Below are 72089 nucleotides of genomic sequence, written 5' to 3' on the forward strand. Positions count from 1 at the left end.
GACAGGGACCCTGAAGGAATATGCTTGATGGTTTACACTTTCACATAGAGATTTGTCACTCGGTGCCATGGCCTCCCTTTAGGAGAGGCAGCTCCAGATTCTCTTGCCAAAATGAGAATGTAAGTCCAGAGCTCTTTTCATTGCCCCACTCTGCATAGGACACTATCAAAGAGCTGATACCAACCAGGGTTCTTGGCTTTCAGCAATCAATAGAAGTTGACTAGAGGCCAGACAAGAAATACAGGCAAGGCTTTACTGGGGCCCCTGCTGCCGCAGGGAGGAACAAGAACAAACAACAGTTTCCCTTGCTTGCTCGCTCCCTGAGAGGCAGTGAGCTTGTTCCTTACATGGGGTGAGGGTAGCGGTGTGTCCAGGGCTCAGGCCGGAGGGGTGACTTAGGTGTTTTGCCCACCCCTCTGGTGGTGTTGAGTGCAGGGGGCATGCTCAGTACCCTGCTTTTGCTCCCAGCACCCTGTTTTCGCTCCAGGCTCTTCAAAAGTGGCAGTTGGGTTTTTTGGTCTTTTGTATCTTTTGTCCAGAATTTGCCCTAACTGCACATGCATGCAGTTATTTTCAGTCCCATACAGTTTCTTTGTATTTTGTTGCCTGAGGAGAGGTGTGTCCATGTGCAAGTATTGCAGCCCTGAAGCAAAGGGGCCCAGGTCCCAGCCTGTCTCAAAGCCACATGGGGTGCTGTAGTTTATAACGACAGCCATCCTTTTTAATTAATTTTAAAACCTCCATGGCTGTATGAGTCAGGTTTTACTCCTTCCCAATCTTCAGCAAGTTTGTGGGTCCGAAAGACATTCACTAGAACATGAGTAAGTAATCCATGATTCTCACTGAATTTCAGCATGTCATGTTTAATGGCTTGTTCTTTTTCACATCAAACAATCTCATGGTCCCCAGAGACAAAAAAAGCGTCCAAGTACATGAACTTAAAGGGACCTAAGTGTAAACTCCAATAGGAAGTGATTTTACTTTTATTCCTAAATTCCATTACACACAAGTAAAGGAAGTAAGGCTAATAATTTAGTCAGCATTAGAGATAAGGACCAAGCAGGAAATGACTTTTTATGTGATGTCATCCAGGGCCCACATTAGAGGAGGAATGGGCAGGGCAAGCCCTTTGTCCCTTACAGATCTTTCCAGCCCTCTCTGAATGAAAGAATGGTACAGGCAGGGGCAACTTTAATGATAAGTTACCTCAACATAGGTTGTACTGCTCTGTGTGACTGTGATGTAGACATTACTCTAATATTGAAACAAAAAAAGAATGAAAAGAGGGAAGGAGGGAAGAAAGGAAGGGAATTAAAATCCTAATTGTTTAGTAAGATAAACCTCAGCTGGGGAAGCCAGTGAATGTTTCTAGGAATTTTATATTCCAGTTAAGTGACTGTGTCCTTGTGTCACTTTTTTTTTTTGCGGTATGCAGGCCTCTCACTGTTGTGGCCTCTCCCATTGCGGAGCACAGGCTCTGGATGCACAGGCTCAGCGGCCATGGCTCACGGGCCTAGCCGCTCCGCGGCATGTGGGATCTTCCCGGACCGGGGCACGAACCCATGTCCCCTGCATCGGCAGGCGGACTCTCAACCACTGCACCACCAGGGAAGCCCCCTTGTGTCACTTTTAATATGGGCATGTCTACCTTAGAGAATATTTGGGATGGTGTTCACAGTGCAAAACACTTTCATCTCACGCATCTTTAATTATTGGGCATGAGGGCGCAGGAGAAAGATAAATCTGGCTCAAATCCTGGTTTGTGTGACTTTGGGCAAGTTACTCAGTCTTTTCACCTACGAAATAGATCAATTAATACCTACCACAGAGGGTTGTTGGGAGGATTAAATAAGGTGATGCATGGAAGTGCCCAACAGAGTTGGCACTCAATAAATGTTTGCAGTAACTTTCTCCTATGACTGCTTAGTAGATAACTATTTTTTAGATTTTTTAAAGTCGTGGTAAAATACACATAACATAAAATTTACTGTCTCAGTAATTTTTGAGCATACAGTTTAGTAGTGTTTAGTACCTTCCCCTTGTTCTACAGCTGTTCTCCAGAACTCTATTCATCTAGCAAAACTGAAACTCTATAACCATTAAACAACACGTCCCATTTCCCCCTCTCCCCAGCCCAGCAACCACCATTCTACTTTCAGTCTCTATGAATCTGACTACTCTAGGTACCTCCTATAAGTGGAATTTGTTTTTTTGTGACCGGCTTATATCAGACAATCAATTTTTTAGATTATTTTTTGAGACAACAAATTTTTAAGAAACAGAAGTTTTGGCAACTGCATATTATATTGATAATATTGCCTGAATATCTAACTATTTAGGTAAAATCATAAAGTTTTCCAAAATAAAGGTGATCTATTATAATGTTAAATCATATAAATTGCAATGGATGAATTTTACACAAGTACAGTCAATTCTCAAATCGCCTACCATGTACTGGCACTTGTGTCTTATCCTTTTTACTGTTTTGGAAATTCTTAGAAGTCAGGTAGTACTTGGCATGCATTAAGAGTATATTAAATACTAATAGACTAATTAATAAATTAATAAGCCAATGGCTTCAGATCCTATTTAATGAATTGCTAGCAAGAAAATGTCCATCATAGGGTATTTCCCTTCCCATTGATTCTGTGCCACATCTTTACTCATTGACTGATGGTACTTAGAGAATGCAAAATTATTTAAATATTAACCTAAGCAAAACACAGTTTCAAAGATGAAGTAGATGAAAAACACTTGCATTAGTCCTTTGAAATGCAAACTCAATCAACTTTTGGATCACAAACACTTTTGTGTCCCATCAGCTTCTTTTCATTAAAACAATTTTTTTATTTTTTGGCAGTGTTGGGTCTTCGTTGCTGCGCACAGACTTTCTCTAGTTGCGGCGAGCAGGGGCTACTGTTCACTGCAGTACACAGGCTTCTCACTGCAGCGGCTTCTCTTGTTGCAGAGCACAGGCTCTAGGTGTGCGGGCTTCAGTAGTCGTGGCATACGGGCTCAGTAGTTGTGGCTCGTGGGCTCTAGAGTGCAGGCTCAGTAGTTGTGGCACACGGGCTTAGTTGCTCCGTGGCATGTGGGATCTTCCCGGACCAGGGCTCAAACCCGTGTCCCCTGCATTGGCAGGTGGATTCTTAACCACTGTGTCACCAGGGAACTCCCCATCAGCTTCTTAATGTCAATGAGCATGCCAGATTTGCTCAGTTTTCAAATTCTGGAGTACTAATTGATTTTTAACAGTAGGATTGGCAAATATTTAAAACATTAAAATATTCAGGCTTTGGGAATTCCCTGGCAGTCCAGTGGTTAGGACTCCAGGCTTTCACTACCAAGAGCCCAGGTTCAATCCCTGGTCGGGGAACTAAGATCCCACAAGCCACATGGCACACAGCCAAAAAAAAAAAATTCAGTACTGGTTAGGGTGAGGGAAATAGGGGTGTGCCAGGGGAAATCTAAACCTTTAAGAGGGCAATGAAAAATTTTTGTGCATTCTCCCCCCACCCTGCTCCCCCCAGCCCTGCAAGTTCATTTCTAGTTAATTTATTCTACGAAGACAGTCATACAAATGTTCAAAGATGTGTAGCTGTAGTAAGGTAAACAATGGTCAAAGATGCCTACAATTTAATCCCCAGAACCTGAGTACCTGTGAATATCTCATGTTCATGGCAGGAGGTGATAAAGGCTGCACATGGAATGAAGGTTGCTAATCAGCTGACCTTAATATAAGATGCTCCTGGATGATACCAGACGGGCCCAATGGAATCCCAAAGGTCATTTAAATGTGGATGGGCGGCAGCAGCAGTCAGTGTAGGAGTGATTTGATGCTGGTGTGGGAAAGACTCAATCAACATTTGCTGGTTTTGACGATGGAAGGGAGCCAGGAGCCAAGGAAGGAAGCAACTTTTAGAAGCTGGAAAAGGCAAGAAAAAGGATTCTCCCCTAGAGTCTCCATAGAAAAATGCAGCCCTGCTGATACCTTAATTTTAGCTCAATGAAATCTGTTCTGGGTTTCTGATCCCCAGAACTGTAAGGTAATATATTCATGTTTCAAGCCACCAAGTTTGAGATAATTTGTTACAGCAACAATAGGAAATGAATGCAATGACTAAAGAAGGTCACTGAAGCATCATTTGACTACCCCCCCCCCACAAAATTGTAAACAACCTAAACACCCATGAATAAAAGCCTGACAAAATATTGCATCATTACCACGGATGTTGAAGATTTTAGGCTTTCATCAAAGAGAGAGCTGCGGGAGATAACCTCTCTGCTTTCGTGAGGGCTTGCCAATCAATTTAAAATAGAAGGGAGGGAAAATATAGCAAAGAGATTCCAGTCAATACAGTATAAATGCATAGCAAATAGAACACAACACTGAGATTATAGTACTTTGGGGTCACCCAGTCTTATTTCCTTCTCACCATCAACCTATAAATATGCCAAGCACTGTGCTAAACATTGGAAAATATAGAGAAAAGAAGCTCACTGACTAGAGAAGGAAGAAGCAAGAGAAGTATACCAAGTGCAAGACATGGTAAAGCAGAGGAAATCATGGGTACCTCGCACAGGGAGCTTCTCATGTGGGAAGTCAGGGTGGGAAGGCGGGACAGGACAGCTGCCAGGAGGAGATGCCTGAACCCAGTCTCAGAGGAGGAGCAGGATTCAGCCAGACAAAGAAGACTTGGAAGGCCGTCCCAGGGGAGGAAACAGCTTACACAAGGCTAGTTGGTATGATGTCCAATGTGGGTGGGGTAGCATCTGAAAAAACCAGAAAACTAAAACCCTACACAAGGACTTTTACGTAATTAGCTTTTTCACATTCTCTGAACCTCAGTTTCCCCACCTTCATAATAGAATCATAACATCTTCTTTTCAGGAGAGAATGAAGGGATCAGAGTCTCAGGGCCAGAAAAGGAAGACCTGGCTCCTGGAAGTCCCTGCCCTGTACTCTTCCCTCCAGGCCGAAGCCCCTCGGCCCCAGGTAGGCTGGAGCCACTTCTGGTTCTTTAAAGCCCTGATGCATTAAAGAAGGAAAACCATTTTGTGGTATATTTTAATCATTTATATTTAACAGATCGTTCCTTTTAACACATACAAAATACAATGAAATAAAATTACGTATTCATTCAAAGTTCAGGACAGAGCATGTGTTCTGGGACCGGAACGGAGATTTGAATTTATATAATGAAGGTTTTCTTCTTTCAATCCCTTCCCTGGTTATGACTCTGTAAGACCCCATGTAGAGGCAAACTTTGAGTGCCTTGATGAATGAGAAGCTGCAACAGCCTGCCGGTGCCAGGCCCTGTTTATGTTGACTGGAAGAAAGAAAGCCAAGTTGTGCATCAAAATCATCTGGGGAGCTTTTAAAACAGGCTGAAGCCTGTGCCCCACTCTCTAGATTCTGATTCATTTGGTCTAGAGTGGGGTCCAGGCATCTTAACACTTTTTAAAGCTCCTCTAGTGATGATAATGTAAAAACCAGGGTCAAAAAATACCATAAATGAAAGTAGGAGAGACTGAGACAGGAATCCCTTAAAGTTTTATCAACTCATTTACAGATATTTATTAAAAGACAAACAATGGTAAAAACAAAAACAAAACAAAAAAAAAGACAAAGGAACAAATGGGAGCCAAAGGAAGCTTCAGTAAAAAGGCTCACCAAGGACAGACAGTGGTACTGCAGGGGCACCCTGGGCACCCAGCGGGCACAGCACAGAGCACGGTGCAGGCCCAACCGTGAAGAGCAATGCATCTAGTGTTTGCACATAGTTGCATAGCGGGAAGGAATCCAAAAGAATTGTGAACAGTCTGTTAAAAGTTCGTCAATTCAGTTTGCAAATGTCACGTGACAGCACCCTGACCAGGCAGTTAGGAGGTCCCCAGGGTGGATGGAGAGGCAAGCGCTGGGTCCTCAACCCCTCAACCCCTCTGTCAGAGGTAGCCACTATGGTGACCAGGCAGACATCACTGTACCGAGAGACAAGATTCTCAGGCCGTGACCAGGATAGCCAATCTGCTGCTGTAATACAGATGCATGCACCCAGAACCATGGAAGTCCATTTTCTGTGTCAGACCTCCAGTCAGGCTCTTATACCTGGGGACAGTGATGGAGGGGCCCCTAGGGACTTAAGAGTGTTCTCTGAGAGCTGAGTTACAAAATCAATGCTTAATAGAAGAGCCATGCTAAGGAGAATGCACGGTCCTGAAATCAGAGCAAGACAGACAGTGAAATTATAGAGTAGGCAGTTATCTAATCAGAAGGGGTGGTCATCAGCCATATGGGGGCACAGGAAACAAGGAAGGCATTGTTCCTGGGCTTGCTAAGCTCTGCACTGGGGACGTGGCGCCCTGGTCAGGGGACTCAACCCAACTGTCCTCAGCCTCCTCTGCCTCCATTTTGCTATGGCCCCCACTGTGTCTGGATTATCACAAAGCCTCCTAACTGGCCTCTCTGCTTCTGCCTTTGCTGGCCCCAGCAAGCAGCTAAGTTACCCTGTCAAAACATGAGGTGGATCACGCTCTTTTCCCCTCAAACCCTTCATTGGCTCCCATCTCACTCAGAGTAAAAGCCAAAGTCCTCCCAACAGGGCTTCCCTGGTGGCGCAGTGGTTGACAGTCCGCCCGCCAATGCAGGGGACGCAGGTTCGTGCCCTGGTCCGGGAAGATCCCACGTGCCGCGGAGCGGCTGGGCGCATGAGCCATGGCCGCTGGGCCTGCGCGTCCAGAGCCTGTGCTCCGCAATGGGAGAGGCCACAACAGTGAGAGGCCCGCGTACCGCACAAAAAAAAAAAAAAAAAAAAGTCCTCCCAACAGCCTGTATAGCCTTCTATGACCTGGAGTCCCACCTCTGGGCTTCTTCTCCTCCTACTCAGCCCTGCACCACCTCTACCCCTACCCCTGACTCCCCACTCTCATCCCATACTGCCTTCCTGCTCTGCTTCAAACACGCTGGTTGTGCTCTGGCCTCGGGGCCTTTGCATTTGCTGTTGATGCTCTGGAATGTTCTTCCACTGTGTATCCACAGGGCTTACTCTCAAGTCCTTCAGGTCTTTACTTCAGGTTGGGAGGCCTGTCCTGACCACCCATATTTAAAATAACAAATTCTCCCACCTCTCACGACTCATTCCCAACCCCACTTTATTTTTCTCCATGCCACTTATAATCATCTAAATATCCTATATTTCACTAATACATTTGACTATTATGTCTCCCCCACTAGAATGTAAATTCATGAGGGCAGGGATTTTGGTTGGTTTTTGTTAACTGCTGTATTCCCAGTGCCTAGAACAATGCCTGGAAAATAGGCGTTCAGTAAATATTTGTTCAAACAAATGAATAAGCATCCAGGATATCTCTATCGTACCAATGGCTTCATCAAGTTTTCGAAGGTAAGTGACTCAAAGGTGTGTTGATGTTGGGGTAACTACCTTTTTCACAGCAACCTTTTGATGATGATTTGGTTTCCCCCAGAGTAAAGAAGAGAGGATGTGCTGGTCAGAAGGCATGTGGTCTGGTTCCATTCAAAGTTTTTGTACTGAAGGAGTGCAAGAACCAGCATGGCAACTGGTGACGTTTTCATCTTATTTAGGGCTTCAGACTCCCAACAGCTTCCATGATGGTGAGTTCCTGGTCTTGACCTGTGAGACCCCCTTGGCCACCCACTCGGAGGCCAGCTTTCCTCTTGATTCCTGGAGCTCAGCCTGTGCCTTTCAAACTCTGCCAGTCGTGTTTAGGGAGAACACACAGCAGCAACCTGGCGTATGTGGATCTGACAGTGAAAACGATGGCTGATCGCAAAGGGCTGGGTAGGGAGTGACGTGCGACCGTGGGTCCTGCTGCTCAGGTGCTGAGTCGAATCGGGCGGGCTGCACGGAAGCAGGCCCGTGGCTGAGCAGAGCCGGTCCTCCTGCGGCTGACACCTCTGTTCTCCTGGAACCAGGTCCGTCTTCGCGGAAAACGTCCCTCACGAGAAGGCCCACCGCTTGTGCTGGTGGTGTGAACGCAGAGGTTCGGCATTTCCTTTCTTTCATAAGATGCAATTTAGTGTGATTCACAAACCTGGTGAGTCCCAGAGGTCCTCTGTTCTCCAAGCACAGTCCTCCTGCACTTACTTCCCAGGCCTCGATCACGGCCGGGTCCCGGGGCGGTGAGGAGGGGGGACAGGGCTGGTCCTCAGAGGGAATATCACCGCCACCTCCTCCTCGGCTCAAGCACTTGTGCCTCTGTTCTCAAATGGGAGTAACCCGAGCTGTGGGGTCAGTTGACCTGGGTTCAAATCCCAACTCTGCCTCTTTCTGGCTGTTGCGACCATCATGGAATGTCTGGAAGCCTCAGTTTCCTTGTTTGTAAAATGGTTTTGTAAGTGAGTTCTGTAGATAAAATAATGTACGTAATGGCCAGTTATAGTACCATATCTAGAGCAGAATATACACTTGAAATCTAAGTGGTAGGTAGGAAAAAGAAATCCATCTCAGCCCAGGATCCATGCGTGCTTAGTTGCTAAATGTCACCACAGAAGTGACAGGGGTGCAGAGAAGGGACCAGACACAGGGATCAGAGCATTGTGGAAGGTTTCACAGGGCAGGGAGGAAGACAAAAGAGTAGCCTGTACCACAGAAAACAAGACTGTGGTTTGGTCATACGTTTCTCGACAGTCTACTTTACCCGTTCTGGTAACAGTACATTTCCTAATAATGCTGTTGGATTTCAACAAGGGATAACACAATGAAGATCGATTTGCTCACTACTGTGAGTCCACTGTTCACACGAGATTGTTCCTTCTACGTTTGGATAACCTGCTTCCGGGTCTCAGAGGCGTTGGCACAGAGCTATGGCTCTATCCTCCTTTGTATATCTTTTTTTTTTTTTGGCTAGTCCCTCTGTCAATTTTAAAATTTATCCTTAGATATTTTTATTTTTAAAACAAAAAATACATTCAATCATTCAAATTCAAACATATACAAAGGCATGTAAATAAAAATCTCCCTCCCACCCCTATCCCCCTGCTGCCCAGTTCCCAGAACCCAAAGCAAACAATGTTACCTTGTTACTAATTGTTTGTCTCTACTTCTAGAAATAATCCAGGCATATATAAGCAGACATAATTGTTTTCTCTTTTATTCAAAGGGTAGCATATAAAATATTGTTCTGCCCTTTTCTTTTTGTCATGTAATTTTTCTTGGGAAAATTCTATATTGGTATCTGAAGAGCTTTGGTTTTTTCTAGATGATTGACACCTACAGTTTTTAATCCTTCAGATAACTGTGCAATTTATCATGGGATCACCTGTCAGCATGGGTACCTAAAAAGTCAAATTTTCTTCCCATGGATTCTAGAATAGGAGCTATTAAAAAGCACCACATGTTAAGAAAACTGCCTTTTTTCCCAGGATTACAGGTTTCACTTTCCCCATAGGTATTTTTGTTCAAATACAGGACAGCAGACATCAATAAAATCATTATTAATTTGGTAAGCAAAAACAGAATTCCAAGCTGTCTTCAGATATTCTGGTAGAGAACAACTTCCTGAACATACTGGTATTTACACTCTTTAAGAGCAAGTGGGGAGCCTTATGGAAAAGGGCTGATCTCTGGAGAGCTGAGCCCCTGCCCACCCCAGCAGGAGAAACTTGGTGGGTCTGAGCAGCAGTGAATTAGGCTTCGAGTCAGAATAAGCAAGGGTGCTGTGCCAGGGTTCTGGAACCAGGAGGGGGGTTTGGACCTGAGGCCGGCCTGGATGGGGAGAGCTGGCCTAGACAGGTGCCAAGGTGAGAGCGCCGTGGCTGACAGTGGGACCTCCCGCCTGATGGGGACCGGAGTGTGGATTCCTTACAGCTGATGTGAAATTCTTATTATTTAAACCCTTCATCTCATCCCTTCTCACGTAATCACAGGGGATCTTTATTGTTCTTACTCTTGCCATGCATTGGGCTCAGGGCCTTTCATATGTCATTCAATTCTTGCAGTATTTCTGAGAAGCGGATACTCTATCCCACTATGGCTCAGAGAGATTAAGTGACTAGCTCAAGATCACACAACATTTGGGAACATTGCTATCATTTATTAAGTACCTACTTCTGGAATTTTTATCAATTCCTGTGGTTATTCAGAGAGGGAGTACTGCCAAATAGTGAAGGACTGTACATACTAGTTAGTCTAATACTCTCTAATAAAATCGAAGTAGGCCTATCATACAAATGAGGAAACTGAGGCTCAGAGATGGGTTGGTGAGTTGCCTGAGGTCATTCAGAGAGTAGACAAGCTAGAATATGACCCCTGGCTCCAGTGTGTTGCCTTTCTCACTGATATGCTGGGTCAGCTTCCCCACTATGCTCACAGAGAAGTCCAGCAACTCAGCAGTTAGTTAAGTCCTGAAAGCCATTTCCTCGAGTGACTGAAAATTTAAAACACTAGAAAAATAAGATCTGATGCATCTGACCATTTCAAACTTAGAAATCATTTCCAGATAGGCTGATGGGACCCACAGCAAAGGAATACCATACACACACCTTGTGTGTTTCTAAGCCTCTTCACCCAAGGAAGTTGAACTGCCTTTAATAAAATAGGCCACTTTTGGAAGCTCCATCTCTGCCACAGGAATGATGGGATTGGGACATCCTAGGGTCAGGACCAAGTAGGAGGAACTGATGATCCCTAGAAAGGCTTTAGCTATGACCCAATCCTAGATTAACTGCCCACCAACTCAGAGGCCTGGGATAGAAGTGAATTCTCAGCTGGGTTTTTCCATGTTCCTGCCCCCAGACCCCTAGCATAGCACCCTTCTGTACTCTGCCTAGAAGTCTACGCCACCCACCTCAGACTCACCAGAGCCTACCACGTGGAGAAGTGTTAGAATTCTAACAATTCTCCACGTGGTAGGCAGAAGCAACCTGTGACCAAGGGGAACTTGTCATGGCTGATTCTGACCCTGACCAAGTGGAATTAAACCTTTGACTTGACATTAGCTCCTGTGGTTTCCTTTCTTCCCTCAAACACCCTCTAAGAGAACCTCTCCCTCTCATGCCCCACCCGCTAATCCCAGGCCACAGCTGATTTGTCCAGCTTGGGTCAGGTGTCCACCACTGGCCCAAGGAAACTTATGAACTGCAAGATGGCTTGGCCGTTTTAGATGTACTAGAAGGTACTGAGAAAGCCTAGCCACAGGAAAAGAATAAAATAGACCCATAAAGAAAAGAAATTGACAAATTAAAAAGCCCCATGTAGAGGGCAAGCTTAGTTCTTGTTCTTAGTTCTTAGTCCCAAAAGATGGGACTTTTGGCCCCGTGTGGGGTTCGCCAGCTTCCGGTACCCACCCGTGACCCTTTACATTTTGGATCAGGCTGGTTTGAGCTGGCAGCCAACAGCATCAGTTTCCAATGGAGACAGCGTGTGAAGTGCTTTCCTTAAGTATCTATTATGCGTCAGGTGCTGGGCTCACAACAGCTATTATTTCAAAACATCTCACTCACAATTTATTGTTATAAGCTTATATAGTTACTGAAGTTACTAACATAAGCAGATACTCAGTGGGACCACCCAAATGGCTTATAGATTTAAATTAATCAAATTTACTACAGAATTTCATGAACAATTTATATGGCAACTGCAGATGGAAGCTTAAGACAGTGAACTCACTCTTTTATCTTTCTGTTTAAGTCTTTCACATTAAATAAATGCCTCCTTGACTACTGGAGAAAAAATAATTATAATATTCCATTGAAGCTGAGACATAAAGCAACCTTTGTTTATTTTTAAAAGATAAACATGGCTGATCTGCACTAATCATAACATTTTGAAGGAAAAAGCCAATATTCAACATTTTTAGCCTGTAAATAAATAGTATCCTGTTTTACTTATTCTGTTAGCCAAAGATAAGCCTGGAAATGAGAAAATTGGATAATGCTTATGGATTTAAAAGTATCAGACATGGTATTCGATTCTGAGGAAATAAAGACATAAATGGAAAAAATGGCTTAGTAAATGAATAGAAAAAATGAACTTAGGAAAGAATGACATTTAAAAGTTTATACAATAGGGCTTCCCTGGTGGCGCAGTGGTTGAGAGTCCGCCTGCAGATGCAGGGGATGCGGGTTTGTGCCCCAGTCCGGGAGGATCCCACGTGCCGCGGAGCGGCTAGGCCCGTGAGCCATGGCCGCTGAGCCTGCGCGTCTGGAGCCTGCGCTCCGCAGTGGGAGAGGCCACAACAGTGAGAAGCCTGCGTACAGCAAAAAAAAAAAAAAAAAAAGTTTATACAATAAACTTTACATGCTTGACTTGAGAGACTAAAACATTTTTTCAAGTCCTTAATGATGAGAACAGCAGCAAATTTCAAGACAATTAAAAATCAGCATTTAAGAATCTGCTGTTGGGCCTCCCTGGTGGCGCAGTGGTTGAGAGTCCGCCTGCCGATGCAGGGGACGCGGGTTCGTGCCCCGGTCCGGGAAGATCCCACATGCCGTGGAGCGGCTGGGCCCGTGAGCCATGGCCGCTGGGCCTGCGCGTCCGGAGCCCGTGCTCCAAAACGGGAGAGGCCGCAATGGTGAGAGGCCTGCGTACCGCAAAAAAAAAAAAAAAAAAAAAAAAAAAAAAGAATCTGCTGTATTGTTATGAATAAATCTAAGACAACTGTATCAGTGAAGCCTAAGAAAATCCCAATTATGACTCGATTCAAGCCAAGGAGCACTGACTTTCCGTTTCATTTTCAAATGTGTCCCCTTATTCCAGATTTAAACTGTACCTTCAGATACAAAAGCCTAGAAGAGAAACAGGGTTCCAATGCACGGCTGTAGAACCAGTCTCACGGCATTATACTTACAGCACATAAACGACTCTGTCTCTAATTAAAATAGCAAAGCCAAGCTCAAGTGCATGCCCTCCTGTTCTAAGTACATACTGAAGTAGAAATTATAGAAATAAAGACAAATAATGACATGAAGGGCATGATAGTTTATTTTAAAAAATTGTACCACACTGATCATAATGACCAGCATACACATTATGATGGCTTTTCTCTTGGGTATTAACATTGCAGTATTTTTGTATACTGAAATGTTTCAATAGGACCAAGAACGTTAGAGATATAAAGATCTTAGATGAAAATGAACACTAATAATTCCGGTGTCCTACCCCACAGAATTAATTTAAACCCCTTATGAATCAGTGGCATTATAATGTTATATAGTTATGAAGAATGAAAGTTCTCTTCTAAATAGGCAGCATGAACTTATACTTCCTTTTTCTTTAATCTTTAGTTTTTATAATTTAAGCTATGTCCACCCTGGCCAAAGCACAATCATACAAGACGCCTCAGATAATTTCAATGCTACCATTGCAAAGTTTAGTGATTTTTACTTAAACAAACAAACAAAAATCAAACCACTGCCAAAAAAGGAGGCAAGTAAAACTGATTTTCCAATCATCTGAAAAGCATAGTGCTTATTTGTCCAATACAGACTCAAACTTAAATTAAATGCTATCATTATAATCTCCAAACTTCTGCAATAACATTTATATATATATATATATATATACACACACATATATATATATATACACACATATATATATATACACACACATATATATATATATGGGTTTTGTTTATAGAACTGTATTTTTCAATCAACAAGAGAAAGTTATTTTTTAAAGAACAATATATTTGGTTACAGTTCCACATGTTGGTAGTAGAGACAAAGCCACATGATGTTAAATCTGGCTCTAAGTTTCCTAAGGTATAAAGTTTTGATCAAAATTATGATACCCTGATCTTAAAAATTCAACCCATGTGAGATTACTTTTCAGAGTAAATATGCTGTTGAGTAATCATTTCAATAACCTTCTCTTTGTATGACTATCTGCAAATTGACCCTGTTCTTTAATCGATGTGACTCACCAGCATTTCAAACTGACCTCTTTACTTCTGTGCTACCATTTTCATACCCAGGGATTTCTGAGGCAGCATAAGTTTGACTTCATTAAAAACAGTAAATACTTTAACCTTTCAGTGACAGTTTTTAAATCTGTAAACTCAAGAATCACATTATTGAGCTCAGCAACTATAAAAACATTGAGATTTTGGCATTTCTAACCAGAATCTCTTTGTGCTTTTTAAATTAAGCTGCTTTTGAATCGTTTTGGTATTTATCAGCCATCGTATTTCCCTTATAATAATAAAAGAATATACTTAAAGTAATTTTTAAGGTTAAATGTTCTGGGGGCTTATCAATACTTAAAAACAGAAACAAAAACAATTACTTTTTTCCGTCAGCATTTGGAATAGCAGAAATTATTTCTGGTCCCTCCTTAGATCAACCAACACTACTTTTCATCACGTATAACACTGAATTTTACAGACATCCCTGAAAAGTTTTTGATTAAGTAAACGAGTGAATCACAGTGGAGTCTCCATCAGTTAACAGTGTAGATCCAGTAACAAAACAAAACAAAACAGAACAAAAATTACACTGAATGTTAAAAGAAAATCTTCAAGCTAAAAGAAAAAAAAGAAAAGAAAACCCTCCTAAGAATTAAAACCGAGTGTGTGTTGTCACTGATTCTGTGCTCGTGTCTCCAATTGATTAGACTCCTTCTCTGGGTTATAAGACATGTTCGATGAAATCTCCACACCAAGTTTCCAGGACACTTGAGCGAAGAGGCTATGCTACTGTAGCATCTAAGGGAACAGAGTGGCACCGTTTTCTTCCCTAACAGACACCACATCCAAAGATGAGCATGCGTGTCCCTCCACTGGGCTCACCAGCAGGTATCAGGAGACAAAACTTGCTGGGCAAACTGATGACAGCTGATCCTCCCACCCCACCCCCAGCATCAAGAGGAGGTTCCCGGCAGTTTGTCATTATGTGCACTGGCCTTTCACTCTTTCAGTCAGAAAGTTGTGGTTACTTTAAAAAGGGGGTGGGCGGGTGGAGAAATGAAAAAACCAAGAGTCTAAAGGCACAAAGTCGCATAGCTGCTCTAGTTGGAGTTTGTAAACAGAGAATAAGTTGAATTTAGGTAATCCCAATCTGTGAGAGTAAAAAGGCATCCACAGCAGGCTTTTATCCAGCCAGCTTCTTTGAGACCCTTCATGGGTTTTGAGGTCTACAAAGTATGCACTAAAATACCCATACTTCAAAAAGCAATAAGGCAAAGAGTATAATCATTATTCCAAAAGTTACAATGGTAGTGTAGGCATACATAGTATAATTTAGTTACAATGTGTGGTACTGTTTCTATTATATAACCATATTAACTGCTTCTTTCCTACATAATTATATATTCAGCCGAGTTTCAATTGAACACAAAACCATCCTTGTACCACTGCTGACAGTTGGCAATAGCTCTTTGATAGCAGTTTTTATTCTGCTGTAGAAATTATCCTTGAACTGAAAAAAAAGTCCATAATCCAACCTCCAGTCATTAAACACTATCATATTTGTGAAGAGCCTCTTCCAACTTCTGCGTCACTTTTTGGAAAAATATTATTTGTTGTTGTAAGAAATGCTGCATCTGTGATTTAAAGTCTCTTACTCGAATTTGATGGAAGTGGTGAATTTCTGCCAAAGTGGCAAAAGAAATAGTGTTACAGCGATCCTGAATGCCATCAGCCTTCTGGACCTCCATCTTCCCTTCTTCCACGTGTCGCCTACTCTCCTTTACTTTGGTAAGAGCTCCTGTAGTTAAAAAAAAAAATTAATTAAAAAATATGTATGTATCCCAGTGGTACAGCTACATAGTAAACAGAATGCTGGGCATTATAAATACTTGCCTGAACTATTTTAAAGTCCTTTGGCGTTTAAAGGGTTGACTATAATCACTTATTAAAAAAGAAGAAATCTGGTAAAGTTTCTGAAAACACCTCCATTGCTGCAACTTCACTTATCAAAACCAGCTTTTGCCATTGACCAAGTAGCTACAGCATGTTTCATCTCTTGCAAGCAGAGAAACTATAAACGACAGATATCAAACTGCAAGGAATTGTCCCTAAAAAGACAAACTAAGCAACTCTGCAGTTTTAACATTCTTAAGAGAAAAGGTGTGACACCATTATATACGCATATATTAAGAGAGGCATTTATAAAGGGGAGAATACTGCATGCATGCCTGGTTTTGACTCCACATTCTATCAGGAGACCCATACCTGCAGCATAATGGCCCTGTGAAGTAAAAAATTTGCCTCCTTTTCTTTCTTTTCTTTGTTTTTTTTGGCCACGTGGCATGCGGGATCTTAGTTCTCCAACCAGGGATCAAACCCATGCCCTGAGCTGCACTGGAAGCTCAGAGTCCTAACCACTGGACTGCCAGGGAAGTCCCTCGCCTCCTTTTCTTTAGGAGCTGTAAAGATCGGTGAGTTTTGAGTCTGCCCTAGTGATGATCTGGGAATGAAGCCAGAGGGTGTCATAGCCTCCAGTCAAGAAATGTCACCAGAGGGTGTGTGCCAGGAGGAGGGAAGAGGACGGTCTCTGTGGCAGGTGCCATATGAGGGCAGACCCTCCCCTAGAAGCATAGTCATATGAAAACACAAAAGGCTGAGGATGCTTAGGGGGTAGGAAAAATAAAGACTATTCATGGGTTCGTAAAAGTGATAAAGCTCAGATCACTTGAGCACAGCCAGCTCAAGAATCCAGATTACCTGACTCCACGTGGCACCCATTCTACTAAACCATGATGACAGAGAGAAACGTCTAGGACACCTGGCTTGGTGGTCTGCGGACATGGTGATGCTACAGCGGGGAAAGGTAGCCTGTTTAGAAGGCAGTGGGGAAGCTGAGCAACTTTGTTGTGGAAATGTTCAGTTTTAGCTGATGGTGAAATATACAGGGGAAAAGCCCTATATCTAAATTTCTTCAAATCTACCAAATAATATAGAGTAAACCTAGTATTAAATACAACGCTTAGAGCCTAAACAGCGTCCTTTTTTTTTTTTTGGCACAGCTCAAAGACCCAAGAAATTAAAACCCACCGACAACAAATGTTATAGCTACATATGTATGTATGTATATTTGCATTTATTTATTCTAAAGAAGATCTTTACTTGAAAAGCAGGAGAGCCCTGGAGCAGAGAGAATACTCTGCTTCCCCTGTGACCACACAGCGGAGATGCCGTTCGTGTTAGCAGAGCTACAGGAAGACCCCTGACCCATTCCCCTAAGAAGCCATCGCCCTGAAAATACAGCCCTGTTAACATTTTCCTCATGGCAGACGGGACTCGGGAAGCAGTGAAACCTGCCTGCTTGTGGTCTCAATACTAAACAGAGAAAGAGCGCTCCCCCTCAGAGAGAGAAAATAATTTTTTGTAGCAAACTTATGTTCATTATATTTGTACAAGTGTCCTGTCCCAGTTTATATGTAAAAATTGAAGTTGAAGAGACCAGGAAAGCATGAGACAGAAAACTAAAAAAGAAAAGAAAAATATTTCAAAAAGATGGCTGAGAATATGAAATTTATGTTTCAAATGGTTGAGAGTGAGAACAAGAAGTCAAGAGAGCCAAGTCTCAGGAGCTCTGACTGTTCATGTGATTCGGGGCCGAGGTGCCGGGCCCACCGTGTGAACACAGAGGACAGGCGCCGGCGCCCTGCCCCCGCAGACCCCCGGGCAGCTGTGCAGCAGCTGTGGCCTGTCCTGCGAATATGCTGCAGGTATTACTTGTTCTAGTTACTAGAGTCCAGCACAGAGGAGCTCGGAAACCTGGCCCTGAGTTGTGCCAATGTCAATGAACCTGCAGCTTGTCAGACTCCAGATGAGATCACCATATTCTCAGAAATGACATTCTATTACACAGAACTGCAGACTGCAGACGTGCATCCATAAAACCAACTTACAAATGAACAGGACTGAAGTTTTCACAACTTGAATCACATTGGCATACATTTTCAAAACTCCTGGACACAGTACAAGTAGATTAAATCTCTGCAAGGTCTGAAGGCCTTTTGGCATTTGACACCTTTAAGCTTTCTGAGTGTACATACTAAAGGAGCCGAGAATTTAAGACTCACTTTTCTCCCAACTATAAGTTTATTTACTAAATAACACAGAGCCCCAAACAGTTGGGCTCTGGGGCTAGAATCTCAGCTTGTTTACCAACATTTATGGAGGGTCTAACGTGTAGAGCAAAGAGCTGGCACACGGGGGGACTCACAAGAAATGTTCAAGTCCCCACCCTCCGGAAGCGCTCGAGGAAATCACCTCGCAAAGCACACTGAGGACAGGCACACAACCATGACACGAAGTGAAACAGGACCACAAAGCACAGAATTCTGCATAGGAGCTGAATATGGCTTTCTCCAAGATAACATGATTGTGTCACAAGGGAAAATGCGCGGAGGGCCTGCTACGTGCCAGGCAGTGCTGTGGACAAAGCGGGGAGGAGTGGGGAGAGGCAGGGAACAGGCGTAGATAACAGTAAATGGTAGCGGCCAAAGATAGTCACAATATAGGCGAGGCACTTTCCGTGTACCAACTCTAGCCCTGCTGCTACTTTGCAACAGACATTACTGCTATTTTATGACAAGGGAACTGAGAAAGCCACCCAACCTCTTTGAGTCTCAAAGTCAGCGGTAACCCAGTAAGGGGCAGAGGAGATGGGATCTGAGTGTACAGTGACTTCAAAGCAAACACTACAAATATTCAGAAAAGAAACTGGAGCCTGAATAGGCAAAAAAGCAAGGTGGGCGCTGGTGAGCAGGGTGCAGGGGATAAGGGCTGGGCCACTGAGGATCAGCTATCCCCTCTCCTCCCCTTGACCCCAGGCCTCCCCACCCCCTGCCCTTCTCCCTTCCCACCTTCCTTGCAGGTCCCGGACTTTTATTCTGACATGCAAGTCAGAAGACCTTGTGAGTATGTAAAATAAACCATATAGGTTTTGAAAATTTTCCTCTGGAATCTTACCAACCTCATTCAATTCACTAATTGTACCTGCAAAGCCTTTTAATATTTATAAGATGTCTGATTTTAATATTTATAAGATGTCTGATTTTCTTATCTTTGTAGCATATGATTAGGATGCCACAAAACAAAACATCGAAAAAGCAGCACATATTTCATTATTTTGAAAATGTAAGCTCAGACTTACATAGGGGAGGGGGGCCTCTCTCCCCCTGCCCCCCTCCCGACTTAGATTCTACTGGAAAATTATATAAATTAAGAACTACCACCAAAAATAGTAACATACAACCCCTGGATGGGCTTTGCCTTTGTTTGCTCTAGTGCAGTTGGACATCCCAGCAAAAAATTACTTTATTTTGCAAACTAGGAAGGACAGAAAAAAACACTGAGAGTAAGCACCCAAAGGCCAATTTTACTTGGAATTTTGGTTTAACGCACTTAATGCAATTCAAATCCATTAGCATAATGCATCAGGATTGCAAGTAGCAAGGAAATAGGAGGAGATATAAGATATGTTTTTTAAAAAGAGACATACTTCCTACTTTAGGGACTATTTTTTGATGTGACAAGATTTACATGCCTGAAACCATTAAAAATCTATACAAGGTAGCATATGTATCAAACAGCATTCTATGAATGTACAAACTCTGGTAGAAGAGTGAGTGCTAGGTGTAATCAAGGAAGATCATGTCTCCACAAGACGGGACCCACGAATTTAGAGCAAGTTTTAAAACAACAACAGCAACAACCTCTTTTAACTAAAATGTAGCTAAACTGATTTTCCCCCAGATCCACCTTCAGAAGAAAAATGATTAACAATAAAACAGGCTGATAGCAGTATACTTTTTTTGCGGGGGGGCTGCACTGGGTCTTTGTTGCTGCGCGCAGGATTTCTCTAGTTGTGGCGAGCAGGGGCTACTCTTCATTGCGGTGCGCGGTCTTCTCATTGCAGTGGCTTCTCTTGTTGCGGAGCACGGGCTCTAGGCGCATGGGCTCAGTAGTTGTGGCACACGGGCTCAGTAGTTGTGGCGCATGGGCTCTAGAGTGCAGGCTCGGTAGTTGTGGCGCACGGGCTTAGTTGCTCCGTGGCATGTAAGATCTTCCTGGACCAGGGCTCGAACCCGTGTCCCCTGCATTGGCAGGCGGATTCTTAACCACTGCACCACCAGGGAAGTCCCAGCAATATACTTTTTGAAAAATCATAAGAGTTCCTGAGTTTAGACAGCAGTCCAGTTCTTCTCTAAGCAGCTGGCTGTTAACGTTCAGGATGACAACCCCAAAGACCTTCAACACCAAACCCCCCAAAAAGAAAGGTATCTTTTGTAAAGTATTATTCAAAGTTTAACACTTGGGGACTGACAAACAGAACCATTGGGTTAGGCAAAAAGTTCACTCGGGTTTTCCGTAACATCTTAAGGAAAAACCCAAACGAACTTTTTGGCCAGTCCAGTACTTTCTGGAGTCTCCCTGAAGCTTCCCTCTTACCCCCCTTCTACCCACTGCATTTCTAAATTCTGGGTTCTCTCAAGATCAAAGTGGGTACATACTTTTCCAATAGAAATTATATTACAAACATTGGTTAGATGTAAGAAAAATAGTTTAAGTAATAGAACTAGCACTTGGGTTTGGTCACAAATGGCGTGTTCTCGCAGTTTGCCGATTCTCAAACTGGGAATTATCTGTACACACTTCTACGCTTCACATATTTTCATACTTAAAATATTAAGTATCACAAGGAAGGCAGAGATAGCCACATTTTCAATCAGGTTTAGCTTCTAAGGAGTGAGAGTTGGAGAAAGAAAACTACTGGAGCACAGTTAGATCACACCAGACTTGCTACTTCTAGGACGGCTTAAAAAATTAATTTGTAGCTTAAGAAACAACTGCAGAGGTACAATGTAACCAGCTGTAGAGTTGTAACGAAGCATTACAGCATATTTTTAAGTGTTCTCTCAGCCGTACTGCATTTTTTACCAAACCCAAGAGGAGTGTACATAAAAGCTAAAACCATGGCCCAGAATCTAAAAAGCAAAGGGAACACACATTTTTATCATGCAATCAATAAAAAAACAGGCAAGGGTTTTCAAAACCTGTACTTTTTTGTGGCTAATTTAGAAGGTACCTATCCCCTGCCAGGCCTCTCCTCTCAAAAACATCACATTGCTAACTTGCCTTCATAACAGAAAAGTAAAATCAAAGAATTAAGGGAGAGAAATGATAAAATAAAGCCTAAGGTGAAAAGTAGTTACTGTTGTATTAAACAGAAGTCCCCATTAACACTCATGGGTAGGGCAGTGGTTTTAAAATGAAAGAAAATTAATGTCAAACCCATAGCTAGTGGGAAGTAGCCGCATAGCATAGGGAGATCAGCTCGGTGCTTTGTGTCCACCTAGAGGGGTGGGATAGGAAGGGTGGGAGGGACACACAAGAGGGAGGGGATATGGGGATATATGTATATGTATAGCTGATTCACTTTGTTATACAGCAGAAACACACCATTGTAAAGCAATTATACTCCAATAAAGATGTTTTAAAAAAATGAAAGAAAATTAGAAATAGGAGAGATCAGAGGGAAACACATTTTAGAATGGGAACCTATGTACATAACTGTAAAACTGTCTCTCAGGCTAAAAGACAGACATTATATGGAATAATATATGGGCAAAGTAAGATTTTACTATGAAAAGAAAATGGTGGAGGCAAGTATTAAATTCTGACATTAAATAAGAAGGGGCTGACAACACAGAGCAGTATTACATTCTTCATTTAAAAAAAAACAATAAGACAAAATAACAAGAAGGTAACAAATGAAAAATGGTACAGCCTCCCTAAGTTACACAACTGAAAATAAACTCTTAAAGTGTATTTGAGGTACGGGAAAAAGTATTAATGAAAGTGGGGCAATATATTTCCACCACACCCATGACTTTGCTCCCAAACAGGCAAAAGCAACCCAGCTCCCGTTCAGGACACCGGGCTGAGCTGGACACATTTCAGGTGTTTCTTCCTCAGAGGGTGGCAGAAAGGAACAAAGAGACAGCCCCTCTTAAAAAGGCTTCCAGGCTGAGAGGGAACCTTCAGCTGAGCACTCAACCTAATTATTAAATCAGTTGGACAAATTATTTAAATTTCTCCACAGGATAGAAGGTTCACCCAGGAAGTGATCACCCTAAGCCTTTATTCCAAAGGGTGGAGCAGGAACCCTGAGGACTTCCTTCTCATCCATCACTCCGTCCTGGTAAGGTACCCACTGGGGAAGCCGGGAGAGCTGATTCCTCAGTGAGAAGGGCAGAGGCAGGTCCCAGATTTTTTTTTAAATGCACAGTAGGGGCTTTAGATGAGTTTTTGGTACAGTTTTCTCAGTCTCTCTAACAAGAGGCTAAGTGACTTGTCCAAAGTCCCACAGCTAATTCCTGGCAAAGAACCCACCCTTCCTACCTGCCTGCCAGCCCTGCCACTTCCCACTTAACATACCAGGCAGAGTCTCTGCTCCACTCTGCTGAAAAGGGTCCTTCCTTTTCCACGTCTGGAGAGGTAAAAGGAAAACTAAACCCGTATTTCAACTTTGCTTTAGGACCTGCTATTAACAAAATCTCCCAGACTCCTTTGGCATTCTTAGCTGACTCTGTACATGCAAAATTCCTAACAGGTTCATCTTTATACTTATCGCAATTGCCCAGTCTCAGAGAAAGGCACTTTGCCTGCGTCACCATCACCAAACCCAGCAGAACTCATGTCCTAAATTCACTCCCAGCTCTCTCCTACCATCTGCTTGGTATCTTACATTGTGAGCACAGTTTTAAAGCATGCTCAGGCTGGAACGAGCATCCTGCTTCATAATCTGCATGCACTCAATTTCAGAGGAATATTGTACGTTTGTGGTGAACATAAAAACATAAAGAAATCAATCATATGACAAAGTTCATTAATATTATAACCTTAAAGGGCTCAAACTCAAACAAACTTATTTTATAGATTAATTACAATCCAGGAAGTCAGCACCATTTTTTCTTTCTTTCTTTTTTTATATTTATTTATTGATTGATTGATTGGCTGCGTTGGGTCTTCGTTGCCGCGCACAGGCTTTCTCTAGTTGCAGCGAGCGGGCGCTACTCTTCGTGTGGCGCGCGGGCTTCTCATTGCAGTGGCCTCTCTTGTTGTGGAGCAAGGACTTTAGGCGCGCAGGCTTTAGTAGTTGTGGCTCGCGGGCTCTACAGTGCAGGCTCAGTAGTTGTGGTGCACAGGCTGAGTTGCTCCACAGCATGTGGGATCTTCCCGGACCAGGGCTCGAACCCGCGTCCCCTGCATTGGCAGGCGGATTCTTAACCACTGCACCACCAGGGAAGTTCCAGCACCATTTTCAAAAGCATCACGTTATTTACACAGCATGCCATTAAATTATGTACATCAGTAAAACTGTTTAGGAAGCATTTTATTGCCATTTTGGTTTTTCTAAAATGAGAGCAGTGAAGCTCTGGTGTCATCTAGTCAATTAGCACATTTTAAGAACCCACTACCAGCTGAACTAAAGCACATTAGCAAATACAGTCACACTACATTAAACTCTGCTGTATCTTTGCTTCTGATTTGCAGAGAGAAAGCACTCTCCTGGCAACTTCTGACCCAGCAAAACTAGATGGGGGCAAAAAACCACTGCAGTGCCTCAGGCATTTTAACCAGGGAGGCCCTAAATTCAGCTGAAGAAGTTGTCCAGCTTCCTTTCAGTTTCCCTGGTTAAGGCCTCTCCTCCACCTCCCTCGGGCCCCCCAGGGCTTGCTGGCTGCTCCAAACGCTCCCAACCCACCAGTTTCTGCACCTGAACTTTGCCTTCCTTTCTTCAACCAAATCTCTTATTCTCAGTATGCTTTGTCCCTCCTCAGACCAATTATACAAAAGGCCCAGTCACTAAGCAACAGGGATCCAAAAAGCTACATTTTCTCCCTTAAAAAAAAAAAAAGCAAGCATTTTATTTAATTTTGAAATCATGAATGTGCCAGAAACATTAACTAGATTTTCTGTCTTCCCAGGGCCCTGCCCCAGAAAACCCAGACTTTGGCGTGAGGGACAGAACGGGAGACAGGCTGAAGGGCACGGGGACAGCTGCGCAGAAGTTGCCAGAGACTGGACTAGACCTGTTTTTCTTCATTCCCTCGTATGCGTAAAATGTTGAAAGAGAATGCTAATTTGGTCAACGTGGCCTACTTTGCTCTTATCCTCTCATCACTGGTACCCACCCCTCTGGGTCCCCGCTAACTCCCCATTAACTCTTTCCCCTCCCCTCCCCTTCCTCCTTTTTGGTCTCCACCCACACCCACTTGTTGACTCCTCCTTCCCCTCTCTGCTCCAATATTTACTTTTTGATTTTTTTTTTTTTTTTTGAGTAAAACGGCTCAAAAAACAAAGGCTGACATTACGTAACAGAGACAGGACGGCCGTCCATCCAGGCAAAACAGTCCCACGTGAGCACCTGCTCTATGCAAAAGCTGTGGTCTGCACCTCGCGGGGTCTCGTTTTCTTCTCTCAGAGGTGGCCAGGAAACTTAGACAAGGTAAGCAACTTTATGAGGTGTCAGCTGCACATGAACCTGGGCTGCCCAACTTCCCAGCCCGAGCAGTTCCCTGTACCTGCCCAACGGGGGATGCCTCCTCCCTGAGATCTCAAAGCCCCATGGACCAGCTCCGGTACACAGCACGCCACGCCAAGTCCTCCAGAAACCTCATCTCAGGGATAAGCAACCCCTGACCTGCCTCCAGGCCCTCAAAATTCTATTCCTGAATCACATCCTACTAAGTGGGCTCCAGATTGGGACCACATTAATAAACTCTGGAGGGCACGAATAGTACTTCTGAACTCAAGACAGTGACAGCAATTTTTTGAAGGGATTAAGTGTCCTTAGAGCCAAGAACTATCAAAATGCAAAGATATAATTAATTTAAAATTCACTTTCAATTCACAAAGAGAACTTTTGAGTCATTTTAAAAGGAGGGAAGAGGGTCTCGGGACAAGGATAATAAATTGCAAAAAGCAATAACAACAAAAACCTGGTTGCTTGATAATGAAAAAATTAATCATTTGAAGAACTCAAGCCTCTAAGCTTGGTTTGGTCCTGAAGGTACAAGAAGAAGTTGTTTGTTCTAGGTAAAAGCCTTATTATATCCTAATTAAGCAGTCCTTATAGCTTCATTCAGCAATCACCAGAAGTGGAAGGGCAGAATGGCATTTAGTATGAATGAAAGCGTTCACTTGAGTGTACCACATCTTAAAAGATTTGATTACTTTTACTCACTATGTACGTACATTCACACAGCTCACCTTGTTCCAAAAATGAAGAGGGAAATCACATGATTATATCTCCTGTGGCTCATTTGGTAAAATAGGCTGTTCATCGCTAGGAAATTTTACATATAATAAACGTTCTTATGTTTCAGCTGATACTGAATATTAAATCTGTGATAAAGATACTAGGGTGATAGATTCAAGAGAATTCTGTAAAAGTGTCTTTATTTCAGCAGCGTCTGGATACAATGGTGAAAATGTTGATTTGCCTATGTCCAAGCAGATACAGATAAAGACTTTAAAATCTGAGAATAGGAAAAGCATGTATCATTTTTTTCTTAAAGATTTTATACCCACAAAATCATAATAATATAAGGTAGAAAGAATATCCTTGATAATCATGAACATACAGTAAAACTTGAAAAAACAACTAATGTTATAAAACAGAATCCATATAATGGTTTAAATTCAGAGAATACAGTTGACAACTCAGGCCCATTGTTCATAGCTCCTAATTTCCCAATTCTTTTGTTTCCTGATATACATGCATGAATATTGGTCTGTACAAATAAAGCGGCATTAGATATGTTTGCAAGCTGCCAGCACTTTGAATTGAAATGACCTTTGACATACAACAAAACATACCTGTACCTAAGAGAAAAGTGAACTTTGGAAACTACCTTTAACCAAAGGTAAACCTTAGTTTCTTTTTTTCCCAGGAAGATAAAGGGAGGCCCAAGCTAAAATAAATCTAATAGAAGCTGCTAAACAGATAGGCCCCTCTATATGGGGCAGGAAGAGAGTGAGGTGGCACCGGCCCTTTAGAATGGAAACCAGGGAGATGTGAGCTACCCGCCCAAAGCCAGGATCCTTGATTGCCACGACTGCTTCTGAGAGGGCTGCAGTTCATACTACAGTTAGAGTAATATTTTCAAAGAATCTTTCTTTCCAGTATTCTTCTCAAATAATGTCTAGTTTTTAACTTTAGAATTGTAATTGTAAACCCTGGTGTTAACCAACTGCCATTTAAGCCATGGTGGGACTAGTGGTGAGCAGCCAGCCCAGCATTAATCGCTTTCCTTAGTGCTGTCTGCTGTGGCCCTTATGGCTGGAACTTCACATGGCTTTATAATCACTAAGATTTGGAGACAATTTCTAAATCAGCTGTTGTAAACTTAGGAACACTCTTGACCCTGGGGTTTTCCTGCTTCCTGACACTGGCAGGGACCAGGTTTCCACTGGCTCCGAGTCTTTACTCTGGCCACATCTGGACTTCCTGAACTAGTTGTAAATAACCAGCTGAAGCCAAAACAAAGCAGCTAGAAATATATCATTTTAAGACAGACATGAAATACAACTCAAAAAGCATGAAAACTTATAGATTACCCATGTTGACATTTACTAGTTTTTAAAGATGTCTTGCTGCAGGCAATAGGTGGGCTTTTGTGAAAATCACAGATGTCAATATAACTAAGTATAATTAAAAAAAAAAACCCAGAAAATAGGATTTCTAAGACTCCCTTCAGCCCCATTCCTTCTCTTTCCCTCTAATCCTTCTCCTTTTCCTAACCTGCCTATTTCTATTCCTGGCATCACTACTTTCTGTCACCCAAACGGAAAACTTCAAAGCCCGCCTCGAGCCTGGTCTACTAATAAGCCTCTGCCGGCCTGTACTCAGCCCACAGGAGCAGCTTCTTGGGGACCAGGCTGCACTCAGTGAGGGATGCCTCCAAGAGCTCACAGTTAGGTTTCTGTGGCTCACTTCCTGTCTGCCAAGTGGGGATAAAGAGAGAATATACCTCAAAATCTCCCATGAGGTTTAAATGGATATAATGCATATAAAATGTGAAACATCATGCCTGGCACACAGAAAGCCCCCAAAGTATGTTCCCTACTTTTATCACAATTCCGATGTCACTCTTCAGTTTCAAACCTTTAGTGGCTGTTGACTGCCTACAGGATAAAACTCAATTTTCTAGCAGACGTACTACTTACTATAGCATAAAGAGTACTGACCCAGGTCAAGGCAAAAAGTGAGCTCAAATGCTGTCTCCTCATTAGCTGTGTGATCCTGGAAATCACTTTACGTCCCCGATCCTCAGCTCCCACAGGTACCCAGCGGGGGAGTTAACAGCTGTGCTGGGTTCAATAGTATCTACGCCCCCCCCCCCACCCCAACAACATTCACATCCACCTGGACACCGTGACTGTGATCTTATTTGGAAACAGGGTCTTTGCACATGTAATTAGCTTAGGTAAGGCTGTCCTGCGTTAGGATGGGCCCTAAATCCAACTTGATTAGGAAGCATCCTTAAAAGGAAAGGAGACAAAGGGACACACAGGGAAACCGCCAGGTGAAGACGGAGGCAGACTGGAGCCAAGAACAGCAAGGAGTGCCGGCAACCACCAGAAGCTGGAAGGAGCCTCCCCTAGAGCCTTTGGAGGCAGCGTGGCCCTGCCGACACCTTCATTTTGGACTTCTAGACTCCAGAACTGTGTGTAAGAGAATAAATTTCTACCTTTTTTAAGCCACCCGGTTTGTGGTAACTTGTTTCAGCAGTCCTGGCAAACGAATACAACTGCTAATAGTTAATGCTTAAAGACATTTGCCATAGAAAGCGGTTATTCCATGGTCCACCCAAAGAAACGGAGACTGAGAGGAGGTGCTGGTGGGAACTCAGCCACACGCAGTTGTGCGTCCAGGCGCACTATCACCCTGCTGCTATACCCACTCCTGAACAGAATGAGACACAATGGATGTGACTGCCCGCAATGCTGCTGCTCACATAGCAAACAGCCAAAACTGGTGGCCACAGCTACACATACACCAGCTCCCTAACCTGCTGGGCCTCCAAGTCAAGGGCCAGCAAACGTTTTCTTTAAGGGTCAGATAGTAAATATTTGATGCTTTGCAGGACGAGGCAAAATCGAGGCTTATGTAACCATTAAAAATGGAACCTTTAAAAAATGTAAAAAGCATCCTTCGCTCAAGTGCTATAAACAAACAGGCAGCTGGGTGGGTTGGACCCGCAGGCTGTAGTCTGCAGACCCCTGCTCCATCTCCAAGCATCTCCACTGATGGCTCCACAGGCCCTAGTGTGCAGGTCATTTTACACTCCTTCCTGTCCCTTGCCCCACTCCTGGTGGCAAACAGCCCCTTCTGTCTCCTCCTGCCCACTCCCGCAGACACTGCCTCAGTTTAGGACTGCACCATGTCTTGCCTGACTCACTGCAAGAACTCCCCATCTTGCCCCACCCTGAGCCACCCTTCACACCTGTCTCCAGGACCTGCGCATCTAAAGTGCAGGCCCGACCACATCAATACCCTTGTCTGATCTTCCATGATGCTCCCCCCATCACCTCCAGCAGCACATCAAAATCACATGAAGACCTTTCTTAAGAACATCAATGTCTAGGCCACACATTCCTGACATTCAGATTCAACAGATCCAGGGTGGGGCCCATGTACAGCTAGCTGCAACCACTCCAAGGTTGACTGTGCGAGGCACCCAGAATTTAATCCCTGATGTTTGTACATATGGTTCCCTCTGCCCAGAATGCCCTTCCCTGCTCTGCCTACCAGGCCAACTTCCAACTGCTTTTCAAAACTCTTCTTAGACTGAGACTGGGAGAAGCCACCCCTGAACTCTCCCGTTCACTCTGCATAGCTAACCATGCCTGCCTCCTCTGTCCTACTTCACACCATGGCACGTGCCCACGACTGCATGAGTCACGCTGTACAGTGACAGCTAGCTCACCCTGTCAGCCTCCCTCACTGACCTGAGCCCTGGGCTTGCAGTGTATCAGCTTTCATATGCTTATCAAAGCTATCCGAAAGCATTCCCAAGATCAACCATGCACCTTCCATCAATGTTCCTCCAAAAGTCAAAATACAATTATCTTTCAAAGGGAAAACCAGTGCTACCACCCAAACCTCTAACACAAATGACGGCAACTCTCCATCCTCTGGACGCCCACGCACTCTTATTACACAGGCTCTAAGTCAGATCTACCTCCTATTTCAATCTCCTGCACACACATCCTCCCTCCCTCATGGAACTGCATCTTCCCTGAGGGCAAGTACCTCCTGCTCAACTCGATGCTCAGTGCTTTGTGTATGCAAGTCACTCAACAAGGTGAATGCACTCACTCTGGATCATATGCTTCGAATGAAGCAAAAGGGACCCCCGTAAAAGTACTATCATGAAGGCTTACCGAAGAGGAAAGAAGTGTATGATATACAAGTTTAAACACCAGGAATCAATATACAGTGAAACCTGAGGTACGTAATATTAATTTTTCTGGCACATAAAGCATTTTCAAACTTCCTCCCCGCTGTCCCAATGAATTTTGAAAAGTCATTTCGTAGAGACTTAAGTCTAAGACTTTTAAATTGCTCACATGTTAATGACTTCACCCATAAACCATATCCAGATCCTATCTTTATTTCCTGTACACTTTTAAACCCTGTTATCCATCATCATATAAATTGAAAAACAAAAACATTCTATGAATCACAGAAGAAATCTATTTCAAAATCAACCAAAAAATACTTACGGGAGTGACTACTTCATTAATTCAACAAGCATTCATTAAGTACTTATTATGCATGCACAAAACGGTGGAACTTCATACTAGAGGAACGTAAAAACTCTGATTCCCACACACTAACCAAGCAATGTATAGTCTCTGGCACACCAGTCAGCGTTCCATCAGTGATGGTGACTTGGAAAAGGGCTGGGATACTCCAAGGAAGAGGACTCGACCTGAGGCTTGACTGTGCATGTGCTGGGTGGGGGAGATGTGGAACAGAACGCAGGAGCCTGTCAGTCTCAAAGCATTACACTCAGGTCCTGGTGGCCCATCCCCACCTCCGTGCCACTCACGGCCTTCCTCATCTCAGCTGACGGAAACTCCATTCTTAGTGTTGGTGAAGCCAAAAACCAGAGTCACCCTTGATGACTCCTCTTCCTCTCAGGCGCCACATCTGATCCCTTAGGAAAACCTGCAGATTCTATCTCCAAAACATACCTACAGTGGGACCCCTCCTCACTGTCTCATCATCTCTCACCTGGATTGTTAGATGATTGGCTCCCTGCTCCTACCTTTGACCCCTCCCCCCTCCCCATTCTATTCTCAACACACCAACTGGACTAGGTCTCTTCCAAGGTCTACTGGTACATCATTCCTTCGCTCAAAACCTGCAATGGCTCCCTTCTCACTTGAGCTTTTACTCCAAATCCTGACAATGACCTCTAAAGCGCTATAAGCCGAACCTTCTGGGACCTCATCTCCTACTCAGACCCTCTTAGCTCCAAGTACCTGGCCTCCCCCCTGCCTGGCCAGCACACACCCATGCCAACGCCTTGGCTCTAGCTGTATGTTCTGCCTGAGAAGCTCTGCCCCATACCTGCTTGGTTAACTCCCTCACGTCCTCCAGGCCTCGGCTGAAATCTCACCTTCTCAGGGAGGCCTCAACCATCACCCCTGTCATTCTGCCTCCTGCCTCCCCATCCCCACTTGAACCGTTCCACTTTAATTTTTTCCCCTAACACATATCATCCTTTGACGTACATTATAATTACTGACTGTGTGTTTTCCCTTGTGGCTCCACCCTGCTAGAATGTAAGCGCCACAAGGGCAGTGACCTTTGTTTTGACTACTGATGAAACCCTAGCATCTTTACAGTGCCTGACCTACGATGGGCACTTAAATATTTGTTCAATAAAATCAGGTTTATCTTTCAGAGGATCCCATGAATAAATCGAATGATGTTAAGCTCCCCTCCGTAACCACTGTCTCCCTACCCGCTCAATAACACATAAAATTTCTTTATCAGAAGAGAAAAGTCACATCACAGTAAGAGGTGTAAAGTTCTAAGAAAAGGAGCAGAAATGACGTGGACTAAAACTCGTCCACACTGAAGTTTAACCAAGCTACAAATCCAACACCAACAATGCAAGACTGGTTCTACTTCCGGAGAGGAGACAGTACTTAGAACTCAAAGCGACGTACAGTTTGTAGGAGGGAAAAAGCCCGTCACACCTTCTCTCGTTGGTGGCCCTATTAATTACAACCTCATTGGGGTCGGAGGGAAGCTGCTCCAGCACCCAGCTCGCCTCAGCTTCGGAACACCTGGGAGCTCTCGCCCGCAGGCAAGAGGCCAGGTAGTCATCACTTTCACATCCGCAGCACCTGGCAGGGCAAGCCCTGCATGCATGTTTGCTGATCCAAACTAAACGTGCATGACTCTTCTTCACGTCAACTGATAAAGGATTTTCACACTCCTAGATTACACAGTCACATAAGCAAATAGAATGCTACTGAAACTAGCCTGAAACAACGTCGAAATGTTCATCATATACTTAGGAGTATTTTATTTTCAATGCAGGAACGATGCTATTAAAGTCAACCAACAAAACGATACCTAGAAAATCATGAACCTCACATTTACAGATGAGGGAACTGAAGCTCAGAAATGCCAGTGCTTTGTGCAAGGCCACAGTAATTTGGAGGAGGAGAGGGACTGGCGACAGCAAACTGGTGACCCCACTAACACTGACATTTATTCCTCTGTTACCATTTCTTCTGGTGTGCAATACAGGACAGCTGAGTTAAAATACAATGCTCAACTGCTATACCAATGCCCCCTTGGCATTTCATCCTTTTGCCTGCAATTCTGGTGGTAAAAGGCCACCAGGAGGGATGATAAGATCCCTGGAATTGCCATTTTAAAGGTACCATTTTACTTCGCAAAAATAAAGCATTTAAGTGAGCAGCTACTAAGAACCATAACATTTGATCCTCATGATAACCTTATGAGGAAGTGTTCCCACTTTGTCAATGCGAAAACAAGGCTTACAGAGGTTAGAACAGCTTACCCAAAGCTCCCCTCACATCACACACTGGTCGCCCAGATGCCAGGCTGACCCACAGTCTGTGGGGCTCTAGAGCCGACTCAGCTCCCTGTCAGACCTGGGCCAGCCCCGTCTCCTCTGTGTAGCCCTGGGGGCTCTCAGCAACCTGGCACACAGCTTCTCTGCCACTAGTCAAAAAACTCCATGAGGGGACTTCCTGGTGCTCCAGTGGTTAAGACTCCGTGCTTCCACGGCAGGGGACACGGGTTCGATCCCTGGTCAGGGAACTAAGCTCCAGCATGCTGCTTGGCGCAGCCAAGAAATAAAATTTAAAACAAACAAACAAACAAACTTCATGAGGATCAGAGTCCTGTCTGTCCCTCCTGCAGACACGAATCGAGTCTGTGCTCTGTAAATGCAGGATGACAGACAGTACAGGTCTTCCGGGCACAGTGTCTCTAAACAGAGCTAAGCATTATTGTGCTGAGCTGTGTGTGTGTGTGTGTGTGTGTGTGTGTGTGTGTGTGTGTGTGATCATCATAAATTGATGGCAAATCAAATCTAACTTGATATTACACTTTGGTTTTAAAACACTTTGAGAGACAATACAACAGATTTTTATTCAGCCTGAAAAGAGGGAGTGTAGTTTAAGAAAAGTGTCATGTTTGTATTGGTTGTTTGGGTTCCACACAGTCTTTGGAAATCCAAAGATGACCAGACAGGAGCCTGTGAGGAGGATACTTCTGAATAAAGAGGAAAGTCCAGCTGAGTCCAAGAGTCCTCAGAAGACTGTGGGTGGGAGTGTGGGTCCCCGCCTCCTTTGGGCTCTGTGGTGACCAGCCTAACAGACTGGGCTTCCTGGTGTGATTCTCACGAGGGCTTCGTGGCTCAAAAAAGAAGTCAGAGAAACCAATGACAGGGTGACGTGAGCAGTATCCCCACCTAGATCGTGACCAAGACTGTTGGTGGCCAGTCATGCTGACATTTTTTTTTTTTTTTTGCGGTACGCGGGCCCCTCACTGTTGTGGCCTCTCCCGTTGCGGAGCACAGGCTCCGGACGCACAGGCTCAGCGGCCATGGCTCATGGGCCCAGCCGCTCTGCGGCATGTGGGATCCTCCCGGACCGGGGCACGAACCCGTGTCCTCTGCATCGGCAGGCGGACTCTCAACCACTGCGCCACCACGGAAGCCCCATGCTGACATTTTAACCAAGGAATTCAGTCATCTATAACAAAAGTCCTAAAGGTAACCTCATCTTCACTAAGAAAATACAGTTGGGCCAAAGATTAAGGCCTGGAACTGAAGTTTTCTTAAAAAATAGCTGGGGATGGAAAGAGGGGAGAGGAGAAACGGGTGCAGTTAAGACGGGGCTAAAGCAAAAAAGATGAATGACCTCGGTTTCTAGCCGAGGTTTCAAAATAAGGATGAGCTTGTAAACAGCCCGCGTTTTAGACCTTTTCTCTGTATTCCTGGCACCACCCTCTCAGGGCTATTTTTAGCTACAGGAGAAAGGGGAGCAGAGAGGGAAGGGCTCACGGTGGCCCAGCCTCACCTCGTGTGCCCTGCCGGGACTCCGGCTATCTTTAATTAATGTCTGAGGGACATAAGACCGACCCTCCCTGTGCTGAAAGGAAGCACAATGGTGAAATTCTACCCCACAAGACTGATATGCCCACTACTGGTGTACCATTCCTGAGGTCCTGGGGCTGTTTTCTGTTCAAAAGAAGGCTCCATGTGGAACGTTTACAGAGGGCCGAGAAGTAGACCCTGCCTGCATGTTGAATTTACAGGTACAGGAAGCAGGGCTGCCTTGTGTATTTATCTAGTTCTGCATCCTCGCTTCACACACTGAGACTACATTTTACCAACCAATCACTCTTACAGGGTTTTACACCTTTTCTCTGGAATACAATTTCCCTTGAAAGGACTCCCTCTGGCTATCTAGTCCAGATTCATAAACAAAGATGAAACCAACATTTCTCATCATCTAATGTTACAGCCTTTCCCTTTTGCAATATTCCCCAAGAGGTAAGCCTAAAGCTTTTAAACCACCACAACTCGCTGCCATTCAGATTAAGCTTCATTAAATATTAGAGGTTAATCGTATCTTTGGAAACAGAACTGAATATGCTAGGAAACTGATGGTGAAATATATTCTATGTACCACCCCAAACTCAGCAAGGTCGGCAGTATAAAGGCACACTGCAGGCAGGGGCGATAAAGAGGGAAAGGATAAAAGGTTGCCATTTCAAGAAAAGACAATCAAGACCACAGGGTTACAAAGCTCACTGATAAGACCTGTGTAGACTGGTTAGTCCACGATCAATGAACTGCCCATGAACAAAAGAACTTAAGGGACTCCTGTGAAGACAAAGCAAAACATGAAGAAAATTCAAACAGGTTCTGAATTCCGCCTACTGTACTTCAAACTACAGCAAACTGCCTTCTTCCCACACTCAACTCCATTCACCGAAATAGGTCTGTTTATCTAAGACTTCATCAGTTGATGAAAAAAATCAGGATTCTAACCATTCCCTTTTCGCTGAAGGAAACACAAGGCTCTCTTCACTGTTGCAGAAAGTACTTATACTAAAACCATTATTAAGTTTAAGCGATGGTTTCGGTACTAACTAGAGTCAGAAAATCAGTCCACCACATTTGAGAGTATTTGAGTTTTCCACCCTCTTTCTGGAGCGGGTTCCTCACCAGCCTCAGATGTCCATCCTGAGACCAGTTGCATTTTCTTAATGGGACATGAAGGCAGGCTGTGAAGCAGGTGGACGTCCTCACACTGCAGAAATATTACTCACTGGTTGAGTGCCTGGGAAGTTCTGTAGAGGGATCTAGCAGGACCTGTTTCCCCTCCCACTTTTTATCGCCTAAGCCTATATGGAAAGGCGATGACCAAGAAAAAAGCAAACTATCTGGAAAGTATGTGAAAAGATCATCAATTTGCCGGGGAAACTTATGACAGGACTGACAGTTAAACTATGGCCAACGGGTCCAGCTCGACACTCTCCAATTAGAACCTGCAGCGGGGATGGAAACATTCCTCCCCTCTGTTGTCCAATATGGTAGCCGCTAGCTATATAAAACACTTGAAATATAGCTAGTGTGACTAAGGAACTGAACTTTATTTTAACTAACTTAAATAGTCCCACGTGGCTTGCAGACCCAGCATGGAACAGCCCAGGTTCAGAACGCTAGGAAAGTTGGCTGATAGCAGCAGTCTCCTGGATAGGAAAAAGGCTCAGAGGAGCCTACTGTTCCTGTCCTTTCCCCCAGAATTAAGGGGGGAGAAAACTAATTAACTCCCCTTCTTAACTGCTTTAGTAATTGAAAAGCACTTTCTAATCATTTTCTGACTCAACTGAATGTGGGTCTCTTAATATATGATTAGAACACGTAAAATGTAAAAGTGGTGAAACTGTTTTTCTCTTACTGTAAACAATGAAGACTTAAGACTTGAAATAACTATTTTGAATTTTTAAATTTCTCCCAAGTTGAAATATAAACTTTGGACCAAATACTTACAACAAAAGATTGTATACGCTGCTTAAAGATTTTCACTTTTTTTTTTTTTTTTGGCTCTCCTCTCAAAAGTCACAGTAAGGCCTCTGATACGATTACATTTTGAGGTCTTGGAGGAAAAAACAACTTGCAAACAAAATCCCCAAGTGCTCAGACTAAGAACGATTCATTCCAACAGCAACTGTGTACAGGGCGTGTGGGGGGAGGTGTCTGAGCTGCTCTTTACCACCACGTGAACATCCAGAACATGTTCAAAAAGCTTTAGCCTGGCTAAAGCTCGTCTGCATTCCTAAAAATGGCCAGCACTAGCATCCTTAATAAACGCTGGCTGTAAACAAATGCTTTTAGCCTATGTACTGCACACTATAGCTTTAAATGGCAGTACATTCTAAAGACACGTCATCTAGGGACACAGGTTCCCTGTACGTTACACGCCAAGGCTACACCAGAAACAAACTACGTTGAACATCAACTGGTGTTCTTTCTGAAGTTTCTAAAGATTATGTTTAGTGCCCTTGAATTGTTTAAACAACGTAAAAATGGTACTGGTTTTAATGAAGGAAGTTTCTCAAATCCCAGCAGGAAACAATTTTAGTTCTAGGGTTAAAAAAATAAACTATGTACACGGTTTGACAGGCTACATATAAACTCAAAGTAGACCTTAGAGCAAACATCACACCTTTTCTAATAAATAATTTCAACGGCAGAGCACCTGACAAGACTCAGTGTGTGGTCTGATGACAGTAAAGCCAGTGAATGGATGGATGAAACCCTGTAGTAGCCAGTCTCCCGTGTGTGGCTGCAGGAGTCTGTCCTGGCTCCACCCTTTCAACTATTTACCAACAATTTGCATAAACTTACAGAAACAGTTAAAAAGGCGTCCAGCACTGATGTTAACACAATGGAATTTAAACGTAAGGTCCTGCATTAAAGGCTCAAAGAGCCAGTTGCACCAGCACCATCCAAAACGTCAAGGATTCACAGCAATTTATGCAAAAAAAAGCATAACGAATGTAGATGCAGGTTCAGTGAAGGTCAAAAGTGATATGGCTGCTCAAATAGCTAATTCAACCTTACACTGCACTTACAAAATGTAAATTGCCAAGAAAGTTACTGGTCTCTACTAAAACTAGTACTGCAGATGTTTGGGGTGCATTTGATCAGGGGCAACGCCAAGATCAACGTGTCTGAAGGACCCCCCTTTGGTAAGTTAGAAGACTGTCACATACTTGGAAGGGGAAGGACTGCAGCAGAGGGGAAGGAAGCTGCTGTCCCCAGAGGTCTGAAGGGCTGACATGTTGGTGAGAAATAGACTTATGTTGTGTGGTTCCAGGGAACAGAAAGAGAATCAAGAGAGGCGAGTTTTAGTTGAATACCAGGAAGAATAGGTCAAAGATCAGGGCTGTTCATAAAGGGACTGGCCCACATGGCAGGGCAGAGAGCATCTCATTACTGAAGGCCAGGCCTGGTGGCCCAAGGTTTCCACCACCTCAGGAAGGTAGTTAGGTGACTCCCTCTTCCCTCTCCACACTGAACAGAAGACATTCACAGGCAAGGCTGCCTCCCTAACTCCACCCCCTCCCCATTCTCCCTCAAGGCATGCTATCAGAAGTTAGTGACTAACGTTAAGTCAGGAATTACTAATTTATTTATTGCAGACTGTAAAAAAACAATCTGCAAACCTCAGTGCTTTAACAATAGTTAGGGACTCTAACAACTACTAACAAAACAAGCTCTGACAGGCAGCTAGGCAGCTAACTCACTGGGATACCAGAAACACTGCTCTCAGACACAATCCTCAGAGATTCTATACATTCTACATAGCTTCCCTGCATCATTCTCCTAAATAATATACTTAATTTCAGTCTGTTAATAGACTCCAAACTCAAAATGACCGAACCTAAAGAGATTAATTTTCTTAAAACTTCCTGAAATTAGAGTGAGTCTTTTACCTCATTTTACAAAGGTTGCAAGCAAGAAGCCTGTGCAGGAAATTCCTAAGCTGCCCCAGCTAGTACCTCAGAGAACTGACCCTAACGTCTACCAACGCAGTGACTGAGTGGTGTGCAGGGTGAAAGCAGAACTTACCTTTATTTGCAGATATCCATTCTCCCCCCCTTATTTCCACACTTCCGGGAACCCACGACTAAGTGACACTGCCAGTGTCCAAATGGATGCCTAACATGGTTTGGGTCCCCTTCTAATTCTACCCTAGACACAAGATTACAGATCCCAGAAGCTCATTACCCAACTATTCAAACTCTAAAATGACAGCACTGTCATCAAAAGTACTCTCAGAAACTCCTCTGAAGAGTACCGGCGCCCTGTCCGCAAATATTTTAAGGAGGAAGCTACCGGCCCACAATCCGCCCTATGCTCAGGGCACCGCTTGGCTGTCCACATCCCTGCTGTATTCCCGACCTGTGGGATATTAACCTCAAACAGACGATGGTAGTTCTGTCAAAGTCACCCTTTCAGCCTGAACAACACATTCCACACCACCTGCTCTAAAGGCCAGGCTTTACCTTTCTGAACGTGGATGATGTCGGGGAAGTTGGCCAGGTGCCCCTGATACAGCGCTAACAGGTCCATGACGGGGTCCAGATCCTGCCTGGGCTGCTCGGCGAAGAGCTCGCCGATGGCGTCGTAGGCATCTCCGGTGAAGGCGATGGCCTGGTTCAGGCCGGCCGAGAAGGCCTGCTGGTCCAGCTCAAAGGCCTGGCTGAGGCCGCGGAAGGACTGGCCCACCTTCTGATACTCCTTCTTGAAGCCCGTCACCTGCTTGCGTGCGAATTCATTGGCCGTGTGGTTGAGCTGCAGCGCGCTGTCGTCCATCTTCTTGGTGAAGCACTTGAAGCCGTCGATCTTGCTCTCCACCTCCTGCAGGTCGAGGGCGGCGGCGGGGGGTGTGCTCAGGGTCAGGAAGAAGTTGGCGCCCACCATCTCATCCTTCTCGGCCTTCCTCTTGCCCTGTTTCCAGGCCTTCTCGTCGGTGCTGCTGGGGCAGGTCAGGAAGTGCTGGAAGACGTCGCACTGCGCCAGCACCGGGTGGCTGGCCATGTGGTTCATCCACCAGATCAGGCCCTTCCTGCGCTTGGAGATGAAGTCCTCCTCGAAGCGGCCGGTGGCCTGCTTCTCGGGCAGGTGGGGCACCGAGATGACGGGGAACTTCTCGGCCAGGCGCGCATACAGCCAGTCAAAGTGCTTGTAGCGCCGGTGCACTGGCACCTGCGTGTGCGTGGGCACCAGCTTGTAGGAGATGTAGCTCTTCATGCCCTTAAACTTGGTCTGCTTGGTGGGGTCGTCGATGGTGCACTGGAAGGGGTAGGGGTTCTCCTGCCACTCGGGGCCGTAGGGCCCCAGCACCACGCACAGCTTGTCCCCGTCCTTCACGAAGCCCGACGCCTCGCCCAGCACGAAAGCCTCCCCGCCCGACTTGACGAAGGTGGAGAAGCGGTTGAGGTTGCGGCTCACGGTGGCCGAGCTCTTGGCCCCCGACGGGTGGTGCTGCGGGGCCGCCGAGCCGCCGCGGGAGCCCAGCGACAAATCGGTGCGCGTAGACAGGCGGTAGCGGCCCGCAGCGCCGACGCCCCCCGACGACGAGCCGTCGAGGTCCGGGTACGCGCCGCTGCCCAGCACGCCAGGCTCGTCAGCCACCGTGGAGCTGTCGTCCCACTCGTCGTCCCAGTCATCGTCGCTCCCCTGGCTGGCTTGGTAGCCGCCGCCGTAGAGCTGCTGCGGCGACGGCTGCAGGGCACCCCCGCCATACGAGAAGCCAGCGCCCGGCGGCTGGAAGGTGCTCGGCGGTGGCGCCTGCTGCGGTTGCAGCAGCGGCTGGAAGGCGTCGGGCGTCGGCTTGAAGGAGGCGGGCGGCACGGCGGGCAGGGGCTCGAAACCGCCGGGTGGCACGTTGGCGTAGCGGGCCGGGGCGCCCGGGCCGCCGTCGCCCGCCGGGCCGGGCTCGGGGGCTCGGATCACCTGCACGTACGAGGCCGGGAAGAGGCCGCGGTCCCCGCGGCTGTTGATCCCCTCGAGCCAGCCCTCTATGTCCTGCTCGCTGCACAGGCTCAGCACCTCGTGCTCCCGCAGCGAGATCTCGCCCGGGTTCTCCGACCTGAAGTCGTACAGCGCCCGGGCGCGCAGCGCCATGGTCCCGGCGCCCCGGAGGGCTGCCCCCGACTCCTGGCGCCCCGAGCCTGGTGCCGGCCCGAGGGGGCCGCGGTGGTGCCCGCGCCCTGGCGCGCGGAGAGGAGCCCCGAAGGCGGCGCACACTCCTGTGCCCCAGCCCGCCGGTCGCGCCCGCCGCGCCCTCCGCTCACTCCGCGCCGCTCCGCTTGTAGCGCCGACTGCCGCGCTGGGCGGCCGCCGCGGCCGGTTGGGGGCGGGGCCCGCGGCCTCCCACGTCCCCAGATACGCTAATCCACGGCCGAGAGCCGCGCGCCAGGCGAGAGCAAGCGATGGCCGATCCGCCGCGCCCGCCCCCGGGTCCGACTCCGTAGCTGCCACTGCCGCCTTGTGGCCAGTGACGCGCAGTGAGGCTCAGGAGTGAGAACTGCGGGTGAAGGTTTCTATTTAGAAGTGAATTGTCTGAGACTTTTTTAAGGCTTTTAAGTTAAAAAACGTATCCTAGAAAGTAAGTAAATGTTTGCATTGCTGATAAGCGTTCCCACTCTGAACGCTCATTGAATACTCCTACAATGACTTAACCCATGCGTCTGTTAAAGGATTTTCAATATTAGCGTTGCGCTAAGAAGAGAGACAGGATGCCTGTGTCGGGGCTGTAGACGGACGGAGAAGCTCCCTTTCATCTTCTCCCCACTGGAGGCTTTTGGTCAAAAAAGGGAGAATGACAAGAGCAAAGTAAGGAAAGGCGCTGTGTTTGACCAATTAAGAGGCTAAGGGTGCTGTGGGGAAGGAGGCACTGGAGAGTTTACACTAAAAGAAGTGTGCAGAGAGAGCTAGCGTTTTGCATGTGTCCCTTCCCCTCCCTAAGACACAAGAATGAGACCTTAAGCTTCCGCGCCAGGCTACTGGGTTCAGCCGGCCTCCTGATAATACCTATCTGTAAGACCTTGAGCAAGTTACTTACTGGACTCCTAGGTTTGCTGTGGGGATTTGATAATCATGTAATCCCTATTTATAGATGAGGAAAATGAAACAGCTTAGTATATGACTAGCGTTATTCGTGGTACGCACAGTTTACGTGTTTGCTGCTGCTGTTATTGTTATTTTGGAAAGCAAAACCTCTCTCCTTCATAAAGACAATGGGCGGCCTAAATTACAATCTTGGGGTATATGCCCCAGGAAGGGTACCAGTGTTCACACCCCTGCTCCTCGTCTGAGATCAGCGACCATCCCTCTCCAGTCATTTGTCTCACTATATTTATATTATTTTTAAGATAAATAGATAGGGCTTCCCTGGTGGTGCAGTGGTTGAGAGTCCGCCTGCCGATGCAGGGGACACGGGTTCGTGCCCCGGTCCGGGAGGATCCCACATGCCACGGAGCGGCTGGGCCCGTGAGCCATGGCCGCTGAGCCTGAGTGTCCGGAGCCTGTGCTCCGCAATGGGAGAGGCCATAACAGTGAGAGGCCCGCGTACGGCAAAAAAAAAAAAAAAAAAAAAAAGATTAGTGGATAAAAATTCACTTCCTGAAATATTAATCAACCCCAGTCTCCTAGAGTTGCCTCGTTTCACATCTTCTTTTCCTTCAGTGTATAATTTGCCTAAAGCTTTTCCTTCTCAGAATCCCCTCTTATTGTCTAGCCTAATTATTCTTTTGAAGACACCTCTGATTGGGTGTTAGCATTCATATGTCATTAATTTCATCCTGTCCTCTGACCCTTTTCAAGCAAATCTGGGAAACAAGCCAGAAAAGTATACAATTATTGTAAGAGCTGTGGTATTCGAAGCATTCCGCACAAAACCACCAACCCAGTTTACCAGAATCACTCCCATAGTGTTTATCCCTAATGCAAAACCTTAATTCAATGCAGTAAGCAAATTCTGAATTACACCATTTGCAGCTGAAAATTCTGGGTTAGGACAATTCTCACAGTAAGTAACAGAGGTCACTGAATTTCGGCATCAACAATTTATGTGGTCAGAAACATGAAGTCAACATTTAGGAAACATCTAGAATACAATTTATTTTACTTAGTAACTTCTGAGAAGCTAATCTGGAATATTTAAGATAAATAAATTTAGTTTCATCCTTACTATTCATCTGGTAGTTACTCCTTAGGTGAAAGAATTAAAGTAGCAGGAAACTTGCAACGCTTCAGGCTTTCAAATAGAGAGGGAGACTGAAAATCTATTTTGGGTGTGAAACTTCCAGGAGTTTGAGAGTATGGCATTTACAGACAGGTTGGGCTGCTCTGTAGAGCAGTGGTTGAGGAACCTTTGGGATTCGGAGGTTGTTTGCAGCACCAGTGCACGAGCAAATGCTTGGGGTTCATGAAGAACAGGGACATGGTACCTGGCCCTGTGGCACCCTAATGGCAGGAAATACCCTACCACTTAAGGGTCTTGGATATCTAGAAAATATACTCCAGTATTAGAAACTTAAAACTGTTCACTCAGGGAAGTAGAACAGTAATAACATTTTTAAAAGATTTCTCTAGAAAATGGAGCATATTATTCATAATTCAATTTACAGAATCATCATTATAGCCATCAACTATTTCTATTTCATTATGCTTTTATAAAGACAAGTCATTAGGGGACACTAAATGGCTCCAAACAACTGCATTTTCACACTTCTTCCCTTGGCCTGAGAGGTGGCCAGGCCCCTGCTCCTCTTTCCATCCCTCTCTTCCACTAGAGAGAAACCACAGTGGTTTCTTTGCTATTTCTGGAACAAGCCAAGCGTGCCTTTCATTTTTTTTTTCTTTTTTTTTTAGTTGACTTTTTTTTTTAGAGCAGTATTAGGTTCATAGCAAACTGAGGAGAAAGTACAGAGATTTTCCATATGCTCCCTCCCCGCCACACACACAGCCTCCCCATGGACACATCATTATCACCCGAAGTCCATAGCTTATGTTAGGATTCCCTCAGTGTTGTACATTCTATGGGTTTGGGCAAATGTATAATGACATGTATCTACCATTATATTATCATACAGAATAGTTTCACTGCCCTAAAACTCCTCTGTCTATTAATCCCTCCCTCCCTCCCTCCTAACCCCTGGCAAACACTAATATCTTTTCTATCTCCAAAGTTTTGCCTTTTCCAGAATGTCATGTAGTTGGAAGCATACTCTGTAGCCTTTTCATATTGGCTTCTTTCATTCAGTAATATGCACTTAAGATTCCTCCATGTCTTTGCATGGCCTGATAGCTCACTTCTTTCTAGCGGTGAATAATATTTCATTGCCTGGGTATGCCACAGTTTATCCACTTACCTACTGAAGGACATCTTGGTTGCTTCCAAGTTTTGCCGATTATGAATAAAGCTGCTGTAAACATCCCTGTGTGGGTTTTTGTGTGGCTATAAGTTAGCCACTCCTTTGGGTGAATATCAAGTAGCATGATTACTGGATTGTATAGTAAGAGTATGTTTAGTTTTGTAAAAAAATGCCAGTGGTCTTCTGCGGTGACTGCACAACTTTGCACTCCCACCAGCAATGAATGTGAGTCCCTCTTGTTCCACATCCTCACCATCATTTGGTGTTGTCAGTGTTCTGGATTTTGGCCATTCTAATAAATGTGTAGTGGTATGTCACTGTTGTTTTAATTTGCATTTCCCTGATGACATATGATGTAGAGCATCTTTTCATGTGCTTATTTGCCATCTGTATATCTTCTTCAGTGAGGTGTCTATTAAGGTCTTTGGCCCATTTTTAAATTGGGTTGTTTGTTTTCTTATTTTTGATTTTTAAGATTTTTTTTGTATATTTTGGATGAGTCCTTTATCAAATGTGTCTTTTGCAAATATTGCTCCCAGTCTGTGGCTTGTCTTCTCATTCTCTTGACAGCATCTTTCACAGAGCAGAAGTTGTTTTTTTTTTTTTTTTTTTTTTTTTGCGGTACGCGGGCCTCTCACTGTTGTGACCTCTCCCGTTGTGGAGCACAGGCTCCGGACGCACAGGCTCAGCAACCATGGCTCACAGGCCTAGCCGCTCCGCGGCATGTGGGATCTTCCCGGACCGGGGCACGAACCTGTGTCCCCTGCATTGGCAAGCAGACTCTCAACCACTGCTCCACCAGGGAAGCCCAGAGCAGAAGTTTTTGATTTTAATGAAGTTCAGCTTACCAATTATTTCTTTCATGGATAGTGCCTTTGAAGTTATGTCTAAAAAGTCATTGCATACCCAAGGTCATCTAGGTTTTCTCCTATGTTATCTTCTAGGAGTTTTATAGTTTTGCATTTTTACATTTAGGTCTCTGATCCATTTTGAGTTAATTTTTGTGAAGTGTGTAGGGTCTGTGTCTAGATTCAGTTTTTTGCATGTGGATGTCTAGTTGTTCCAGCACCATTTGTTGAAAAACCTATCTTTGCTCTTTTGTCAAAGATCAGGTGACTCTATTTATGACTCTGTTACTGGGCTCTCTATTCTGTTCCATTGATTTATCTGTCTCTCCTTTCACCAATACCACACTGTCTTGATTACTGCAGCTTTAGAGTAAGGCTTGAAGTTGAGTACTGTCAGTCCTCTAACTTTGTTCTTCTTCGTCAATATTGTGTTGACTATTCTTGTTTTTTACCTCTCTGTATAAACTTGAGAATCAGCTTGTCGACATCTATAAAAAAAACTTGCTGGGATTTTGGTTGGAAGTGCATTGAATCTATAGATCAAGTTGGGAAGAATTGACATCTTAGCAATATTGAGTATTCCTATTCATGAACATGGAATATCTCTCTATTTGTGTAGTTGTTCTTTAATTTCTTTCCTCAGTTTTTCTGTTTCCTCATGTAGATCTTATATATATTTTGTTAGATTTATGCCTAAGTATTTCATTTTGGGAGGTGCTAATGTAAGTGGTGTTGGGTTTTTAATTTCAATTCCACTTGTTCATTGCTGCTGGAAAACAGTTGGCTTTTGTATATTAACCTTGCATCCTGCAATCCTGCTTTAATGTATTATGAATTTCAGGAGGGAGTTGTTGTTGACTCTTCTGGATTTTCTGCATAAACAATTATATCATCTGCAAACAAAGACAGTTTTATTTCTTCCTTCCCAATCTGTATAACTTTTATACCCTATCCTTCATTGCCTTAGCTAGGACTTCCAGTATGATGCTGAAAAGCATTCACAAGAGGGGGAAGGACAGAGACAAGCTGTGTGGTACTGGGGCTCTACAGCCACAAGTGGAAGGAGAACCCCTTTTTCCAGTGTACCATAGATGACCCCACCAAGCAGACCAAGTTCAAGGGCATGAAGAACTACATCTCCTATAAGCTGGTGCCCACACACCCTTTCCTCAGTCATGTGCAATCTACTATAAATTCATCAAAGGCATTCTTCATTTCTCTTACAGTGTTTTTGATCTCTAGCATTTCGTTTGGTTCTTTCTTAGAATTTCCTCCTCTCTGCTTACACTGCACATCAGTACTTGCATGTTGTCTCCTTTATCCATTACAGCCCTTAGCATATTAATCATAGTTGTTTTAAATTCCTGATCTGATCCAGCATCCTGGCCATATATGAATCTGGTTCTGTTGCTTGCTCTTTCTCTCTTCCAACTATGTTTTTTGCCTTTCAGTATGCCTTGTAATATTTTCTTGATAGCCAGGCATGATGTACTGGGTAAAATCAACTGCTGTAATTAGGCCTTTAGCAATAGATGGTAAGGTGTAGGAGGCTGGGAAGCTTTAATATAGGCTATGATTAGGTCTATGATTAGGTTTAATGAGCTTGTACCTCTGGAGTGTGAACTTCACATGTTCTTCTCTTAGGTGGGACTGGATGGCTAGAGAGGGCTGGAGTTGAGCCAGTTCCCTTCCCCTAGGTCAGCTGGGCTCTGTTAAAGCCCAAGCAGGTTAGGCTCTGGTTAAATAGTTTCTCCTGAGGGCAGGCCTTGTTAAGAAGAACAGAATACTCTGGCATATTTCAAAATGGTTCCTTTCTCCCTGCCAGAATATTTCTGCAGTATTCACTGTGAGAACCTGGTAGAGATCCAAGAGGTAAAACGCACACAAGTGTGGGACCCCCTGATGACTGAGTCTCCCTGGAGTTTGTAACTCTCAGAGTTGTCCACACTAAGCCTCCAGCAATTCCTGAATTACAGTTCAGGTTTTCCTACCCTGACACTGGTTCCTGTGGAGGTTTCTCCTCTTGTAAGTTGTGATTCTCTATATTCTCCTGTGGGTCTCTCCAGTTTTGGGGGGTTTGTCCTGTGACCTCACTTCTTTTATGGATCTAAGAAGAGTTCTTGATTTTCCACGTTGCCCAGCTTTGCTGTCTTTGCTGTTTTCTCTTTCTGGATTCCTCTTCCCCCAGAGATCCACCATGCTGCACCTTCACTTCATTCAGAGTCACTGTGGCTCCTCCATCCCTCCTGTCTTCTCCTGCCTTGGAGAACCCGGAAGTAAGACGGAGGGAGCCTGGGCCCGTGAGTCACCAACCCCAGCTAGATTTTGTGAGAGAAAAAGCCTTTGTTGGGTAAGCCAGTGAGATTACATGGTTTGTTTACTGAGGCATTGGGCTTTAATTACTCTGATAAATACCATCTCCGTTTTCCCCACCTCCTTCCATCATCCAGTGCCACTTTCCTTCATAGCACTTACTACCTAATATAAACACATCGATATATTCACTGTCTCTCCCTATTAGAATGTAAACCTTTTTCAGGGCAGCAGGTCTGGGGGAGTGAGAATACAACAATGAACAAAACAGACATGGTAGGAAACCCACAAATATTTGTTCCGTGCATGAATGAAGGAACACCCACTTATTATCTCCCTGGAGGTCAGCTCTTCTCAGTAGCTCGTGCTGTGTCTGGCTCTATTTGCCTCAGCCCCTGGGCTGCCAGCTATAACTAAATATTTCTAAGGACAGCTAAATGACACTTCTCTTTAAAGCAACAACCTTAAAGCTAACTCAACCACCCAGAACACCACTCCATATTTTCTGAGATTGCTGGAAATTTCACAGTTGGCTAATTTATATTTGGCTATTTGTATACTATTATAAATAACACTATATTTACAATTCACTTGAAAGCTCTTTGTTTACTGTATCAAGAATTACACAAATATATACATAGGATTTTACAAGCACTTGCATGTTTTAAAATCTTATTTGCTGCTGTATTTTCACAGCAGCTCTTCCATGGACAGAGCAGTGTCACAGACAGCGGAGAGGGTTCTCTGCTGAGGTCACGAGGCTGGGGAGAGGGCCAGCGGCTACTCAGTTGTCCTGAGAACTTCCACTGTCTGGGGCGCAGGTCTGCCCCCTGCTGGCTCCTCAAAACTGCTGTTATGAAAGAGCAGTGACCACTTGCTAGAAGTTTGTAGCTGAGATTTAATAGGAGGCCTGGGTGCAAGGGCAGCTTTGTGTCTGAAAGGAAGGCTATTTACTATGTCTCTGTGTCTACCTGGTTTCACCAGGACTAGTATCTCCATGAGGGCAGGGATTTTTGTCTGCTTTGTTCACCACTGTATGCCCAGCATATTAAATCAAATAAATATTTGTCAAATGAATGAATGAATCAGTGAATGAATGAAGCTTTCTAAACACTAGTTTCTTAGTCTGCAAAATGGGAATAAAAATAACTCACCTCATGGGTTTACAATAGTATTTAATGAAGTACTGAGTTTGTGTAGTATTTTATTATGCTCAAAGTATAAAAGTAATATAATTTAAAACATAGTCCAATTTAAAATTTTTTTTTAATTTAATTTTATTTATTTTTTTTATACAGCAGATTCTTATTAGTCATCCATTTTATACACATCAGTGTATACATGTCAAACCCAATCTCCCAATTCATCACACCACCACCACCACCCCCGCTTTCCCCCCCTTGGTGTCCATACGTTTGTTCTCTACATCTGTGTCTCTATTTCTGCCCTGCAACCTGGTTCATCTGTACCACTTTTCTAAATACCACATATATGCGTTAATATACGATATTCGTTTTTCTCTTTCTGACTTACTTCACTCTGTATGACAGTCTTTAGATCCATCCACGTCTCTACAAATGACCCAATTTCGTTCCTTTTTATGGCTGAGTAATATTCCATTGTATATATGTACCACATCTTCTTTATCCATTCATCTGTCAATGGGCGTTTAGGTTGCTTCCATGACCTGGCTATTGTTAATAGTGCTGAAATGAACATTGGGGTGCATATGTCTTTTTGAATTATGGTTTTCTCTGGGTATATGCCCAGTAGTGGGATTGCTGGGTCATATGGGAATTCTATTTTTAGTTTTTTAAGGAACCTCCATACTGTTCTCCATAGTGGCTGTATCAATTTACATTTCCACCAACAGTGCAAGAGGGTTCCCTTTTCTCCACACCCTCTCCAGCATTTGTTGTCTGTAGATTTTCTAATGATGCCCATTCTAACTGGTGTGAGGTGATACCTCATTATGGTTTTGATTTGCATTTCTCTAATAATTAGTGATGTTGAGCAGCTTTTTATGTGCTTCTTGGCCATCTGTATGTTTTCTTTGGAGAAATGTCTATTTAGATCTTCTGCCCATTTTTGGATTGTGTTGTTTGTTTTTTTAATATTGAGCTGCATGAGCTATTTATATATTTTGGAGATTAATCCTTGTTCCACTGATTCATTTGCAAATATTTTCTCCCATTCTGAGGGCTGTCTTTTCGTCTTTTTTATGGTTTTCTTTGTTGTGCAAAAGCTTTGAAATTTCATTAGGTCCCATTTGTTTATTTTTGTTTTTATTTCCATTACTCTAGGAGGTGGGTCAAAAAAGATCTCGCTGTGATTTATGTCAAAGAGTTTCCTTCCTAAGTTTTCCTCTGAGAGTTTTATAGTGTCCAGTCTTAAATTTAGGTCTCTAATCCATTTTGAGTTTATTTTTGTGTATGGTGTTAGGGAGTATTCTAATTTCATTCTTTTACATGTAGCTGTCCAGTTTTCCCAGCACCACTTGTTGAAGAAGCTATCTTTTCTCCATTATATATCCTTGCCTCCTTTGTCATAGATTAGTTGACCATAGGTGCGTGGGTTTATCTCTGGTCTTTCTATCTTGTTCCATTGATCTATGTTTCTGTTTTTGTGCCAGTACCATATTGTCTTGATGACTGTAGCTTTGTAGTATTGTCTGAAGTCAGGGAGTCTGATTCCTCCAGCTCCGTTTTTTTCCCCTCAAGACTGCTTTGGCTACGTGGGGTCTTTTGTGTCTCCATACAAATTTTAAGATTTTTTGTTCTAGTTCCGTAAAAAATGCCATTGGTAATTTGTTAGGGATTGCATTGAAGCTGTAGATTGCTTTGGGTAATATAGTCATTTTCACAATATTGATTCTTCCAATCCAAGAACATGGTATATCTCTCCATCTGTTGGTATCATCTTTAATTTCTTTCATCAGTGTCTTATAGTTTTCTGCCTACAGGTCTTTTGTCTCCCTCAGTAGGTTTATTCCTAGGTATTTTATTCTTTTTGTTGCAATGGTAAATGGAAGTGTTTCCTTAATTTCTCTTTCAGATTTTTCATCTTTAGTGTATAGGAATGCAAGAAATTTCTGTGCATTAATTTTGTATCCTGCTACTTTACCAAATTCATTGATTAGCTCTAGTAGTTTTCTGGTGGCATCTTTAGGATTCTCTATGTATAGTATCATGTCATCTGCAAACAGTGACAGTTTTACTTCCTCTTTTCCAATTTATATTCCTTTTTTTTCCTTTTCTTCTCTGATTGCTGTGGCTAGGACTTCCAAAGCTATGTTGAATAATAGTGGTGAGAGTGGACGTCCTTGCCTTGTTCCTGATCTTAGAGGAAATGCTTTCAGTTTTTCACTGTTGAGAATGATGTTTGCTGTGGGTTTGTCATATATGGCCTTTATTATGTTGAGGTAGGTTCCCTCTATGCCCACTTTCTTGAGAGTTTTTATCATAAATGGATGTTGAATTTTGCCAAAAGCTTTTCCTGCATCTACTGATATGATCATATGGTTTTTATTCTTCAGTTTGTTAATATGGTGTATCACATTGATTGATTTTTGTATATTGAAGAATCCTTGCATCCCTGGGATAAATCCCACCTGACCATGGTGTATGATCCTTTTAATGTGTTGTTGGATTCTGTTTGCTAGTATTTTGTTGAGGGCTTTTGCGTCTATATTCATCAGTGATACTAGTCTGTAATTTTCGTTTTTTGTAGTATCTTTTTCTGGTTTTGGTATCAGTGTGATGGTGGCCTCATAGAATGAGTTTGGGAGTGTTCCTTGCTCTGCAGTTTTTTGGAAGAGTTTGAGAAGGATGGATGTTAGCTCTTCTCTAAATATTTGCTAGAATTCACCTGTGAAGCCATCTGGTCCTGGACTTTTGTTTGTTGGAAGATTTTTTTTTTTTTTTTTTTTTGCGGTACGCGGGCCTCTCACTGCTGTGGCCCCTCCCATTGCGGAGCACAGGCTCCGGACGCGCAGGCTCAGCGGCCATGGCTCACGGGCCCAGCCACTCCACGGCATGTGGGATCTTCCCAGACCGGGGCACGAATCCGTGTCCCTCGCATCAGCGGGCGGACTCTCAACCACTGCGCCACCAGGGAAGCCCTGTTGGAAGATTTTTAAACAGAGTTTCAATTTCATTACTTGTGATTGGTCTGTTCATATTTTCTATTTCTTCCTGGTTCAGTCTTGGAAGGTTATACCTTTCTAAGAATTTGTCCATTTTTTCCAGGTTGTCCATTTTATTGGCATAGAGTTGCTTGTAGTAGTCACTTAGGATGCTTTGTATTTCTGCAGTGTCTGTTGTAACTTCTCCTTTTTCATTTCTAATTTTATTGATTTGAGTCCTCTCCCTCTTTTTCTTGATGAGTCTGGCTAATGGTTTATCAATCTTATTTATCTTCTCAAAGAATAATCTTTCAATTTTATTGATCTTTGCTATTGTTTTCTTTGTTTCTATTTCATTTATTTCTGCTCTGATTTTTATGATATCTTTCCTTCTGCTAACTTTGGGTTTTGTTTGTTCTTCTTTCTCTAGTTCCTTTAGGTGTAAGGTTAGATTGTTTATTTGAGATTTTTCTTGTTTCTTGAGGTAGGCTTGTATAGCTATAAACCTCCCTCTTAGAACTGCTTTTGCCACATCCCATAGGTTTTGGATTGTTGTATTTTCATTGTCATGTGTCTCTAGGTATTTTTTGATTTCCTCTTTGATTTCTTCAGTGATCTCTTGGTTATTTAGTAAGGTATTGTTTAGCCTCCATGTGTTTGTGCTTTTTACGTTTTTTTCCCTGTAGTTGATTTCTAATCTCATAGCGTTGTTGTCAGAAAAGATGCTTGATATGATTTGAATTTTCTTAAATTTACTGAGGCTTGATTTGTGACTCAAGATGTGATCTATCCTGGAGAATGTTCCATGCCCACTTGAGAAGAAAGTGTAATCTACTGTTTTTGGATGGAATATCCTATAAATATAAATTAAATCTATCTGGTCTATTGTATCATTTAAAGCTTGCGTTTCCTTTTTAATTTTCTGTTTGGATGATCTGTCTATTGGTGTAAGTAACGTGTTAAAATCCCCCACTATTATTGTGTTACTGTCGATTTCCTCTTTTATAGCTGTTAGCATTTGCCTTATGTATTGAGGTGCTCCTATGTTGGGTGCATATATATTTATAATTGTTATATTTTCTTCTTGGATTGATCCCTTGATCATTATGTAGTGTCCTTCCTTATCTCTTGTAACATTCTTTATTTTAAAGTCTATTTCATCTGATATGAGTATTGTTACTCCAGCTTTCTTTTGATTTCCATGTGCATCGAATATATTCTTCCATCCCCTCACTTTCAGTCTGTATGTGTCCCTAGGTCTGAAGTGGGTCTCTTGTAGACAGCATATATATGGGTCCTGTTTTTGTATCCATTCAGCAAGCCTGTGTCTTTTGGTTGGAGCATTTAATCCATTCATGTTTAAGGTAATTATTGATATGTATGTTCCTATTATCATTTTCTTAATTGTTATGTGTTTGTTTTTGTAGGTCCTTTTCTTCTCTTGTGTTTCCCACTTAGAGAAGTTCCTTTAGTATTTGTTGTCGACCTGGTTTGGTGGTGCTGAATTCTCTTAGCTTCTGCTTGTCTGTAAAGCTTTTGATTTCTCCATTGAATCTGAATGAGATCCTTGCAGGGTAGAGTAATCTTGGTTGTAGGTTCTTCCCTTTCATCACTTTAAGTATATCATGCCACTCCCTTCTGGCTTGTAGAGTTTCTGCTGAGAAATCAGCTGTTAGCCTTATGGGAGTTCCCTTGTATGTTATTTGTCATTTTTCCCTTGCTGCTTTCAGTAATTTTTATTTGTCTTTAGTTTTTGCCAATTTGATTACTATGTGTCTCGGCATGTTTCTCCTTGGGTTTATACTGTATGGGACTCTCTGTGCTTCCTGGACTTGGGTGGCTATTTCCTTTCCCATGTTAGGGAAGTTTTTGACTATAATCTCTTCAAATATTTTCTCAGGTCCTTTCTCTCTCTCTTCTCCCTCTGAGACCCCTATAATGCGAATGTTGTTGCATTTAATGTTGTCCCGGAGGTCTCTTAGGCTGTCTTCATTTCTTTTCATTCTTTTTTCTTTATTCTATTCTGCAGCAATGAAGTCCACCATTCTGTCTTCCAGGTCACTTATCCGTTCTTCTGCCTCAGTTATTCTGCTATTGATTCCTTCTAATGTATTTTTCATTTCAGTTATTGTATTGTTCATCTCTGTTTGTTTGTTCTTTAATTCTTCTAGATCTTTGTTGAACATTTCTTGTGCCTTCTCAATCTTTGCCTCCATTCTTTCTCCGAGGTCGTGGATCATCTTCACTATCATTATTCTGAATTCTTTTTTCTGGAAGGTTGCCTATCTCCACTTCATTTAGTTGCTTTTCTGGGGTTTTATCTTGTTCCTTCATCTGGTACATAGCCCTCTGCCTTTTCATCTTGTCTATTTTTCTGTGAATGTGCTTTTTCTTCCACAGGCTGCAGGATACAGTTCTCTTTGCTTCTGCTGTTTGCCCTCTGGTGGATGAGGCTATCTAAGAGGCTTGTGGAAGTTTCCTGATGGGAGGGACTGGTGGTGGGTAGAGCTGACTGTTGCTCTGGTGGGCAGAGCTCAGTAGAACTTTAATCCGCTTGTCTGCTGATGGGTGGGACTGGGTCCCCTCCCTGTTGGTTGTTTGGCCTGAGGTGACCCAACACTGGAGCCTACCCGGGCTCTTTGGTCAGGCTAATGGCAGACTCTGGGAGGGCTCACACCAAGGAGTACTTCCCAGAACTTCTGCTGCCAGTGTCCTTGTCCTCATGGTGAGCCACAGCCACCCCCCGCCTCTGCAGGAGACCCTCCAACACTAGCAGGTAGGTCTGGTTCAGTCTCTATGGGGTGACTGCTCCTTCCCCTGGGTCCTGATGCACACACTACTTTGTGTGTGCCCTCCAAGAGTGGAGCCTCTGTTTCCCCCAGTCCTGTCGAAGTCCTGCAATCAAATCCCGTTAGCCTTCAAAGTCTGATTCTCTAGGAATTCCTCCTCCCGTTGCCAGACCCCCAGGTTTGGAAGCCTGACGTGGGGCTCAGAACCTTTACTCCAGTGGGTGGACTTCTGTGGTATAAGTGTTCTCCAGTTTGTGAGTCACCCACCCAGCAGTTACGGGATTTGATTTTATTGTGATTGCGCCCCTCCTACCGTCTCATTGTGGCTTCTCCTTTGTCTTTGGATGTGGGGTATCTTTTTTGGTGAGTTCCAGTGTCTTCCTGTCGATGATTGTTCAGCAGTTAGCTGTGATTCTGGTGTTCTCGCAAGAGGGAGTGAGAACACCTCCTTCTACTCCGCCATCTTGAACAAAATCCATTCCAATTCTTAATTAACATCAATTTCCCAAATTGTGCATTTCATCCCTGAAGTGAGCAGAGAGATCATTGACTTAGACACATTTTCATATTTGACTTCTATGATGTTTGCTTCTTCTGCAGTGGTATTTATAGCTGAGAATATACCACAAGGACCTAAAAAACTGTCTGCCAGTATTGGACAAATCCATTGTTTTTTTAGTACTGGACCCCTTTCACACACAGCTGATTCCTACTCCAAAATCAAATCAAGAACCTGATTCAATATTCTTTACCTGATGGCTCCCTTTATAAAATTTCCACTTTCTTCAAACATGTGTTTCCTAAGTTAACTCAGCTATTGATTGATGAGGGTGTTCTTAAAGATACATTTCCTCATTTGTTTTTTTACTGTCCTCTTTCGAATTGTGGCCTCTGTTTCATTGTCAATATATACACAATTTGATAGTTTAGAAATCAACATTCCTCAATGTTTTGTACCAGAGGTCACAGTTTGTCAAGCCAAGGCCTGAATCTGGCCTGATGTTTAGTTTGACCAACATTTAAAATGTAGGAGATTTTTCATTCATCCAAAAATATAGATTTCTGACTTCTTTTGGAAAAAAAATCAGAAGATCTGACTACACTGGGCCAGCACTTCCACATAGCAATTATTGGCTTTTCTCCTTTAGATAAGGATGTTCTTGTGAGTCCTTGTTACTCTTTGGTACCTTATACCAGAGACCAACTTCCATCTCAGCTCCTATAAACATAGGAGAGTTCGTCCCTCACACATCTTCCAAGGCAAAAGCAATCACCCCAGTGGCATCACCATAGATAATTCACATCCCTGTCTGTCCCAGACTTCTTCCAAGCCCCACACTCATTTTAAAATACGTTTTGGATGTCTCTCACGGAATTCCTGTCAGTCTGTCTTTCCTTCTTTGCTTCATTCCATCAAGCAAGTAGGCACTAGGATATAAAGAAGATACCTGCTTCATCCTTCTGGGAGCTGGTGGATGAACTTGGCATGGAAGCCATATGCTATGAGCTATGGTTAGGATGTATGCAGGAAATTATGGAACTTAGCAGATCTTGGAGGGATGTGGGGTGGTAGTTAGGGAAGTCTTTCTGAAGCAAATGGTGCTTGCTTTGATTAATTCAGACCAAAGTGGGTTGGGAGGAGGGTAGAGAATGACTTTTATTCCAGGAGGATTAACAGAACTCAGAAACCTAAGGAGCCAATCTGCCTTCTTCATTTGTTATACCAATACATGCCTGCTATGTGTGGGCCACTCACTATGTTAGTGGTAACCAAGATGGACATGGTCCAGTGGAACTTAGAATTGAGAGGAGCCTGGGTAACCAAGTAGATAGAGGGGTCATTTGCTGAGATGAGACATACATGAGAGCAGGTTTGGCTTGGGAAGATTAGAGTGTAGTTTCAGACACTGAGTTTGAGGTGCCTACAGGACACCCAGGTGGAAATATTCAGTAGGCAGTTGCACAAAAAGTTCTGGAACCCAGAGAGAGATGAAGGATGCAGACTTGGAGTTAGAAGTCACCAGTTCATAGGTAGTAATTGAGGAGCTGTGAAATGGGAAATTACCATAGTGAGAGAGTGTGGACAAGAGATAGGAACTGTAGCCAACCACAGATAACCTCCTTCAAACACCCCTTTTCTTCTGCATGCCTGAGAAGGAGGGATCAGATAGGTAAGAGGAAATTCAGGAGAGTGATGTCTTAGGAAATAGAAAAAAATTCACAGAAGAGACGGAAAAAGTCACATTGGCAAATGAAAATGAAGAACATCCATTTGGATTTAGCCACAGAGGTCATTCAATGGGGTCACAGTATCCAAACCCTGCTGGCTGACCCTAGACCTGCCCCCTCCTGGGTTTTCCTCCTCTGGTGATGGTGTTAGAGTACAGAGATACTCCCAAGATGGAAACTTCAGTTACCCTTAACTCCTGTTGCCCCCTCCTCTCTCACCTGTATCCTGAGGTTAGCCCCTCTCCTCCATCCATTCCACCACCATCTGAGTTTAGGCTCATTTCTTACTATAATGGACTGTTGCAAATGCCCTGGTATTATCTACTTTCCACTTTAGCCATACTAGCTTTCCCACTGTTTCCTCAATAGGCTATGTGCCTGTCAAGACTTGGGACTTTTACATGGGCTCTTTCCTCTGCCTGGAGTACCCACCTCTCTTTATCTGTTTGGCAAAACTGTTGGTCATACTTTGAAATCCTGTTAACCTTCCCCCAAGAAGCTTCTCTTGGCAAACCTGGCAGAATAATTTATTCCTTCCCTTGTGTTCTCACAGCATTCTGTTCATATCTATTTCATGGCATCTGTCCCATTGTGTTGTGGATTTGTTACCAATCTGCCCCCTTTACATGGAGTTCAGAGTGAAAATTCCAAGAGTTTGAGGTGATGGTTCTTACAGATTGACATTATCCTTGGTTCACACATATATTCTCTGTGGCTATCCTAATGGCAGGAATACAGGAGGTACTGAAGTAGTTCATGTTGGAAGCCAACAAATATGTAGCAGCTATAGGAAATACAAGCATGTTACAAAGTGGACATTAGCCAACGTTGGGAGAAGAATCAAAGGAGATGTTTGGGATAAATACGGTGAGTTTCAGTTCTTGGATATGGAAGTAGGAAGAGTCTTCCATTTTCATCCTTTAGCTCAGAAAAGAAAAAAGTCATTTCTAAAGTTAGACTATATGAGATCAAGAAGAGAAGAGGAACAGAAAAAAGAAAAAACGCATCCTGTTGAGAGAAGCCCTTGATTTCCTCAGATGAGGGTGGCTCTCCCTGGAGCAGCTGTGTCCTTCTCTCTCACCTGTTAATTCTGATGAAGCATTTATCTCATTACCATTTCAGAACTGCATTCATCCACCTTTGCCTGGAGGTCAGAAATTGCAGGAGAATCTAAAATTCAGAGAAGTAAAGCAACAAACAAAGCTAAAAGAAGAAACTGCCAAACAAAACCTAAGTGAAAATTTATTCAGGATCGGTTTTCACAATATCTTAATAACTCCCCCAAGACACCTATCAAAACACACTAACAAATGTCTCTAAGATGAGGAAATGAGTTGGAAGGGAAATGAATATGCATGCAACAGACAGAACATTCATCACCGTGAGAACTTAATATAGCATTCCAGGAGAGCATTGCCATTTATAACACAATCTAAGGGTAAAACTATGTGCTAATCCAGTAATCTGACTTACGTGAGGTGGGTTCAGAGCAGACCTATTATTTAAATGTGAAAGATAGATGCTTAAATATGAGAGAAAAATAACATTTTAAGTAAGAAGTCATCAATTCAAATGCCCATGTGGGAAAGAGAAGTGACATAAATGGGACTGGTGGGGATGGGGGGTGGTGAGTGGTAGGAAGTTGGGGGCCTGTGGTGAAATGAGGAGAGTTCGCCCCGTCTAAAGGGGACATTGACACTCAGCACTGTCGCCTGGGGACAAGCCGGAATATGGGCCCTGTATTGCCATATGCCTTAATTTTTCTAAGAAGCCAGAAACCCTGATTTGTATGTAAAATGTCCTGATTCTGAAAACATTATGTGAGTCTGATAACATGTTTTCACGGGCAACAATTGCTCTATTGGCTTCCAGTTTGCAGCACCTGTTTTGAAAGTCCAAGTTACTTCTTACCTGTCTGAATCCTGGAGGGAGAAAGAACATCTGAGCCCTGTGAAGTAAAGCTGTAGCATGAACTATACTTCTCCTGGAACATATAGGTATGTGTTTATATCTGTATCCGTGTGTGTGTGTGTGTGTGTGTGTATACAGTTGACTCTTAAACAGCACAGGTTTTAACTGCAAGGGTCCATTTATACATGGATTTTTTTCCAATAAATATAATACCTGTATTTTCATTTTAAAGATCTTTATTTTTTTAATTTTATATTGAAGTATAGTTAATTTACAATGTTGTGTTAGTTTCTAATGTACAGCAAAGAGTTTTAGTTATATATATATATATTTTTCATATTCTTTTCCATTACAGTTTATTATAGGACATTGAATATAGTTCAATGGGATTATATTATATAATATATTATACAATGTATTATACAATGGGACCTTGTTGTTTATCTATTTTAGACATAGTAGTTTGTATCCACTAATCCCAAACTCCTAATTTACCCCTCCACCACCCCCTTCCCCCTTTGGTCACCATTAAGTTTGTTTTTTATGGCCATTTTACAGATCTCTGAATGAAGTATGGGGACAAGTTTGTTTTCAGTTAGAGATCACAGCATCTGGAATCAACAGAACTAGGGTTTGAGTCCTGATTCTATCCAAACTGTTTCAACTTTCTGCCCCTGGGTGAGACATTTATCAATTCCTTTGTTTTTGAAGCAGAGATAGCAGTACTTGGATTTATGACTGCATGGGGTTTCAGCACCCCTAACCCCCATGTTATTCAAGGGTCAACTGTGTGTGTGTGTGTGTGTATACATGTATATACACAAACACACATATGTAGGTATATGTAAATATGTACATATAAAATGTCAAGTGCTGATTTTATATAAAGCATTGTGTTAATTACATTACAAACATTATCACACTTAATATTCATCTAAAAGGGTTGTTTCAAGGGTTGTTATTCCCAAATTATAAAGGAGGAAATTGAGACTCAGGGAATACATGACTTTCCTAAGGTCAAAAAGCTGGTAAGTGGAGCCATGGGATTAAATCCAGGTTTGCAGGATGCCATGCCTCTGCTCCCAGCCACCACACTGGACTTCCTGTCATATGAAGGAGACATAAAGGAACAGGGGTGCTGCTTGAGGTTTTGGTTTTTATTCTGTTTTTGTTTTAAGTCTTTTGAATAACTCATCTAATTCAAAACTCAACAACATAAAATATACAGTGGAAAGTCTTGCCCATATACTGTCCTCTCTACCTCCAACCCTCTCCACTATCCCTGTCCAAAAGCAAAAACTTTTATAATTTCTTGTCATCATTCAAGAGTTTCCTTACACAAATATATTTATCCCTCCTCCTCCTTTACACAAAAGTGGCATATTATATACATTGTAAAGCAACTTTTTTAAACAACATATCTTAGACATATTTCCATGTCAGGATATGGAGAGTGTCCTCATTCTCTTTTACTATACCATAACGTCACACTATATAGATGTACCATAATGTATTGAAACATTCCGTTCCCTATTTGATGGATGTTTCTGGGTACTATTTTGATCAGACTACCTTACTGAATTCTCTTATTGCTTATAGTAATTTTTCTGTTGATTGTTTTGGGTTTTCCTAGAGTATAATATCATTTCCAATTTTATACTCCTAATTTCCTTTTCTTGTATTGCATCATTGGCTATTACCAGACCTGAGTTTTTAAAGGAGTAGGGCTTAGTCATAGACAGGATTGACATTCCAAGTAGGAAGGACATCAAAGACCCAAAGATGTAAAACACCATGGTGGGAGCTGAGAAACACAAGAAGTAAGTAATAATAATACAAGGTGAGGTGTAGAAGGACTTAAGGAAAAAACATGCTGTAAGGAGCCTGGACTGGACAAGGATGAGAGGTATTTGAAATGAGGGAAATGAAAAGACCAGGCAGTAAGACGGTTCCACTGGAGGGTGGTGAGCCTGATGCTAGAAGCTCCTGAGGGAACTACTGAGTGATTCCAGGTGGAACATGATAAAGATGAACAATGTCAGGGAGGAGAGTGAGTAGAGGATGATAAGAACCATACTACTTAGAAGGGAAAGCTGGCAAGCCTGAGGCAGAGGCATGGAGAACAAGAATCTGGACAGGTAGGTGGTGTCCCTACATGAGATAAAGAATGCAGGAGGCAGAGGCACACATGTTGGGAGGAGGAGAAGTGTGACTTGCAAAATGATGATCTTGAAGTGTACTTCACTAAACAAAGGGAAGGTACTATGGTAGCCCAACTTTGGATTGCCTGATGGGCTTGTTGGTCTCTTGTTTGGTAAATGGTAGAGCTTGGACCTAAACCCAGCTTTCTTAATGCCAAGATCAGCAACCATGCCACTGTGCACGCTGCTTTCAAAATCAGCAGAGCATGCAAAAGAACATAATTGAAAACAAGCACAGCTGATTGAAAGGAGGCAGCAAACTTCAGCAGACAACAGTGGTAGAAGCCGTGCTAGCTAGCCAGACTGGGTCCCCCAAAATAGCAGAGCCCTAACAAGTGGGGCCTTGACCCCCATTGTTGGAGACTACAAATGGAAAATAATAATCTTTTTAAGATTGTACACATTTTAAGTTATCCCCCAACACCACCTCTGTGGGGAAAGTTATTCTACCATGAGCCCTGAAAGGCCCTGTGCATTCTTGCTGGCTGTGGCAAGAAGGCAGGGCCATGCTTCTCCTGGGTCTTTTCTCAGGGTTGTGTCTGCAAAGGGCAACCTTGAGGAATGAGATAATGTGTCCCCCTGGGACAAAGGGGAGGCTGTTGACTGCTGGCTCGAAAACACTGGACTCCCCAAGCTCAGTGTCCTCTCCTGTAATGCAACTCACTGCATGCGCATGTGGCCATCCCAGGCCCCCTGTGTTACCCCCAGGGGACTTGCTGGTGGCAAGAGGAGTCCATGCCAATGTGGTAGTGGTCATGCTGTGCCATGAGTGTGGTCACACTGTGCCATGAGTGTTAAAGTCCCTTCTCTCTGAAGCACAAGTCGATGTCTTCTGCCAGCATTCGTGAAATAGTAACGGGCTAATTTATTAGCTTAAAAATAGGACAAAATCAAATCCCAGATCCTGAACATACCCACCCCTGCCAATTTTTATTTTATACTGTAGTATAGTTGATTTACAATGTTGTGTTAATTTCAGGTGTACACAAAGTGATTCAGTTCTACATATATTTATACTTATTCTTTTTCAGGTTCTTTTCCCGTTTAGGTTATTACAGAATATTGAGTAGAGTTCTCTGTGCTATTCAGTAGATCTTTTTGCTTACCTATTTTATATATAGTAGTGTGTGTATGTTAATCCCAAACTCCTAATTTATCCCTCCCCCCGCTGTCCCATTTGGTAACCAGAAGTTTGTTTCCTAGGTCTGTGAATCTGTTTCTGTTTTGTAAATAAGTTCATTTGCATCTTTTTTTTGGATCTTAGCTCCCTGACCAGGGATCAGACCTGTGGCCCCTGCATTGGGAGCGTGGAGTCTTTTGGTGGGGGGCAGGGCACACAGCGTAGCCTGTGGAACTTCCCCGACCAGGAATCGAACCCACACACCCTGTAGTGTAGGCGCGGAGTCTTAACCACTGGACCACCAGGGAAGTCCCTGTATGGTTTTTTTTAGATTCCACATATAAGTGATATCATATGATGTTTGTCTTTCTCTTTCTGACTTACTTCACTTATTATGATAATCTCTAGGTCTGTCCATGTTGCTGCAGATGGCATTATTTCATTCTTTTTCATGGCTGAATAATAATATTACATTGTGTATATGTACCACATCTTCTTTATCCAAATTACCTTCTTTAAGCTAATTGATTATTAAAATAGGATCAAATCAAATCCCAGACCCTGACCATCCCCGCCCCTGGCAATTTTGAGTCATGGCACTCAGTTTGCCCTCTGCAGCTCCTGGGAGCCCCCTTAGCAGCCAAGAGATGGTCTGGCAGGAAATACAAGGTCAGGGAGCCCACTGGCCTGGGCCCTTTTGTGCTTGAGCAGGGACCTTCCTCCCACCCTCATTGTCTCTTCGTGATGTGACAGGATGTCACAGCTTGTGGTACCCTCATTACTAATGTTCACTCTCTGAAGCAGAGAGTGAGGTTAGATTGTTCAGGGTCTTTCTAAAAGCTCAGCATTGAATTTCCACTCATCCATTTCTGTACATCTCTGTCCAGTTTACTGGTTGTGTCCTCACCCTGACCTTTCACCTTGCCACCCGTCTCGGTCCATAGCCCAGAATCACAGGAGTTGATAGAACCAACTTGTGATGAAAATAGCAATCCATTCGTTGCTTTCTCATTATTTTTATAACATTTTTCCATGGTAAGTAATCCTTTGCTTTGGCCTAAGACCCAAAAGTCCTCTCCCACAACCAGAGGAGAAAAAGTAAATCAGAAATAACCCAGCTCATACCAGCCTTGGTTTATCATCACCTGGTAGTTCAGAAAACCTCAGGCCTTGAACTTGAATTAAGCTGATCCCAGATTGCCAGCACTCCCCAGAAACAAACAAAAGTCTTTTTTGAGGATGATTAACACAAGTCTAGGCTTCAACATATTTCCATCACTTATTTTTCATATACAACCCCACCTCTCAATGATTGCCAAAACATGAGGAGACAAGGCCCTGAATAAGAACCAACAGAAACAACAGACAACAGATCCACAGGGAATCTAGCTATTGGAATCATCAGACACAGACTGTACAACACAGTGTTCCCCGCAGAAATGTTCAAGCTTGGCTGATGTCATGTTAATGTAGCAGAGACTTTCTCACAGAACCAGTCACTTGTCCTCTCCTCTCCAGCCCTTCCCATCTCCTTCTAAGAGCTCCCTCCCTCATTTTATCTTTTCCAGAATCTTCTCTCTTTCCTGAAAGACATCTTCTCTTCTTTTTTTCAAGGTTCTTAGATTTGCCTATAGTGTTTAAACAGGCAGGCTCTGGAAACAGCCTGCCTGGAATTCACTCCTGGCTCCACAGTTTACCCAGGGCAAGTTACTTAACCTTTAAGCTCAATTTCCACATCTATAACCTACACCTACCTCATAGGGTTGTTATGCGGGTTAAATTAATTGACACAGGCAGTGTATATAAGAGGGCATGGAGTTAGACAGTGTTCAATAACTATTAGCTATTAAAACTCCAGATCACTAAGCTTACTGTTAGGGCTATATAGTCAGGGCACACAAGCAACTTCTTCCCTACCTGAAGCTTCTATCATGGGTTTCACTTCCCCCTGAGCTTCAGTCATGTCAATCCCCCCAGGACCACCGGCCCCAGGGATCCACTTCCTCTCTAAAGCTGTGGCATAAGCTTGGACAGAAATCCACTCACCCCACCCAACATCGTAACACCAGTGTCACATGTAGGGGTTTCAAATGTCTTTCTTAATTTATCAAAATACTGAAAGAAAACAAAAGAGAAAGTATATGAAACATGTAAACCCTCCGGCTTCAATGGTAGAGGTCTCTATTCCTACCATAACTCAGCCTCCAGCCTGCCTGGCCTTGTTCCACCCTGCTCCCCATCTCAGTATTCTTCTTGCAGCTTCTAAAGGGTGTTGGGAGGTGCTCATGGGCTCCTCTCACTGACCCTTCACTCTCTACTTCTCAGCCCGTCTCCCTCCATCTAGGAGAAACCGTGTGGCCTACCACACGAGAGCCACCATTAGGCGTCTCGATTCTTCTGGAACTGAGGCTGAAGAATGAGTCTAATTGGTTTCTGGTAGAAATGACTTCGCCCTCAGGTGGGCCTTGGCTCTTCTGTACAAGGAAGAGACCATCCCCATGATGGGCCAAATGTTATAAGAGCACCGAGCAGGTCTGGGACATGTTTGCCCTCAGGTGCCCCCCTGGCCAGTCCCCTGCTTTGCTCTGTGTCCTGGGGCCTGACCGCTCCTGGGTGCATTTCCCAGGCTCCCCTGTCAGCGAATGTCCAGCTGGACTTGGCCATGGGAGGTGCTGGAGGGAGACTGGAGTGGGTGGAAGGGAAAAGCTAGAGTCTATCCGCCCCGTTATTCCCGGGATGCTCGGGCAGCAGCTGCACCTCTTCTTCAGCCAGTTTTCCCGACAGGCCCACCATTCCCAGTTTCTACAGGTGAAATTGGCCTCTGAGTTCCAGTGATGTGGCCTCTTCTCTTTGACCCTCTAGACTTGGCAAGGAAGTGGCTTCCTGCTGTTGCTAATTTCTAGGTTGCCTCACTGTCCTCAGTTTGGCTTTTTGACTTTTGCCGTCACCTACATAACAAATTACATGCATTAAATCCCCCTGTTTCAAGTAGTCATAGTGGCTTCTGCTTTGCTGGTGGGAACCGTACTGATACAAAGATCTTAATATCATAATCACGACATTTATACAGGAAGGATCAAACACCTATGATACCGTGGAGTGTGTGTTCTGGTAAGTTCTATCTTAAAAGACCTTTGAAAAATCTGCTTCCCTTTCCTGATTTCTTTTTATTGCCCAACCTCTCAAAAGTGTACCCCCCTCACCACCACATCATCTTAGCCAACTTAAAAGATGCCCTGTGCCCTGGGAGGGTGGAGAAGTGAGAAGCATGACAGGAACCAGGTGTTCCTTTCCTTACCCAATGTACTAGTGATGGAAGGGAAGAAACCAAGCTTCATTTCCTCTCCTCAGTACTTTTCAGCTCACTGTTAAACCTCCGGGCTTCATACCTGTACTCATCTTCTACCACCCCTTCAGAGTAGCCGACCGGGAACTTCTTACATTGTGCGGATCAGCTGACTTCCATAGCACTGAGTTGCCCCAATTCCCTCTTCCAGCGGTATTTCTCTCCACCCTCCTTCAGCAACTTTTTTTCAGGGAGCTTCACATGTCGTGGTTTCAGCTCTTAAATATATATGAAGTCTCAAACTCATACTTCCAGCCTTGCTTGTCTTCTAGGCAGACAGCTGGAAGGCAAGAATGAATGAGGACGTGTTTCACGGGCCCTGCCCATTGGTGCCCCAGCCCATGCACAGAGGGATCAGGTGCTGGTTTTGTTCTGCCATATCCTCATATTTACGTAATGTCCATTCAACCAAACTGAAACCCTGGAAGCCTTCTTTGGAACTAATATAATGAGCAATATAGAATTGTTCTTGAGTGGGCGGAGCATGTTAGGGTTCATCCTGCCTTTTCTTTTTATCTCTGCATCCAAACCCCTGGCTTTCCAACCCCTCTATCAACCAGCCCCACCTACCTCTCAGCCTCCTGTTGCAGCCTCCAAAGTCCAAACCTTCACTCTGGTCAGGCTGGTCTCTTTACTGACCACCTTCACAAGGAAGGATTACCCTAAACCCCTCCCTTGGACTGAGAAATCACAAAGCAGGGTGAGGTGAGAGAATGGAGTCTGGGGTCAGACTGCCTGGGTTCAAACCCCTGTTCTATCTCTTACTGATATTGAACAAATTACCACTCTCTGTGCTCTGGTATCCTCAGCTGTAAAATGGGGGACATGATAATATTTAGATCATAGCGTTCTTTTAAGGAATAAGTGACTCATATGTGTAAAGTACTTAGAACTTTCCCGGCACTTGGGTCACATGTGATTGGAAAATCAGGCAGCGAAGAACTACGTCACCTATTTCTCTGCCACAGCTTGGCTATGGCACCATGTAGTCATCAAACAGAAAATGACTTTCTAATTTTAACCAATATTTTATATTTTATTCCAATTGCATAGACGTGCAAATTGCTGCAAGTTTTAGGGAAAAATTGCTCTGCTTGCAGAAGGATTCTTTTTTCCTCCCTCCTCCCACCCAAATTCTATCCCATTCTTTAAGAGCCAGCATAAGTCCCGTTTCCATGAAACTCTTTTCTGTTGCTTCAACCTACACCAGATTCTTATTTCTGGACAGGTTTATATGGTAGGTCCACACCATACAGGTTAGTATTGAATTGCTTTTATGGATCAGTATGTTCTGTTGGGGTCTCCAAGGGGGTCCCCTCAATAAATAGCTGTCCAGTTCTCAGACTGAGTTCTGAACAAATGGAGAACTAGACCAAATGGTTGGCTGGCAGAATCCAGTCATCACCTGTATTGTTGACCGAGCTAAGTTGGAGGATGTGCTGTAGAGTGAGGGTCAAATGAGCCTCCTGTACCTGCATTAAAAAGATGCACCTCTTCCTCATGGGGTTGTCCCCAAGGTCACCCCACTCCCACTGAGTCACTCCACTTCTCACGGGGAGGACAAGAATATGAGTGGCCCTGGATGTGTTTCAGGAAAAGTCCTCCCCTTGCAAACCAAGAAGTGGGGAAAGACGCCCCCTCTAACAAGGTCTTCCCATGTAAATCATAAACTCTTTGTGGGCAGGGCCTAGATCTTAAGCTTCTGCTGCATTCTCTGTAATGCTGAGAAGGATGGGCACATAAGAGCTGTGCGATAATAGTAATTCCAGGATCTGTTCTAATCACTTCCCACATATGAACTTACTCAACCCTTAGAACGATCCTAGGACGCAGCTGGTGTTAACACTGCTGTTTTCTTTTCTTTCTTTTTAATGGGGTGCTGTCTCAATTATCCTTTATTTGTAGTTTACCTTGAATTACTCTGGTAACCTATTGAGGTTTTTTTGTTTTTTGTTTTTTCTCCGATTCGCCCTGTCTCGGTGCACGTACGTGTCACCAGCTCTTTTTTTTTTTTAATTTTATTTATTTATTTATGGCTGTGTTGGGTCTTCGTTTCTGTGCGAGGGCTTTCTCTAGTTGTGGCAAGCGGGGGCCACTCCTCATCGCGGTGCGTGGGCCTCTCACTATCGCGGCCTCTCGTTGCGGAGCACAGGCTCCAGATGCGCAGGCTCAGTAATTGTGGCTCACGGGGCCAGCCGCTCCGTGACATGCGGGATCTTCCCAGACCAGGGCTCGAACCCGTGTATCCTGCATTGGCAGGCAGACTCTCAACCACTGTGCCACCAGGGAAGCCCCAACACTGCTGTTTTCTTGATGAGAAAACTGAGTCATAGAGCTGAACCCAGTCTGGCCTCAAGAGTTCTTGCTTTTAACCACTAGCTGACACTGCCCTGATTGAATTTCAAGGGCAATAGTGCTGGTAGAAGTGGAGATTCTGAGAGTTCAGGAGCTAGATGGGAGCAGCTTCATTAATGTCCAGTTAAGGGAAGTTCTGTATCAACTAATGCTTAGAGAGAATCATTGGAGAAGATTATATAGCCCAATTCCTGTTTTTAAACTGTCAGAGACTACCAGAAATCCTGTGAAACAATCAGTTATGTACTACTATATGAACTTGGAAGGAAGTCTGTTAATTCATCCTACTGAACTAATTTCTTTATGTAATACTTAGTCATGAGTGCAAAAATGAATCCAAGTGGTCACCTTTGATTGAAAAAGAAAATAGTTTCTGGCTCTGCTTCTTTTGTTGCTCATAGGATTAAACTGCAATTTGTTTTATAATAGGTAAGCAGGTTGTCCTTCATTTCATTGTTTTATAGGATGGTGTGAAAGTTAAAACCCTATCCAAATATTAATTATATTTGACCCCATGGTTTTTACATTCTAGGTATTTCTGTGATTTCAGTCTGAATCCAAGTAAAAAAAATAAATGTCCTTCAGGCGTTTTACCCGTTTACCACTAGAGGGCACTATCTAGTCTTTTATCTCTGAAACAAGCTCTAAGTGTTCTGCTTTGTTTCCCACATGTTTCTCACATATAGGAGGAGCCGTAAAAGGCTGTTATCAATCTGTCTCAGATTTATTATCGGGAAATCATTTAAAGTAGGAATAAATTTCAAGTCAAGCCCGCTGATATGCTTTATTTGGTGGAGACAACTATTGATTTGGGCCTATTATGGCCTAGCACAGAAGTGCTAGGTGCTTTAGATACATTACTTCTGAATCTCACATTACCCTCCTTTTACAGATGAGGAAATCGAAGCTCAGGAAAGTCATATAACTTCCCCAAGGTCACACAACTGCACAGCAATGACTTAATTTAGGCTCTGAACCTAAATCAGGATTGAATACAAAAGGAAAATTTCCATGATGCCATTGACTGATTTCCTGAACTGAGAAGAGGCCCAGAGAGTTTCGTCCACCTGGCGGTTCACTCTGATGATGGGAAGTTATAAGCAGTTGAAGATAAATGATAGTAACAACTCTAAATGTAATTTATAGCTAACAGATTCTAACAAAACAGCCATGGAGATGCACTAGAGCCTTTGTTTTAAATTCCACGTAATCTAATCTGTCCCCACCCTGGTTGCTTGAATGTAATTAGTGGGATCATTTAAGGGGCCAGATAAATCAAGGCAGTTTATTTCATAAAGGAATCGTGTATTCTGCCTTAGACCTGACCTTCTGCTGACCTTCCTCAGCTACTCTTTCTTGGGTGATCAAGACACAAGTGTAAATGCCTAGGAAAGGGACCATTTTTAGTGGTGACATCTATGGGTCTTGATAATACAGTTTCTGTTATGAAGCGGCACTGTAATGACTTCCTATTTTTCCACAAACGTGGCTGCATTTGACAGTGATGTGCATTAAATTTACTCATAAACTCACACTAGATAATGACTCCATTGAAATTGATCAGGCATGCACTTTATAATCATTTCCGGTATTGTCCTGAATCTAAACCTGTTCACTAAGATCAGAATGAGCTTAGAAGTATTATAACGCCCTTGCATTTCCTGGTCTAGGTGCTGTTTAATAAGGTGCTTATATTATTTTCTATGAGGAGAGGGAAAATAAAATTTCAGTCCTGACTGTACCAATTATATACAGAAAAAGGCATCCAGAGTCATCCTGTATGAAGCACACCCTACCCAGAGATAAAACTACTTAAACCTTAATCTTCAAGGACAAGAATAAAGAGCACACACTATCCGTGAGAGTTGTTTTGTATGCAGGGCCAAGAATTATCCTTTTTGTTCTGTAATCATAGGCTACCAAGCCATTCCATATTTAGCCTGTGAAATGTAACGTCATAGAGCTAAAAAAATCTGAAGAAAAAAAGTACAAGGGAACTTTATACATTCCACACATATTCCAAACACATTTCAACTGAGTTAGACATCTGGTACTTTCAGTCTAGAAATGTCTTCAGCTGGGATCAGGTTTTTAATTCCCCCTTCTCCTCTGGAATCTTGGAGCAGCTGTTGTTTCCCAAATGAGCGTGTTAGTGTAGATTTGTTTTTTAAATTACTACTTTATTCTAATGATAAATAAGCTAGTTAATTCCATTAACTAAGAGCCTCTGAAAGGAAACAATAGCATCTAAGGACTTTTTATTACTGAAATATAGTTGATGTATAATACTGTTAGTTTCAGATGTACTACATAACGATTTGACATTTGCGTATATTACAAAACGACCACCATGATAAGCCTAGTAACCCTCTGTCCCCATACAAAATTATTACAATATTATTGATCATATTCCTCATGTTGTATATGATATCCCTGTGGCTTATTTATTTTATAACTGCAGGTGTGTTCTTCTTAATCCCCTTCACCCTCTGGCAATCTAAAAAACAAACAAAAACAGACTCATAAATATAGCATCTAAGGATTTTAAGATCTGTCTGTAGAAGCATGGCCTGCTGTGCAGAGCTGTTCTATCACAATATCAGTGCAAGAAGTAGACCCAAGTGTGCATGTGAAACAGACCCAATTATGGTCTATTTTGGTCACTGGCATTCCGAGGCCTCAGGCCCCTCTCCCGGGCCTGAGATTCATTCTTCCTTATTCAAGGCAGCAACAGCTGCGTTCGACAGAAGCAAGATCCAAATCATAGCAGATCAGGTGACTCAGAGTTTTCATTCTGATGAGACGAGAATGCAAACTAGCTCAGCGACTCCTGCATCACTTTTAAAGCTTCAAGTTCAATTATCATAAGTGGAATGACTGGAATATGAATAAGGGAATGTGATTTTAATTGCATGGTTTTTTGGTTTTGTTTTTTTTTTTGCGGTACGCGGGCCTCTCACTGTTGTGGCCTCCTGTTGCGGAGCACAGGCTCCGGACGCGCAGGCTCAGCGGCCATGGCTCATGGGCCCAGCCGCTCCGCAGCATGTGGGATCCTCCCGGACCGGGGCACGAATCCGTGTCCCCTGCATCGGCAGGCAGACTCTCAAGCACTGCGCCACCAGGGAAGCCCTAATTGCATGTTTTATTCTGAAATGATTGAAGATTCACATGCCGTTGTAAAAAGTAGTTTTCCTGTACCCTTTTCCTGTTTACCTCTGGACATCTTGCCAGACTCTAGTACAATGCCACAGTCAAGATACAGAGCTGAATATAATTTCCTAGGAAAGTAATACTCTGGGGATCAGACTCGTGGCCTCTTTATCTACGACCTGTCAGTGGCATCAGGGACACTATGGGAGAAGAGAGGAGTAGTTTCTCTCAGATATCATCCTTAAAACTTAAGTATACCCCAACCTTTGCAGTTATTTTAAATCACTTCTAGGAGGGAGCTGGTCATGAGCACATCTAATTCTTGTCTGCTGAACACCTTTCACTTTTGCCCTTGCAGAGCCACTTTCCAACCTCCTCCGCCCTGCCTTGTGCCGCTGGGGACAGCCAGCAGGGAGCTGACTTGTGTGGGCTGCACCAACGGACTCCTGGACTGTCTGGCTCCCAGGTGAGTTTGGCGGAAACCCAGAGGGCAGGAGGAGAGTGAAGCCAGCACGTATGCCCTTGGCCCTGCCAAGCGTCCTTGGATCGCTGGGTCCCTCTCGGAAGGCCACAGCTCCTGATGGACAGATCCACAAAGATCCTCCCCTGCGTGCCCTCCCTGCCCTCACCCCTGCAGACCTGGTGGCAGGTGGTGCCTCAAGGTCCCTCTTGGTGCTCCCCCCACCCCTGACCACAATTCTGGCAAGAGTCCCTTCATCAAGCGTTTTCTGTCTCTCCCCTTGAGTCTGTCGTCTGTTTTCTCCCGAGACCCCAACCGTTACATTCAGCGACCACCACCTTCTTCCTATTTCTCTCCTCCTCCTTGCTTTATGGACACCAATCTCCCTGGTTTTTCTACTCAGAGATGTAGAGGAAGTCAAGAATGACACCCCAGGAAACCCCAACATTTAAAAGGAGAGCATTGGTAATGAAGAGAATAGGATGCATGGTGGACACTCCCAGACTGTCAAACTCTTGAGTCCTAGCTTACCAGCACCTTTTTTTGTGCTCCGGAAGCTTCTTTCTGGAGGCCCATAGAAGCCCCAAACTAAACACTTCATGGTGAATGCTGTGATGAGCTGCCCAGATCCCTCCTGAGGAATAAAGGACGGAGTCACCCAGCTGGTGAGAATATTGTTGGTAAATAGCCTCAGCGGACTACCCTCTTCGGGGGCTGCCTTAGCTGAAGGAAACGGCCTCGTCCAAGTCATCCTCCTTCGAGGAGCAGCCTGCACCCCGTGACTAGTCAGCGAGTCAGATATCAAGGCCTGGCCTCCTTGGCCCAACTCAGGACAACTCTTATTCCTTATCTGTGGCCACATGATCTCAAAACTAGCAACTTAAAACAACATTTATTATCTCACATTTCTGGAGGCTGGGAATGCAGGAGTGCCTTAGGTTCTGTCTCAGGATTTCCCATGAGGCCGCAGTCATCTGAAGGGCCCACTTCACTGTTGGCAGAAGGCTTTGGTTTCTCACTACCTGGGTCCCTCCTCAGGGTCGCTCATGACATGGCAGTGACTGCTGCGTCAAAATCCCCTTTCCAATGGAAAGTGGGCTTCCTTAGTGATGTCAGCCCAATGCTCTAACTTTCTGGCCCCCTCAGTTCTTAGAACAGTTACTTCCAGCTGTTAAAACAATGACTTCCTACCCACAAGATTCAGTGATCTTGTCTCAAAGCTCTAGTTTCATCCCCAATCACTGTCTCTCTTCTCTCCCATCTCCTCTCCTGACCCCGCAGCAGAACAGGGCTGTGGATGCTGTCTGGCCCACACAGACCTGCCCATGTCTTTCCATCCCATACCCCTCGGTAGAGCTCAGGAAGGAGGGTTAAGGAAGGGAGAGGGACCTTGCGGGACCCAGCTTACTGTCCTTGTGCTCAGTGTGGGCAGATGGACGCTGACAACCTCACCGACAAGGAATTTGCTCCCAAGCAGCAGCTCTGGGTGTTAGGGGTCCCTCATGAGAGAGCTTCCTTCTCAGCTTCAGGCCCAGCCCCTGAGCTGGCAGCCATATATCCCATTCCTCTTTGCTGTGGCTTTCCCAGGTAAGAACAATGCTCCAAATATGATCTACTCACCACAGCCAACTCCTGCGTCTTCAGGCACATGTGGGATCTATCTTCCAAACCACATGGGGTTTGAGTGGGGACAGTCTTGGCCCTGCTTCACCTGGCAGGCCCGCACCATAGCATCTCTCCCCCATGTGCATTTCCTCTACCCTGGTAGCACGGGGGCTGGACAGTGAGCCTGTGCCCTCTCACCGTCCAGACAGGGACCGGCACAGGCAGAGACCCACACACCTGTGAGCAGTTCTCTTGTCACCTCCTCCCCTCGGCTCTGAGGATGAGAGGTAGCCCAGGGCCACCCTGCCCTGTTCTGGAAAATAAGTAGTTCTACATGAGTAACGTACTTCTACAAAAGGCAACAGCCTTCTCCCTTTCAACCGCATCTTATATTAGGGTGGGATGTGGTGGTGCTTGTTCTGCTTCCTGGTTTCTCTTAGCAAGCCCTGATGAGGATGTATGGCCCTAACAGCTGTGATTCTAGGAATTTAGAATGTGGGGTATTTAGCTCATTGGATCCTCAGCTGTGGGCTTTAGGACAGCCTTAGTCACCAATACTTAGCAGCTGTCACCCATGTTTAAAATTAATCATCTTGGGCTTCCCTGATAGCGCAGTGGTTGAGAGTCCGCCTGCTGATGCAGGGGACACGGGTTCGTGCCCCGGTCTGGGAGGAT

The 72089-nt window shown here is 43.9% G+C and overlaps 1 protein-coding gene across 1 annotated transcript; it reads right to left on the minus strand.

The window, feature by feature from the left end:
* Positions 1 to 12919: 12919 nt before the first annotated feature.
* Positions 12920 to 39797, minus strand: SNX18 (sorting nexin 18). The gene is made up of 2 exons (XM_082621945.1): positions 38087 to 39797; positions 12920 to 15685 (listed from the first exon to the last, which is right to left on the minus strand). Exons 1-2 carry the CDS (start codon positions 39708 to 39710, stop codon positions 15432 to 15434), a joined length of 1878 nt encoding a protein of 625 aa, XP_082478071.1. The 5' UTR covers positions 39711 to 39797; the 3' UTR covers positions 12920 to 15431.
* Positions 39798 to 72089: the final 32292 nt, after the last annotated feature.

This window comes from Mesoplodon mirus (genome assembly GCF_964341445.2).
Source record: "Mesoplodon mirus genome assembly, chromosome: 5".
NCBI lineage: Eukaryota > Metazoa > Chordata > Mammalia > Artiodactyla > Ziphiidae > Mesoplodon > Mesoplodon mirus.

Excerpts from the sequence above, each read along its gene's own strand:
- SNX18 (XM_082621945.1), bottom strand. The coding sequence starts at position 39,710 with ATGGCGCTGCGCGCCCGGGCGCTGTACGACTTCAGGTCGGAGAACCCG. Across the intron at positions 15,686-38,086 it reads CATCATCCACGTTCAGAAAG|GAGCTCTTACCAAAGTAAAG; the intron begins GTAAAGCCTGGC and ends TTTTAACTACAG.